The sequence below is a fragment of the Lepus europaeus genome, chromosome 4 (assembly GCF_033115175.1).
Source record: "Lepus europaeus isolate LE1 chromosome 4, mLepTim1.pri, whole genome shotgun sequence".
Taxonomy (NCBI): Eukaryota; Metazoa; Chordata; class Mammalia; order Lagomorpha; family Leporidae; genus Lepus; species Lepus europaeus.
In genome coordinates this window covers 154,823,379-154,890,208 of record NC_084830.1, presented here as the reverse complement: position 1 = coordinate 154,890,208, position 66,830 = coordinate 154,823,379, and the positions used below count along the sequence as shown (strand labels likewise).

The window sequence follows — 66,830 nt, the reverse complement described above, 5'->3', positions numbered from 1 at the left end:
ACAGCCACAGGCTCCGCCTTGAACCCCTGACCTGCCCGTGTCCACCTTGACCTCGTTCCACTCTGTCCCCGAGTGACAGGTCACCTTTTCAGCACACAGTGCATCCCTGCCTCACCTGCTTTGCGTCTTTCCCCGGCTTCTCGTCCCTTTTCAGACAAGGCCAGGACTCTGTCTGCACCTTCCTGGGCCGGGGCAGCGGAGGGGGGAGACCTGGCGCCCCACCCTCTAGCCCCCGTGCCCCCTCCCATTCCTGTGTGGGTTTCTGGCTCCTGCCCTGGCTTGCTCCTGCTGCAGACTTGCTCCCCGGTGCGCTCCCGTCCCTGCTGAGGCTCGGGCCCCTTGTCAGTGCCTCCTCTTAGTCAGTACCCTAGAGAGGCGGTGTTAGTAAGTGCACACTGCTTTTGTTTTGCAATATTGGAATTGTCCTTAAGTAAAGATGACTCTTAAAAGTGCTCACTTGCAGCACACGGCGCAATAGCATTTGGACAGGTGGATGCTGAGAAATTAAACTTCAGAACCATGAGACAGATTAGTTCCCCATCAGGCAACCTGCCTGTATTGTACTGCTCTCTGAGTGCTTTTGGGGTGTGGCCCCCGTGCACCTCTGCTTTGTACCGCACTTCCTGTGGAAATGCAACTGGCTTTTGGTGGCAGAGTGGCCTTGTTCAGAAACGTGCCCCTGGACACGAGGGAGCCCGGCCCCTTCCTGCTGCTCCATGGAGCCTGGCCTAGCAGCCCAGCCTCTTACAGGCGACCGGGCCTGAGTGGCGCGTAAGCCACAGTGGAAAAACTGCAGCCGCGTATTCCCAGTAGAAATCTTGGAATTCCTTCAAGTGTATTGAGATTTTGTTAGAAATTGAATTGCCAGTGTCATCCATCTTCCTTGTGAGAAAACATGCAGATAAAGAGCCAGGGCCGGCCGCGTTCACCGCCAGAACGTCCCTTCGATCAATACGCTACAAATCTGGCTGCCCAGGCCGCCACGCCGGCCAGGGCGCACGAGTGGCTCCAGGCCGAAGCAGCCTGACCAAGGGCACATCCCACGTCACACGAGGCCACCGCGGGGTGTTGCCGCGTCCTAGGTTCTGGGGGTCCTCGCTGGTTGAATTCTGCAGAACGCAGAAAAGTCGTACTTCCTAATGCACCTGGAAAAGCAAGTTTGCTTCTGTGTTTCAGATTTTCCGAACGTGGTCATCGAAGGAGTTCTCCATGGGATATTTTACCCTCACCTGCAGCCCAGGTAGAAGTCCCGCACGGCTGCAAGAAGCTAAAGCCAGTGTCCAGGTCGTAGTCAAGGAAATTGATACCTACCGAATTAACCTACACTCAGTGACATAGCAGCGTGAGCTGGTGGTGACATTCACAGTCTCCATTCAGGGCAGGGATGTTTCCACTAGCATGGTGCTTTCATATGTAGAAGCTGACCCAGGGCAGCGGTCAGGTGAGGGCCAAGTGTTTGAGAAGTGAGTTGGAGCTGCCAGCTTAGATGCCTGTGACAGGAGCCCCAGTGGGCCCCCAGGGGCGGGCGTCTCACAGAACAACGTGGCCCTGTGCTGCAGCCGCACCCAGGAAAATCACAGCCTGATTGTCCGGAGGCGGAGCAGCTCTGGTCCGGTTCTGTCCCAAGCCCCTGACTCCCTCGTCTGCGCCCTGTGACTTTCCTGGTTGGTGAGTTCCGTTCCTGAGCTGGCAGCCCCTGGAGAGTGTCGGAGCAACGCTGAGAAAGGCGAGGAGGAGCCAGGTGGAGACTGACCTCTTCTCGCAGCATCAGGGCAGCCAGATAGATACAGAATAAAGAATCTCGACACTTCAGCCTGCAACACGGTGGACTCGGCACCGGGCCGCCGGGGCCAGAGCCCAGGGAGAAGCAGGGTGTGAGCGTGCCCCCTGGAAAGAAGTGAGTGACCTACGGTTGGAGACCACAGGAAGTTGTCGGTGCGCGCTTAGGAGCCCCGAGTGCTGGAGGCAGAGCCGGCCCCACACGTGAGATGCAGATGGGAAGTGGCAGTGCGGGAGTGGCAGGTGGCCGGACGTCCGTTGAACGGGCAGTGTCACGGTGGGATTTCTGTCTGGGTCCCCTTTCATGGTCCCCATAGCTGAGGCCACCGTGGGCTGATCTTGCGTGTGCCCTGACTCCCCTGTCTCTCGTGCTGACCTGTGTGGTGGGCCCAGTAAAGGCCAGAAGCACGGAGCTGCCAGTCAATGCGTGCTGTGTGTGGGCCTCTCATGGACAGCCAACGCACTTACGCTTACCAGTCTTAACAATAAAATCAGAACTCATAACCACATCACGTGCTTTCACTAGCATCTAACGGCTGCTGCAAACTTTTAAAGATGGTTTGTGGCATAGACGGCGTGATTACATGTTGGGAGCAAGCAAGAACAGAACGGTCAGGTTCATCAACCAAAAACACCTGAGTAGGCAACTACTGGAGAGATTTTTAAATGATTTGATGTTACTAGCTATTTTGAGTTCAATAAAACCGATCAAGAAATACTTGAATGTGTCCTGTGCTCTGAGAATTTGATTGAAAACACTAATTGTCATTGCACACATGTGTGCGCACACAGATCCTCACACATACATTCACATTTCTATTGATAAGGCAGGGAAAGTGTTCAGTCGCCTCATCTGTTGGTGCAGTGCATACTCACTGTGAATGAGAATTTCAGAAATAAATAGCAAGAATCTGTAGTAGTATTCTGCTTCATAAATTTTTGGAGAATCAAATATTTTTCCTTTTGTACTTTATATTTTTATATTTTAATTTCTCATACGTAATCCTGTCTGTCAGGCCATGGTAGGACCTGGAAGCCACTGTAGGTCTTTCAGGCAGAAGGAGCCAAGATACTGGCAGCTGAATGCTGGGAGAATCTCCTGAGAGGTGAGAGGAGAGGCCCCCTGCTGGGTGTCCAGGAATGAATAAAAAGTAGGGCCTGGGTGGGGTGCATCCTGCTCACAGATGATCTCCCTGAAGCCCATAGCATCTCCAGCGAGTCTGGAGGCGTGAGAACAGCAAAGCTCAGAAGCGGAATAGCTTGGTGGAGACAACCACTTGCAAAAAGCCGTTCGCCACAAAAGCTCCGGCTAATCCCCTCCCCGGCCAGTTCACTGCGGCGCTGTCTGCATTTGAAGCAGACCCGAGTGTCTGACCACAGAGGACGGCAGTGCAGAGACTGCTGGCGGGTCTGCACCGTGCACGAGTTCACAGGCGCCTGCCCCGTCTCCCAAGTTCCAAGCTCGCAGCTACATCCGCGTCTCTCTGCTCCCGTTTCCCCTGTGAACCATTCTCTACACGAGAGCCGAGAGCCGGCGTGGTCCTTTATGAGATGTTCAGCACGTGGCTTCCCCCTTGCTCGAAACCCTCCCGTAGCTGCCACTCCCACGTAGACTGAGTTGCACTTTGGCCACCCTCCGCTAGTTTCCTGTGACCTTCCTGTGTAGTTCCCTGGATGTGTGCCAGCCTTGTTCTCTGAAATGCCTGTTCTTTGCACGTGAATGGCTGTGCTGATTCGCTGATCACAAACCCTGGTTTCCTGACACCCTGGGACAGCAGCACCACCACTCAGCTACTTGGTAAAAATGCAAGTTCTTGGGCCCTACCCCAAACGTACAAAATCAGACTAATCGGTAATGGAACCCAGATATCCACCTGCCCCTCCCCCCCAGGTAATCTTACTGCACAATAACATTTGAAAACCACCATCCTGTGGCATTTCTTGTGATTTTCATGGCACACATTATGCTGAGTTTTTAATTCATTTTAATGTAAAACACACACACACACACACACACCTCAATACTTCTAGGAGGCTCCAAATCAAACAGAAGTGAGGCAGGTGTGCACAAAGACCCGAGAGGGCTCTGCGCCAGCAGCAACCTGAAGAAGCATCCGGAGAGCCAGCCAGACCCAGCCAGGTACTCTCAGTGTGTCCCGCGATGCCACGCGTGGGAAGCAGGCCTCTAGCACGTGGGTTTTGATACCTGGTTGTCCTGGTAGTTCTGTCACAGAGGGGAACATCGGTTTTCCAAGCCCCTGCTGTCCTTCCAAATTTGAATTTGAACACATAGCTCATGGAGCTCACAGGATGTGCTCCTACCCTGTCTGTCACTGTCCAGCGTGTCAGGTGTGACGGAGGAAGACACCCAGTTTAGACTTGAGCACTTCCAGAAGCTTCTCTAAGGTAAGTGACATTGGATGCTAAAGGAATTAGGCAAAGCACAAGGGAAGGGGGCGCCTGGGTCCCAGTGTTGAAGGAGAGGGGTGTGTTTGGAGGCGGAGGGGCTTGCCTGTCCCCACAGGGCCATGTGTGCCCAACTTTGCCTCATAGCCGCGTGTGGAGAGAAGCCATTTTTTTTGTCTGCATGTTTTTCTCTATCAGGCATGAATGTTGTTAAAACATGAATTGAAAAAAATAACCGCTCTAGACAGCTAGGAGACAGCAGCAGAAGTGTGCAGATCAGGCCGCTGTGCGCACTACGGCGCGGTTGATCTGACTGCTCCCTAGAAGACCACTCTGGCCGCTTGGGGCGGAGGCCCTGAAGCAGAGGCTGGCTGGAGACCTCTGGATTGGTCCAGGTGAGTGACGTCCTGGCGTGGGTGGCAGCGGTGGAGAGGGGGAGCCATGGGCGGCCAGTGAACCTGCTGGTGGATTTAGATGTGGAAGATGTAGGGGAGGCAGGCAGAAGTCAAGGATGGGCTATGGCTTGGAAAGTTGGCTGGATGGAGGTGCTGTTGTTGATGAGGCTGGGAAGGTGGAGAGCCGGTGTTCAGGAACTCCAGGTGGCTGGAGAAAGCCCTCCCTGCACCTGATCTTTCCTGTAGCTCAGACACACAGCTCGCCACTTGCTAGTGTGTCTGCAGCTGTTGGCATACCAAGCTAGACGCCACACCGAGCCTCCAGCAGAAGTGAGCTGAGGTTTTTCCCACTGTGGTGACAGATGGGTGCTGAGCCATCTCCAAAGTGCTGCCCAGCTCACTAGGGTGCGCAGCGAGCTCTGAAGCCATGACCTCCATGCTCATCCTACGAGAGTGGTTTAAAAGTGCATGGAAAACGGAATTGAAAGAGAGTGCCCTTTCCCGTGAACTGATCAAAGAGCCTTCGTTTTGCCGCCTGAGTTGCCCAGTGGTTGGTCATCTGCGTGGTGCTACACCATGTCCTCAGGGAGGCCACACAAACCGCCCCGCCAACGAAGACTTGTCTGAAGAGTTCCTGAGAGGATGTCATACTTCCAGGCCACCTGGGCCTCTAGGGAGGTGCTTCCTCACTTGCCTACAGGTCAGATCTAAACTCTCTACATGGGACCTCCACCAAGTGCCAGCAGCTGCCGTGTGCGTGGCAAGGGCCCAGCCCCTGACACACACACACTGTCTCTCTAGCTCACCTTGCTAGGTTCTGTGCTGTCTTGTTCATGTCGCACCTCACTTTGACCCATCTTCTCCATCGTGCCCTTCAAACCTCAACCCAAGGCAGTGAAGAGGAAACGTGTATTTTTTAAAAGGCTAACTAACAGGCTGGTGCTGTGGCATAGTGGGCTAAGCCTCCACCTGCAATGCTAGCATCCCATATAGGCACCAATTCGTGTCCCAGTTCCTCTTCTGATCCAGCTCTCCACCATGGCTTGGGAAAGCAGTAGAGGGTGACCCAAGTGCTTGGGCTCCTGCACTTGAGTGGGAGACCTGGAAGAAACTCCTGGTTCTTGGCTTTGGATCAGCTCAGCTCTGGCCATCGTGGCCATTTGGGGAGTGAATCAGCGGATGGAAAACCTTTCTCTCCTCTCTGTCTTTCCCTTTCCCTCTCTCTGACTCTACCTCTCAAATAAAATTTTTAAAAAGGCTAACAGTCTTTGAAAAACAGATCTGGAAGATGAATGCCAATGTTCGACCGTCCTTATGGTCTGGAGAGATTCTAGGTTATTCGTAATGTAAGTGCCCATGTGTTCTTTTTGATCATCGATTCTGAGAATGCTCGCAGTGCATCAAGTGGGAATGAGCCAGGCTGTCAGAGGAGGTTAGGAGAGGAGCTTCCAGCCCAGGGAGGAGGCAGGGTTTAACCCAGGCAGTCAGGTACAGCTGGAGTGGGAAGTTACCCAGGGAGCCATGCCCGAGTCCCACAGAGAGCAGCACCTTGCAGCCAATTTGGGAGCTCTGAAGTCTTCAGAGAGGCTTCCCTTCAAGACTGGCAGGGTTGACCCAAGTCTTGAGCTTCCCTGTTCTGGGGTGACAAGGTCTTAGTAGTCTCCTCAAGGCTCTTGGTCACCGTGCAGCTCCTGCAATCCAGAAGAAACCCTAGAAGTGGACCCAACCGAGTACCAGGTGGAAGAAGAGAAAAAAGTTCAGGTTTTCAGAGAGAGAGAGCCATGCAAACAACAGGATGCAACAGACAGCGACCGTGCACTCCGGGGAGAAAGCCACCACACTAAAAAATGCTCCCGTGACTCCTAAGAAAACTTCCCAAGTCAGCAGCAGGAGGGTTCCTCCCAGTCCTCCAAATTAGACTGCCGAGCATTCTGATCTAGCCAGAGGTGGGACGGAAATTTTGCTGTTGGGTTTGGAAACGTATTTTGTTTTAACTCTAAGAACCTGTCAGGCCTTTTTCATTGTCATGCAACTCCATGACCAGTGACTTTTATTTGTTTACACTTGATCTTAGCCAAAAGGCCAAGAAGTGGTACTCTTTTATGTTTTAAGGTTATTTATTTGAGAGGAAAAGTTAAAGACAGAGAGAGGGAGAGACAGAGGGGAGAAGACTATCCACCGGTTCACTTCCCAAATGGCCGCAACAACCTGAGCTGGGCTGATCTGAAGTCAGGAGCCAGGAACTGCTTGAGTCTCCCAAGTGGGTGCAGGTGCCCAAGGACTTGGACCATCTTCAGCTGCACGCCCAGGCCATCAGCGGGGATGCTGGATTTGAAGTGGAGCAGCCAGGACTAGAGCTGGCGTGCATACAGGATGCTGGTGCCACAGGTGGAGGCTTAACCTGCTATGCCGTAGCACTGGCCCCAACCGGTGATTGTTCATTTTGCTTTAACATCAGTTGTTTTTGTACCATTCTAGTGTATCAGTAACACTAGCAAGTCTTGGAGTACATTATGCTATATCACACCTCATGCTTATTCTTGGCCAAAATCTTCAATCCACAAGATGAATTATACACTTACGTAAAAACTGTTATGTATTTAATGGCACCACAATTTTCCATTACAAATATTGTTTGTCTTCTTCCTCAATTTAAAAAAAAAAAGTGCCTTGAGGGGTCTTAGAATTTCCAAGCTTTCTGGATCAAAGAGTTCTTCTGCTATCTACATTATAAGAATGTTGAAAAACAAAAACAAATCCTTTTCCTGCTCTAAAGTCCTTGCCATGTTTTTGTCTTTCTGAAACTCAAAACGGCTGAATTGAGAAATGAGGTTGGTGAGCTCTGTTCAACATCTAAAAATTCATCAGGAATGAAGTCACTGATAATCTCAAAAGTGTCATTCTCACTAGGCTGACCCAAGAATAAATTTTACTGGGTTCTTATTTGGTGATCCAGAAAGCTGCTATATAGCATTCATCAGGGAACAAAATACTTGATGACTAAGTGTGCCACAGTGTTTAAAATGGTTTGGTTTTGGTGGATGTGTGGAGCACACAAGATTAAGCCGCTTCTTGGGATGTTTGTATTCCATATCAGAGGGCTGGTTCAAGTCCCAGCTCCTCTGCTTCTGATCCAACTTCCTGCTGATGCATCCTGGGAAGGCAGCAGATCATGGCTCAAGCGCCTGGGACCCTGCCACCCAGGTGGAATGCCCGGATGGAATTCCGGACTCCAGGCTTCACCCTGACCCAGCTCATCGGTTATCTGGTGTGAAGTGGCTCAGCTGATGCGCACACGGAGCCTCAGAATTTTAGCACTTCCAAATGACCCGCTTTTTGTGGTCCCTGGAGAGATGTCACTTAACATATCCACGAATAAATATCCAGATAGCAGATACGGTGCAGGGCACATGTCCTTCTGTCGGGGGGAGGTCGGGTCGCAATACTCAGCTGCTCGCTGGTGTTGAAGACTAAAGGAGTATTGCATGTGTAATGCTGCCTTTATGTTAAAATTCTAAAAAATTGTTCTAGTTATTAAAATGAAAATGTGTTTCCGTGACTGCGATCACACTGCCCACTCGGGTTCTCGTCTCTTTAAAACATCATTTTCTCATGTTCCCCTGAGTTGTGTAACAGCAGTCTTAGTGAACGCATACGATCCTAGAGTGAAACATAGGCTCTGAACTGTTTCCAGTAGTTTGCTCACGTAAATCTGCAGTTCACATCTTTGTACATAAAACTTATTCGTGATTGCTCTATTCGTATATGTGCTGCCAAAGTGATTGCTGTATTTGACAAGGACTTTAGCTTGTACGTCGAAGGATGTCCAGGTGCCCTGGCTTAAGCAAGAAGGAACAGTATTGGCTTGCGTCGTGAAAAGCTAGCATTGATTGGCTGTCACGTGGCTGGACACCTGGGCTAACAGTTGTCCCCAGGAGTCTAGCTTCTGGCTTCATTCTTGGGCCTGTTCCTTGTCATGTTTTTGTTGTTGTTGTTGTTGTTATTTTTAACTTTTTGGAAAGAGATTTACTTATTTATTTGACAGAGTTACATAGAGAGGAGAGAGAACTTTCATCTGCTGGTTCACTCCCCAAATGTCTGCAATGACCAAGGGCTTGGCCAGGCTAAAGCAAGGAGCCAGGAGCTTCTAGGTCTCCCATGTGGGTACAGGGGACCAAGCACTTGGGCCATCTTCCACTGCCTTCCCAGGTGCATTAGCAGGGAGCTGGATCAGAAGTGGAGCAGCTGGGACATGAACAGGCCTGCACATGGGTTACCAGCCTTGCAGGCGGTGGCCTTACCCGCTGCGCCACAATGCCAGGCCCCCCCTTGCCATGCTGTTGCAGGAAGACAGCAGAAGTCCCATGACCAAGGCTCATTAACACCACTGAAGCCCCACACACAGGCCTGAGCCAGCCACTGGCGCCATGGCCAGGGAATGTTCTGTGGGGTCCACAGCTGCCCCAGGCTCTGCACACCTGGCCCCTTTGCTGCTGTCTTGAGCTCAGCCAGCCCTCGGGGGCCTGCCTTGAGCCCCTCTTTTCCTGTCTCTTAGCAGCTCGGTGGTGTGCTCAGGTGGCCGATGGTGGAAAGGTTCGTCTCCCTCACCAGGACCCGGAGGCCCGCCCCATCTCCTGCCCTGTCCTGTACCCACCAGGTATTTGCCCGGTGAGTTTGCCAAGCTGCCGTGTAACCATCCCCAGGGTAAAGAAGTGTTTGAGGGAACACTGTGACTCCCCGGAGAGGAGACAGGGAACTAACTGGTGGCCCTCAGCAGAACGGCTACATCCACAGTGCAGGTCTGTGTCCACAGCTGGCCACGGAGTGGGAGCGGAAGCCAAGGAGTGGGGTTCTTGTCGGTGCTGCGTCTGCCGGGGCCTCTCTGTGAGGCTTCTCCTTGTGGCAGACAAAGTCATCTTTCTTAGGTGAGGTCACACATCCTGCATCTCCCCACCTCGCCTCGGCCCTGCCCCCCTGACCCAATCCCTGCCCTGCCACCACCCATGCCTGGAGCCCTCTGCTACCCCAAGACCTTTGCATTGTTCTTGCTTCTGCTCTGAAGGCCCTCATGCAGGCCTCATGTGAATGGCAGCCCCTCCCCACCCCGAGTAGGAAGAGCAGCCCAGGGTCACCTCTCAGGGGCAGTTTTCTTAGCATGGGTTGGGACATCCCAACACGGCCCTGGGCTGATTTCCTTTCTCAGCTGATTTAATTACAGCCTAATCTGCCCCTTCACGCTCTGGCTTTCCACAGCTTTTTGCTGCATCTGGACTCCAGGGTTGTTGGAAATGTGACCTGGAGCAAGAAAACCAGTGGCCATTCAAGTACTGGGGATGTGGGTGACCCTGATTTTTCTGCATTCCCATCCCATGACCAGTGTGTGCATGTATTTTCTAAAGATTCAGTCATTTATTTTTTAATTTATTTGAGAAGTAGAGTTGGAGGGAGAACAGAGAACAAGAGAGAGGTCTTCCATCCACTGGTTCACTCCTCAAATGGCCACAATGGTTGGAGCTGCGCCGATCCGAAGCCAGGAGCCAAGAGCTTCTTCTGGGTCTCCCATGTGGGTGCAGGGGCCCAAGGACTTGGGCCATCTTGTACTGCCTTCCCAGGCCATAGCAGGGAGCGGGATCAGAGTAGCGCAGCTGGGACGGAACCAGCACCCATATGAGGTACTGGCTCCACAGGCAGAGGCTTAACCCACTGCACCACAGCACTGCCTCCCAGTCTGTATTTTGACTTTCTGTTCACTGTCACCATTTTTGTATATACATATTTTTTAAAATTTTGAATTTAAAAAATGTCTTGCCAACAGTTGCTTCGCAGGAGAAGTATTTATTATAGAGAATACAAAAGCACCGTTTATCACATAAAAATCCCTGTAGTATACATCAGGTCATACTATCAGTTTCCCTTCACATGAAAAATAATTTGTTTGAATATAAACTATTAAACTTTAGAGCCTCTTTTTCGGACAGAACTTTAGTATTGCCCAACATGGAGATAATGATGCACTGGGGGTGGGGTAGAGGATGATTAAGTTCTTAAAAAGAAATAGCCAACAACATATTCTAATGAGTTTAAAAATAGCACCACTGGAAGAAGAGTGTATGTCTTTTAAGTTCAAAGTGCCTTAGTAAGTGACTGACCAAACTCATGCAAACTAAATTCTGAGTGCTTGATTTTTCAAATCTTTGCTGTGATCTGGGGTGGGAAATTAGGTTTAAAAAAAAAAAAAAAAAAACAGTAACTGAAGACTCCACAGACAAATGTGTGCACGCACACACAGACACCCACAACTGCACCAGGCTGTGTTCCCTGTCCCCTCTCGGCTGTCACCAGTCAGCAACCTCCACCACGAAGGGCGTTTTCACGTCGATCTTGCCACTGTTGACGATGGAGCAGTTGGTGAGCGGGCGGTCGTGGCTGTCGGTGGCTTGCAGCTCTATGGAGTGCACCACGGTCTGGGGAGAGAAAGGCAGACTCAGGCTCATTTCTGACCAGCAGCCGCGGGGACCCAGAGGCGCAGGGTGCCGACGCCGATAGCTCCCGTGAACTCCTGACAAAACCACGCGAGCTAAATGTCGGAAATGCGAGTATTCAGAAAACACGAACCCGGGCCTGCAAAAAGTTCACGGGAGGTGTGTATTTTTGCACCAAAAATAAGCTTAGTGGAATCTCATTTTTCCATGAACGATTTAAAGCCCCCTTATATATATATGACAGAATAGACTTCACCCACCACCAGAAACCATGTCAGTGTATTTCCTTTTTTTTTTTTTTTGGTAAGAATTCTGCATTCTGAAAAACAGACATTGTTGTGAACCCCTAGCTCTAGTAAGAGGTGTTTCTAGGCACCTGCTACACCCAGTGTAAGCTTCTACATGGACTGGGAGTCCATTCCAGCTCCACTCTCTAAGACATGGATGGGGAATGGCCGAGGAAGGCCCAAAAACCATTTGGTCTGGTCCTGGCACAGCAACCACAGGTGTGGCTTGAACTGCAGTAACTCTATATCAGACTCATTTTTAAGTTGATAATTTTGTATGGCCCACACATGATATAAATACCCAACCTGCCCTGGGTACAAAAATGGTTCCCCACCCCTGCATGATAAAATGGCAGAGAGAAGATTCAGACACGGAGGTAATTCTGGGCCCACCCATGGTGACGGTGCTCCAGGCCATCACTCTCAGTGGAGTCCGGCAGTAGCGGCACTTGGGCCGTCTTCCAGGGCTATCCCAGGCTGGATCATCAGTGGGGTGGCCAGGACTCCAGCCGGTGCTCACATGGGATGCTGGTGTGGCACATAGCAGCTCACCCTGCTGCACCACAGTGACGGCCCCTGAAATGCTCTGTAACCATTTTTTGGTTGCTGTATGGTGTGACTGTGACATGGTGTCTCGACTGATCCCCAAGGGGCTCTTTTCTTAGATTTGAGGATGGTTAAGACACGTGAGCTTGCCCCAGTTTCCGTCTGCATGCGCGGTCCAGGGGTGGGAAGCATATTCAGTCTCCACCTCGTATAGCTGATGCCCTTCCCACTAACACAACTTCCTGTTCCCCTCTCCCCTGGCCCTAGCAGCCGCCTTAATATTTTCTGTTCCTGTGGAGTGGAACATTTGAGATGCCTCACATAAGTAGAGCCGCACAGTCGTCGTCCTTTTGTGCCTGGCCTATTTCAGTTAGCATAATGTCCCCAAGGCTCCTCCGGACTGTGGAGCATGGCAGGATGTCCTCCCTTCTACAGCAAGTAATACTCCACTGAGTGCAAACAGCCCTGCTTTTGTTTACTGTGGCTGAAAGAGCTTGTCATTAAAATCCAGTAGTACAATAAATCAGTACTTCTCCACGGCCAGGCCCTAGCTTCTGCTCTTACCACCCCTAACAGTCAGGATGTCTCGCCTTGTAATTTATTGCTTTTGAAGAAGCTAGGGAGTATAAATTCATGGATCGCTAACAAAATGAAAATTTGAAAGTGAAAGTCACTAGAGACACTGCCCTGAGAAGCATCAAGCTTTGAGAGAGAAGAGAAAAAACAATGTATCAAGTTACCATCCCATCAATGACTTTCCCGAAGACCACGTGCTTGCCGTCCAACCACGTGGGCTTGGTCAGCGTGATGAAGAACTGGGAGCCATTGGTGTCGGGCCCGGCATTGGCCATGCTCACCCAGCCGATGCCGTAGTGCTTCAGCTTGAAGTTCTCATCCGGGAACGTCTCGCCGTAGATGCTCACTCCTGGGGGAGACAAACCAAGGACGAGGAGTCAGCAGGTGTCACGCCTCGGTGAACTCTCCAAAGCAAAGCCCAGGAATTGTGCACAGTTACTGGAAGGCCATAAGAGGTAGGGATGGGGAAACGATAGTCCAACACGAGGAGAAGCAAAGGAGAGGGAGGAGATGAACTTCTCACACAAGGGAGGCAAAGCTGTAAGTACTGGCCTCATCCCCAGAGCCACGCCTCGATCAAACAGGCCAGCGATTGCAACCCTGAACTGAGAAGGAGCCAGCTGAAGGCAGGGTGATGTCCTGGAGCTAGAGGGAAGGTGGCTGAGCCACTTCAGTGGCTGTGTTCAGGCTGCCTGTCCTGGGTCCCTCACGCCTACCTCAGCATCCAAGCAAGTGCACCAAGCACACGGCCAAGTCCCTGACAACCCTACAGCAGAGGTGTCCTTTCACAGCGGGAATCCGAGCTGACAGAACCTGATCGCAGCGGAGCCGGACTGGAATCTGACTTTCTGATGGAAAGATGGTGCCAAGAGCAGCAGCAGCCGCCGTGGCGGTCACTGGACCTGGACTTCAGGGCTCTCAGCAGGACACAGAGCGATGGCAGCTGTGAGCACCGGGGGTCAGTCCCCAGCAGAACCAGAGGGAGCGTGGCCGGGGTTCCAGCACAGCAGCAGGTATGCAAGAATCCCTTTCTCCATAAATCAGCGGGTAGACCCTGAGCAGCATCTGCCCGTGGTGTAGACCCTCAGCAGCACCTGCCCCGTGGTGTAGACCCTGAGCAGCATCTGCCCATGGTGTAGACCCTGAGCAGCGCCTGCCCGTGGTGTAGACCCTGAGCAGCGTCTTCCCGTGGTGTAGACCCTGAGCAGCGCCTGCCCGTGGTGTAGACCCTGAGCAGCACCTGCCCTGTGGTGTAGACCATGAGCAGCATCTGCCCCGTGGTGTAGACCCTGAGCAGCGCCTGCCCCGTGGTGTAGACCATGAGCAGCACCTGCCCCGTGGTGTAGACCCTGAGCAGCACCTGCCCCGTGGTGTAGACCCTGAGCAGCATCTGCCCATGGTGTAGACCCTGAGCAGCGCCTGCCCGTGGTGTAGACCCTGAGCAGCGCCTGCCCGTGGTGTAGACCCTGAGCAGTGTCTTCCCGTGGTGTAGACCCTGAGCAGTGACTGCCCCGTGGTGTAGACCGTGAGCAGCGTCTACCCGTGGTGTAGAGCCTGAGCAGCGCCTGCCCCGTGGTGAAGACCCTGAGCAGCATCTGCCCGTGGTGTAGACCCTCAGCAGCACCTGCCCCATGGTGTAGACCCTGAGCAGCGTCTTCCCGTGGTGTAGACCCTGAGTAGTGACTGCCCCGTGGTGTAGACCGTGAGCAGCGTCTGCCCATGGTGTAGACCGTGAGCAGCATCTGCCCGTGGTGTAGACCGAGCAGTGTCTGCCCGTGGTGTAGACCCTGATCAGCACCTGCCCCGTGGTGTAGACCCTGAGCAGCATCTGCCCATGGTGTAGACCCTGAGCAGCGCCTGCCCTGTGGTGTAGACCCTGAGCAGCGTCTGCCCCATTCGCCAGCCCCAGGAAGGCCTGTCAGACCCACCTCCCCTTCTGCAGGCCCTGGACCCCGCAGTGGCCAACCTCACAATCCTGGCTCAGAGGACCAGCAGGACAGCTCTGGCCACAGAGGGTTCTAGGCTAAACCCCAGTGGCCCCAAAGGTCACCTCTGCAAGCTTCAGAGAACTTTCAACTCATGACTCACAGGTGCACTGGGAAGGGAGGGTGGAGTTTCTGCTCCTGCCCTGTAGGGGAAGAGGGTGCCACAACCAGGGACAGGAACCAGAATTGCAGAGTTTCCAGAGCACTGGCTCTGTGGCAGCTGGGTGACTCTCCACTATCTGGAGTAACATGAACCCCTTTCTCTGTTCCATCCCATGTCCCTGTAGCCTGCAGCATTTTTGCAAAAGTTGTGATACAGTGAGTTAGGCTGTTTCCTGTGATGCCAGCATCCCATATAAGCACTGGCTTAAATTCAGGCTGCTCCTCTCCAATCCAACTCCCTGCATAAGTGCCTGGGAAAGCAGTGGATGATAGCTCAAGTGTTTGGGCTCCTGCCACCCAGCTGGGAGACCTGGATGGAATTAATGGCTCTAGCCTGGCCCAGCCCTGGCCATTGCATACATCTGGGGAGTGAGCCAGTGGGTGGAAGATCTCTACCTCTTCTGTCTCTGTAACCCTGCCTTTCAAAATAAGCAAATGTATCTTTAAAAAATAAAAAAGTAAACTTAGAAAACACCTGGCAAATCAGAGCATTTGATGGCAGTTATTTTTGTTATAAATAAACCATCATAATAAACATGCCATTAGAAACACTGCCTGAAAATAGCCTGTTTCTTTAAAAAGGCAGTAACTGATGTCCACCAAACTCAGCACTTGCTGGATTAACCCTCTGAACCCTGAAGTGACTTTCACTAACAAGCCCCATTCCCAGGGACACTGCCCTGGCACGTGGCAGCTGTGCTCCTCAGTGGGACGCTGCAGTAGGTGGCATGGTTATTCATACTTTCTCAAACTCGAGCTTCATTCATAGGAGTTAGTCTGCATTATAATTTTGACACCTTGGTCGTTACTTTCATAAATTAGGGAGCTTGGAACTCCAGCTGGGTCTCCCTCGTGGGCGGCAGCAACCCCAAGTCCTTGCGCCATCTCTGCTGCCTCCCAGGGTGTGCATTCACAGGAAGCCGATTCAGAAGCAGAGCCAGCCTGGAATGCAGGTTCCCTGACAGGGCACGCGGGCGTCCACAGTGGCGTCTCCACCACTGTGCCAAATGCCCCGGTCTGAACGACACCATTCCTTAAATCCGGGATTTCCATCCACTGCGCTGAGCAGAGGTTCCAGTCTGGGAAGTGGAAAGGGAAAAGGCAAAAGGCAGAAGCCAAGGTTACCGCCAGTGCCGTCCCCCGCCGTGAAGTCCCCTCCTTGGATCATGAAGTCCTTGATGACGCGATGAAAGCTGCTTCCCTTGTAGCCATATCCTCTCTAAAGAGATTTTTTTTCAATTGAGTACACAAGGAGGCATGCCCCACACCGAAAGAAAAACCCCAGGGTCTTTCTGCAAATGATAAAAATCAAACAAAATACATGCAGAACTTCCTTAGGTCCCAGCAGTGATCTGCTGACATGTGTCATTGGCTTCCCCCTCGTAAATAAACCAGAGACCTGAGGCTGCACGCGCGTGCATGCGTGCAAAGGCAGCAGTGCACCTGCCCACTTGGTGGTCACCTTCCCTCCCATTGCTAGCAGGGTGAGGGTGCTGGGTGCCTGAATGATACAGGTTTTCTAGGGACATCAAAATTTGAGAAGCCACCACAGGTGCACCTGATAGTCTCATTTAATCCATTCCAGAAGGAGGAGCCAGCTTTGCCCAAAGGAACCCAGAGTGAAACCTGCCTCTCCTGTGGCCAGGGCAATGAAATTCTCCACCGTCTTGGGCACGACTTTTCCAAAAAGACCAATCACAATTCTGCCGACATCTTTGTCTCCAATCCTCACATCAAAGAAGACCTGCGTGTGTCGAAAGGCACGGAGGAAGGTTACAGTGTGGAAACCACAAGAGCAAGGTACGTTGAGGTCACACCTGATGGCCCCAGGTCGCCAGAACTTTACAAGGGAGTCGGGACAGGGTAAGATGTCAGCGAAAAGAGCTCTCAGACCCTTCTGTTACTGTATTTTTTAGTTAATTTATTTGAAAAGCAGAGTTATAGAAGGAGAAAGAGACAGAGACAGATCTTCTATCTGCTGGTTCACTCAGCATTGGCTGAGGCTGGGCCAGTCCAAAGCCAGGAGCCAGGAGCTTCTTCCAGGTCTCCCATGAGGGTGCAGGGGCCCAAGTCCTTGAGCCATCTTCTGCTGCTTTCCCAGGCACATTAGTAGGGAGTTGGATTAGAAGTGGAACAGCCAGGACTCGAACTGACACCCATATGGGATGCCAGCACTGTAGGCGGTGGCTTTACCCACTATGCCATGGCGCTGGCCCCTCTTGAACCTTTCTGCAGATGCAGTTTGCCCACAGATCATCTTTGAGCAAGCATGCACTGCTCAGCGCCCACTGGACCAGGACTGAGCTGAAAATGTGGCTAGTTACTGTCACAGTCACCAACACCCAAACGGTGTGACTCCTTTACATTGCTCAACTTTGTGGATGAAGACTAGAGTGGGAAACAGCGCCCTGTTTTTGCAGACAAACAGAAAACTCCCATCTGTTTGTTTCCCCTTCAGATGCCCACAATGGCTAGGGCTAGCCCATGCTAAAGCTAGAAGCCAGGAACTCAATTTGGGTCTCCCACATGGATGGCAGGGGCCCAAGTTGTCTCCCGGGGTACTTACTCGCAGGAAGCTGGAATTTGAAGTGGAGTCAGGACTTAAGCATAAGCCACTCTGATAAGGGACACAGGCATCTCAGCCAGTGTCTGAACCACTAGGTCATACTTGTGCTTCAGCGTTGCTTGTTTAAAACCAAAGGTGGGGGGAAAAAAAGGAGATAAATTGGCCAAACATCTATATTTATTTCTTTGTAATCTAGACCAGGGCCCAAGTCCCGTACATTCTCAATGTACGTCTGCTGTCAGAGAGGCATGACTCAGAGGCAGGCCTGCCTCCCACGCCCAGGCGGCAGGGGCCCATCAGACCTCCGGTGCTGACCAAACCATTTACCTGTGAAACTCAGACACTGAGTCAGTGTCATGTGGCCCCCGTCGCCCAAGTCCATTCCATCCTTTGTGCTTCATTTTAGAACAGAAAGGGGAAAACTTATCCACAGTGAGAGCTACTTTGTTGCAGATGGAACCTTCACAGTCCCTTGGACTTCTCCCAGCTGTTTGATCTGCAACCAAATTGCACACACCTTGCTTCTCCAACATCCTGAGACAGAGCTTGAAAAGGCCACAGAGCAGAAGGGCGTTCTATTAGCGAGTACAGATTATATGAGCCAATTTACTGTTTGAATGCTTAAAAAAAAAAAAAAAGACATTCAGGAGATGACTTTAAAAAATATAGGAAGGCTTGTCAGAGGAAAAATATGTCTTACAGTTTAGAAAAATCACTAAGTAAAGACTGTCAAGCTTTAGCTCAAGACAAGAGCGTCTGCCAATACATCAGCCCGTCTGTCACAGGGTGATGTGATATTTAGTGTTCCGAGTGGCATTTTACAATTTTTACATGGCCAAAGCAGCAAAACTTTTATTATGATTATCTGTACAGAAGAGCTTTATAGAATGCACAGAAGGCCTTGTCCTCGAGATGGGGCCATGCACAAGACAGCATTCCCCGTGCTGGAGACAGGGCGCTGCCCGAGCCACACCTGTGCCAGGCACTGCACCTGCTGTGGCCAGAGAAGCCAGGGATTCAGAATCAGGCAGCCACAGAGCAGTACCAGGAAGACAGCGGACATAGGATGGTCAGGAAACTTCGGGACAGGCACCAGAAAAACCTCCAGACTTGAAGCCTGCGAGGGTGTAGAAAGCAGAACAGGGCCCGGAACTGCAGTGGTTAAGCCACTGCCTGTGGTGCCGGCATCCCACGTGGGCACTGGTTCAAGTCCCAGCTGCTCCACTTCTGATCCGGCTCACCGCTAATGCACCTGGGAAAGCAGCAGAAGATGGCCCAAATGCTTGGACTCCTGCTACCCATATGGGAGTCCCTGATGGAGTTCCAGGTTCCTGGCCTAGCCCCAGTCATTGAGGTCATTTGGGGTGTGAGCAGCAGATGAAAGATCTCTCTCTCTTTCTCTCTGACTCTCCTACTCTACTTTATGTAACTCGGCCTTTCAAATAAATAAACACATTAAAAAAATCAAAGAGAGCAGCATGAGAAAACAAAGCACAGCTCTTCCTTAAAAATCTTTTCTTCCTAACATACAGCCTAGCACACAAATTAATATGTGTATTAAGTACAGGGTCTTTCAACTTCATGTTTCCCAGCATTCATCATGTCCAATCTCAGACACCAACAATTAACTAAAGGGCAGCTCCCAAGCTCTAAGGTGTCGTGAACAGCAGGGTGAGCAAATGCTGCCTGCAGAGCAGGACAGCACGTGCCCATGCACCAAGAACACTGTCCACCCAGGCCCACAGGAACGTGGAGGGTGAGGCCGGCACCTGGGGATGGCCTGGGCAGGCAGTGGCCTTGCCTAGCAGAGCTCTCTCTGGACACGAGGCACCAAGGCAGGAATGTGGTCTGTGTGCAGACAACCAGAGCAGCCTTTTGGACTGCACCTGGGAGCTGCAGGGTGGGTGTGTGGGAAGGGAGAGATGTGGCATCAGAGAGAAGAGGGCCTGGGTAAGGCTTTGGGAATGTTATTCAGATGGGAGTGGCCGGATATGGAGGCTGGGACGCCAGGGCTGCTGGGCTGGGAGAAGGAATTGCAGGGATGGAGGAGAGAGAAGAGGCATTTAAGTAGCAGGGGAGAAGCGGGTGTACAAGGGTGACTGGTGGGTGCTGGCGTCTCCCTGCTTCACCCACATCACCTTATACAAGAGCCCTGGACATGGCATGGGGAAGGGGCAGGGTCTGTTCCCATTTTATCAAGGAGAAAACGGGCTGAGGTGGTGTCGTGACTTCCCAGGGCTTCCCAGCCATGAGTACGAGGTCTACAACTTCAGCCCCTGGCGGCTGGCTGGTATCAGGAAGAGGTTCTCCTGGTCCAGGCAGGGAATCCCTGGAGGATGCGTGTACTGGTTTGGGTTGCCCCTGTGCCTAGCACAAGACGGCAGTCCAGGAACATTGCCTGGTTCCAGTACCAGGTGACGCTGTGTGTGGAGCAGGGCGTACCCACCCTTCACCAGGCGAGGAAGTGGCTTTGTGCCCTCTCACTCTGTGCCTGGCCTCCCTTCACAGGGCCGGTTCCTGACTCTGCTGAGCACGCTTGGGCACAAGGCCCAGTGCTGGACAGAGCTGGGGTGCAAAGCTCCTACCTCGTGGACATTACGGTACAGTAACACGAAAGCTATAATAGAGTGGGAAATCAGGTTCATAAGTACAGGTAAGATGTCCTGGTAAGGGGTGGTGACTACTTGTGGGGATGAAGGTGGACTTCCTGGAAAAGGTGGCGCTTAGATTCTGTAGTACACTTTGGGGGTACAACATCTATCATGTCTCTTTTCCCTTGAAGGCCAATGAAAATGAGGGAACACCAGAGGCAGGAGGAGTAGGGGAAACAGGAAGAGGCACTCGGAGAGCCTGGCCCAAGCCAATGCAGGCCTAATTCGGCTTTCTTTCACCAAGTAACAAGGAAAGACACCAAGCTGTGATGTCCAGGAAACTGTTCAGTCCAGCTCCACTATCAGTGTCCATGGGGCCTTCTGCAAATAAATTAAACCCCAGGTTCCTGCTCCTCATCCATAAGATAGCTGGTCACTCCCTTCGGGGCTGTCACAAGAGGATTTTAATAAAACAAACAGAACCCTAACAAGTACCATCTTAAATCCAGGACCACGAACCGACCAAGCGAGCTACTTGCCCTATCCAATCTAAGTTGCAAAACCATCCTGGGTGGGTTGTATTTCCATTGTCTTCTTAACACAGGAGGAATGGAGCCCCAGACCTTGGATGACACCCAGAGCCACCCAGCTGTCACCTCGGAGCCTCTCCACACTCACGCGCTTACAAGCTGTGACACGTGTGCAGCAGGCAAGCCAGCAGTACTCTGGGTGCCGGACCCTGTAGGAACTTCTGCTGGGCAACACCAGTCTAACTGCAGTTCAGTGGCTTCTGAGACCCCTGAGCCAGCTCCCATCACCCTCTGTGGCTGCGTGGTAAGCTTGGAGGCTGGAGGCTGGAGGCTGGCTGGGCGGCAGGATCTGCCGGTCTCACACCTCTCATGTCCACATGGCCATTTTTCAGCGAAATCAGAGCTAAAAGACTGCCAGGGAAAACAACATACTAGAGCGCTGGCCGATTAACCCACGAATCTGCATTCAGAGAAATTATTTCTGTTTTCATCTTCCAAAAGATTTCGTTGTTTAAAAAAAAAAAAAAACAGCTAAAATAGGTATTCGGCAGAGTTGGATCTGTGGGAGAGTCACTGAACTACAATCAGCTTTTCGAACTTAATTCTAAATCTGCTGGGGAAAAAAGAAGACCCGTTGAGTGATAATGAAGACTGTTCCCGGGTCCAGACGTCCCAGCCCTGCGGCCCCCAGCGTCTCCCTCTCTGGGCTCTGTTTCAGAGGCCCCCAGCCCGGGCTGAAAGCTTTTAACAGCGACAGGGCCAGAGCCGCAGCCACTAAGTGTGGTTGATAGCCTGGGGGTAGTCTGTGCATCAGCTGAAAAGTTTCCCACGTAAAACCTGTTGCAAAATATCACAGCGGACATCCACCGAAAAAAGTTACTTAGGGCTCATCTGAAATCCTCAGGTTACAGAGCGTCCTGTGTTCTGGCTAGGGTCCTGTTCCTTCTCCCTCACGGCCAGTCCAAGCTGCCAGCTCCCGTGAGCTGTGGCTCCAAAATCCATTTCAAGAACCCGCCTCTCTCCCTGTTTCCACTATGACCAGCATCTGGACTCGTGGGGAGCCCTGGTGACCCCAGCCATCTCTTAAACGCACGTCCGCCGTGAGGTTGGTTCCACACTTTGTAAAAGCAAGCGTGTGTGGCTGTGACAGACCCCGCACGGCCCCGCGCACCTGACCGGGGTTCCCACCGCCGCGCCCTCGCCCGCAGGCCACCCAACCACGTGGCCTGTCCTAAACGGGGGGCCTTTGCCAGCCTGGCTTCGGTCACCCTGATTCAAGAGGTTTGCCCGACGGCCAACGCCTTGGGCTTCCCCACCGCATGCGTTTCAAGCCGCACTTAGGACGGGGTCCTCAAGACCCCGTCCCCAAAGCTCCACCTGCCACTGGATGCGGGGCCTGCCGCTCTTCCGCACCTCGGGGCGGGGTGGGGGGTGGCTTCTGCAGAGCCGGGCCGGGGCTCTGCTTACCAACAGCTAAGCCGGGCCATGGCCGAGCGCACGTCCAGCCGCTTCCCCACCCCTTGCCATGTTCCAGACACGTCCCCAGCTCCACACCCGCCCCCAGTGTCTTCCGACAACGGAGCTGACGCGGTCAGACGGCGGAAACGAAAGGGCCGGCCTTGGGGAGCCCGTCCCCTCCTCGCTCCGTTCCCAAGTCCAGGCCCGCGGGTTCCCGAGGCCTCTCCAAGTCCCCGGGCTGACCACGGACACCCCCCACCTCGCCCCGGGACACCGAGTCCGGACCGCCAGCGGCGAGGGCGGGCAGGACTCAGCCCTGCACCCCGGACCCAGCCCACCAGGCGCCAGCCCCGGGGCCGCCTCCTCCCCTGCTCGCAGGCCAGGACATGCACACGCGCGCACACAAACACGACCCCCGCGCCCCAAGCACCCGGCCCGCTGCGCTCCACGCGGTCACCTTGGCCGTCACCGAGGGCCCTCGCCGGCGTACGCCCGAGGCCCCCGCGGGAAGCACCAGCTCGCCGAGCCCCACGCACAGCGCGAGCGGCAGCAGCAGCCGGGCGCCCGGGCCCATGGTGAGCGGTGCAGCAGCGGCTGGCGGGCCTCCCGGGCGGCTGCGCCTGCGCACTCGCCGCCAGGCAGGGCGGGGGCCTGCTGGCGCTCCTCCCCAGGCTGGTGGCGCGGGACAGCGGACTGGCGCCGGGGCGGGGCGGGGCGCCCGAGCAGGGGGCGAGCTGGGGGCCGCCTCCGGGGGGGCGCGTACCCAGAATCCCGGACGGAAGGTCCAGGGCGCTAGGGGCTGGGGTCCTCCCGGGGGACACGCACCCAGGGTCCGGTTCCCTGTGTCCGAGGGAATTTGTGGACCCTGGGTGGGCAGAGCGGGTTGCTCACGTTTGGAGAAAATGTTCTGGAAGCGCTACACCTTGGGATTTTTTGTCTTTCAGATTTTATTTATTTGAAAGGCAGAGTTGAGGGAGCTTCCATCCGTTGGTTCACTCCTCAAGTGGCTGCAACAGCTAGGGCTGGGCTAGGCTGGAAGTCAGGAGCCAGGAGCTTCAACCAGGTCGCCACATGGCTGCAGGGGCCCATCCTCCGCTGCTTTACCAGGAACGTTAGCAGGGAGCTAGATTGGAAGTGGAGCAGCCGGGACTCGAACCTGCGCTGCAGGCAGGGGCTAACCCTCTCAGCCACACACAGGCCCCTTGACCTTGGGGACTGGGCTGTGATGTGCTCTGCCGGGTTTACAAGTCCCAACAGAATTCCTTCCTGTGGTTGCAAAATTTTCCAGTCCATCTGTAGCATGGAGTTTCTACAGACTTAAGAATTATGTCTAGAGAGATGATTTAATCGCATTATGTTTTTAAGTGGAAAACTCCAGTTGTAGAACTGATAGACGGTCTGCCCTCAGCTGTGAAAATGAGTGGGTAGAAGGAAAAGTGTCTGAAGAACTGTCGGAGGCTCCAGCCCAGGTGCAGGAGCTATGGTGATAGAGTTGTGGGTTTTTGTTTTCTGTGTGATTTTCAGATTGCCAGATGGGATACAGTGAGCACAGAAGTAGTTAATAACCTGGCAAAGTTATTTGGAAACTCCGTGTGTGCCCTAGACGGTAAAGCTGCCACCTGCGACACCGGCGTCTCTGATGGTTGCTGCTTCCCATCCAGTTCCTGCTAATGCCAAGCAGGATGGCCCAAGTGCTTGGGCCCCTGCACCCACGTGGGAGACCCGGGAGAAGCTCCTGGCCCAGCCTAGCCATTGCAGCCATCTTGGGGAGTGAACCAGCAGACAGAAGATCTATCCCTATAACTCTGCCCTCCAAATAAATAAACCTTAAAAACACACATACACACACAAGAAGAAACAAACTCAGTTGCTTTTTGAATTGAGACATGAAAAGAATTGTTGTTCATTTTTAGAGTAGCTCTAAAATTGCGTAGAAACAGTCATATTCTGGTGGTTTTTAGGGAGCCGTCGCCGTGCCTTTCAAGCCGAGCTGCCCCAGAATAAGCAGAAGGAAATCCTGAGCATAGCTAAGTGTGCCTCAGAAATGACTTTGGAGAGTGTTACAAGTGAAGGGAGTCACTGCTGAACTGTGTTGTTTTTTTTCTTTTTAAAGATTTTTTTATTTGAAAGAGTTACAGAGAGGCAGAGAGAGAAATCTTCCATCCACTGGTTCACTCCCCAAATGGCCGCAACAGCTGGAGCTGCACCAATCCAAAGTCAGGAGCCAGGAACCTCTTCTGGGTCTCCCATGCAGGTGCAGGGGCCGAAGAACTTGAGCCATCCTCCACTGCTTTCCCAGGCCAGAGCAGCGAGCTGGATTGGAAGTGGAGCAGCCGGGACTCAAACCAGCTCCCATATGAGGTGCTAGCATTGCAGATGACGGCTTTACCTACTATGCCACAACACCAGCCCCCGGAATGGGATTTCAAATGGGATTTCAAATGGGATTTCGAATGGAATTGTACCACAGCTATAGTTCACTTTGGAAAGACTCAACAAATTGACTGTTGAGTCTTCAATTCATGGCATAGCATATTTGGGTCTTCTTTAATTTCTGGTGATAAGATTTTTCAGGTTTTCTGTCCAGAGGTGTTACTTGTATTTTACAAGTTTAATTTCCAACTTTTTTTTTTTAAACGCCATTGTCAATTGTCCCCTTTTAAATAATTTTTCCTGTTGTTATTACAGTCAAATTAGTTTTGTACATTAACTTTGTATATACCAACCTTTTTCAACCTATTTAGTAATTTACCATGGGGCCAGAGCTGTGGCACAGTAGGTTAATCCTCCACCTGTGGCACCGGCATCCCTTATGGGCACTGGTTCTGATCTCAGCTATTCCTCTTCCTATCTAGCTCACTGCTTTTGCCTGGGAAAGCAGTGGAAGATGGCCTGAGTGCTTGGGCCTCTGCACTCACATGGGAGACCTGGAATAAGCTTCTAGCACCTGGCTTTGGGTCAGCTCAGCTCTGGCTGTTGCAGCCATTTGGGGAGTGAACCACTGGATGGAAGACCTTTCTCTCTATCTCCCCTTCTCACAGTCTGTAAACCTACCTCTCAAATAAATAAAAAATAAAATCTTTTTTTTTTTTTTTGACAGGCAGAGTGGATAGTGAGAGAGAGAGACAGAGAGAAAGGTCTTCCTTTTGCTGTTGGTTCACCCTCCAATGGCCACTGGGGCCGGCTCATCGCGCTGATCCAAAGCCAGGAGCCAGGTGCTTCTCCTGGTCTCCCATGCGGGTGCAGGGCCCAAGGACTTGGGCCATCCTCCACTGCCTTCCCGGGCCATAGCAGAGAGCTGGCCTGGAAGAGGGGCAACCAGGATAGAATCCGGCGCCCCAACCGGGACTAGAACCCGGTGTGCCGGCGCCGCAAGGTGGAGGATTAGCCTGTTAAGTCACGGCGCCGGCCAAAAAATAAAATCTTAAAAAAATAATTTACACGTGAATTATTTAGGATTTTTCCATAGATTATTTTATCATCCATGAATAACAACAGTTTAATTTCTTGTTTTGTTATTTCTGTATTTTTTATTTCTTTTTCTTGCTCTATAGCATTGGCTAGGACCTGCAGCACCAAAACAAGTAGTAACAATGGGAGTTTTGTGTTGTGGGTTCATTGTCCTCTCAAAAGATACATTGAAGTCTTAAACCGCAGTGTGTATGACCATGACCTTATTTGAAATAGTCATAGCAGATATGGTAGAGTTAAAGTGAGGCCGTATGGATGTGACCCGTGTCCTCATGAGAAGAGAAGAAACACAGACACAGGTGGAGGAGAGCCCTGTGTGGGTGGGGACAGGGACTGGAGGGATGGGTGTACAAGCCGGGGAGCAGTGGAGTGGCCCCTAGGAGCTGGAAGAGGAAAGGAAGGATCCTCCCCACAAGCCTCACCAAGAGCAGCAGCCCTGCCTTCCTCTGTGGACGCCCAGTCTCCATACCGTGTGACAGTAATGCTCTGTTTGTGGGGTTTTGTTCTGGCAGCCCTTGGAAACTCATCCACTGGGTCAGCTCCTAATCCTGGAAGGAGGCATTCAGAGTTTCACCCAATAAGTGTATTTTCTGAAGGTTTTTTTCATGATTAAGAAAATTTCTTGGGGCCGACGCTGTGGCATAGCAGGTAAAGCCGCCACCTGCAGTGCCAGCATCCCATATGGCTGCGGGTTCAAGTTCCAGCTGCTCCACTTCTGATCCAGTGCTCCGCTACAGCCTGGGAAAGCAGGAGAGGATGGCCCAAGTCCTTGCACCCCTGCACCTGCATGGGAGACCTGGAGGAAGCTCCTAGCTCTTGGCTCCTGGCTTCGGATCAGCACAGCTCCGGCCATTGCAGCCATCTGGAGAGTGAACCAGTGGATGGAAGACCTCTCTTTCTTCCTGTCTCTCCTTCTCTCTCTGTTTAACTCTGACTTTCAAATAAATAAATCTTAAAAACAAAAACAAAAACTGAAATCCCTTGGGGCCGGCGCCGTGGCGCAGTAGGTTAATCCTACGCCTGTGGCGCCGGCATCCCATATGGGCACCATTTCTAGTCCCAGCTGCTCCTCTTCCAATCCAGCTCTCTGCTGTGGCCCAGGAAAGCAGTGGAAGATGGCCCGAGTGCTTGGGCCCTGCACCCACGTGGGAGACCAGGAAGAAGCACCTGGCTCCTGGCTTCAGATCGGCCCAGCTCCAGCCATTGCTGTCATTTGGGGAGTGAACCAGTGGATGGGAGACCTTCTCTCTGTCTCTCCCTCTCACTGTATATAACTCTAACTCTCAAATAAATAAAATGAAATAAATTCTTTTTAGTCTTAATTTGCTAAGAATTTTTATCATACATTTTTCTTTGATTTTTATCACCATCACTTATTGAGGTCAACACATACCATATGATTTTCCCATATCTGTTAATATGATGGGTTGTATTAATTTTCAAATCTTAATTTAATTTTTGCATTCTAGAAATTGTCTTAACCTTTTTTTTAAAAAAAAACAACTTTATTTATTTGAGAGGCAGAGTCACAGACAGTGAGGGGAGAGACAGAAAGGTCCCCCATCTGCTGGTTCACTCCCCAAATGGCTGCTACCTTTCTATGTATTACTAAATGTGGTTTGCTAGTAAGTTTTTGCGAACAAACTTACCAACAACTTTTTTTTTAAATAAAACATTTTACCAGGAGCTTCAGAAAAAAAAAATAGGTAAGGTATCATTTTAGCTTTCTAGTTTAGACCAAATTGATAACCTTGTGCCATTTCGCTGTTCGTGAGTAAAGGTGCTAATTTCATTTTCAGGATATTCAAATCTAAATTCATGAAGGAGACTAGGAACATACCTCAGCTGCAGCTTCTTGTCTGCCTGCTGTCAGGGTTAAGGTGAGTTGGCCAGTGATGGCTTTTTTTCTTGTTTCCTTAAGGGTTTATGTGGGATTGCCATTTCTTTTTTTTTTTTTTCTTTTTTTAAAGATTTATGTATCTATTTGAAAGGCGTAGTTACAGAGAGGCAGAGGCAGAGAGAGGTCTTCCACCCACTGGTTTACTCCCCAGATGGCCACATCAGCCGGAGCTGCACCTATCCACAGCCAGGATCCAGGAGCTTCTTCCGAGTCTCCCACGTGGGTGCAGGGGACCAAGTGCAGGGGCCATCACTGTTGCCTCCCAGGGTGCACATTGGCTGGAGCCAGACCTCACCCCCAGCCATCCAGATACAGACACCTCTGTGCCAAATGCCTGCCTGAGATGAATTCCTAATTCATCCGTCTTTAATCTTCCCTTTTTATAATAGTCTCTGTGCAGATAAACCAAGAAAGGCTTTAGCTGCTTCCTGAAGGTTTTGCTGTGGAGTGTTCTCCTTATCCTTATTAACATGTTTCCTGATTAACTTTTTTATTTCTGTCTTTATCCATGTGTTGTACAGAAGTATAGCATCTTATTTCCGGAACATGACCTTAACAGAATCGCTCTGTTGGTGATTTTGAGCATAGTTGCATGGTGGCCAGGGAGCATACTCCATATGCTTTAATTCTTTTGAAATCTGTAAGAATTGAGCTGCTAGGATTTGAACAGTTTTCTTGTTTCTGCCCCTTTTCGGTTCAGTATTCGCCATCTATCCATAGTTCAGGTTTGCTGGTCCTTACGGGCCTTTTCATCAGCTTGCCACAGAGCTACTGTGGGAAGTATATTAAAATCATCATTATGACTGTGGATCGCCCGTTTCTCCACATAGGTCTGTAATTTTTGTCTTTATACATTTTTCATTGTATTTTTCTAGGATAATCTATTGATGAATTAAAATTGTCGTCATTGTTGTCCTTGGGTCATTTTTTATGTCTAGCAATGCTTTTAGCTTTAAAGTCTGATGAAGATGTGTTACTGAATGCATGGTTTATCCTTATCTATGTTTCGACTTTTACTCTTTCAATCCTTGTGTTGCAATATCTCTTGAAAATAGTGTAAGTTAGTTTTTTTTAAATGAAGTTGGATAATATTTAAATAGAACATGTAGCCTATCTTTCCTTAAACTTAATATTTGGTTGTAAATCTAACATCTTAGTATTTTCTTTCTATCGGAATCTGTTTCGTGTTCCATTTGTCCCCTTTCTCGCTTTATTTCTACTTCATAGAACAGATCTTAATTTTGTTGGACTGATAGTTAACACGTTCTCTTTCATTGTGAATTCTTTAAGATGCAGTGTTAGCTGTTACTTTTATTCTCTTTCTGACCACCATAAGGGGTCAGAAAGACCCATTTTCCGTTTGTCCTCTGTGGAATGTGTGCAGGTATGGTCTTGTGTTTTATTTTACCCCACAGCACGTAATCACTGTTGTTTAATAAAGTCACGCACACGTAGCATTATCCACACATTGGCCTCATCCTTGGTCTTCCGCACTTGCTGCCTTTCTGGCTTTAGCCGGGTGAGCCTGTTTCTTCTGCCTGGGGAGTAATTCCATTTGGTGTTTCCTGAAGTGCCGTCTGCTGGTGACACTTGTTCTGTTTCTTTGTCTGAAGATGGTGTTTGACCTTCGTGCCTGAATGGTAGTTTTGCCCGGCATGAAGCCATTTTCTTTTGGCAGTGTGAATGTGTCATTTCTTTTTGGCCTGGAGCTTCCATTCTTTCTCTTGAGAAGTCTGCAGTTCATCTCCTAGCTGCTCCGTGAAAGGACTCTATCTTTCTTCGTGAGAACGACTTTACGTTTTTGTCTCTGTCTTTGGCTTTCTATGCAGTTTTACTAGCTTGTACTTCCACTTACATTTCTTCTCATTTGCCCCCTCTCCGGAAGCCTCAGGATTCCTTCCCTCTGTGACTTGAGGTCTTGCCGACTTTGGCAAATGCTCAGTCGTTAATTCTTCAAAAGCCCTTATGATCAATCTCACTCTGCTGAGGCAGTTACTGTCAGTTGTGTACATTAGTCTCTTTCAGATACTAAGAAACAGTTGAAGTGATGTCACCATCATGTGAAACTGAACAATTAAAAATCCACAGGACCAGCACCGTGGCAGTAGTGGGCTACTCCAGTGCCAGCATCCGATATGGGCACTGGTTCAAGACTCAGCTGCTCCATTTCTGATCCAGTTCCCTGCTAATGTGCCTGGGAAAGCAGCAGAAGATGGCCCAAATGCTTGGGCCCCTGCACCCACATGGGAGACCCCAAAGAAGCTCCTGACTCCTGTCTTTGGCCTGGCCCAGCTCCAGCCATTGCAGCCATTTGGGGAGTGAACCAGCAGATGGAAGCGTGCTCTCTCTCACTCGCTCGCTCCCTCTCTCTTTCTTCCTCTCTCTAATTCTGATTTTCAAATAAATTAATCTTTATTTGAAAAAAAAAAAGAAAGACCTTGGTTTAATTTAAAAAATCTATGTAAGAGGCTGTTTTTTTTTTAAATTCTTGAGGTTGTATATGATCAGACCCCTCAATGACCTCTTTGACTTCATCTCTCTCTCTCTCTCTCTCTTTTTTTTTTTTTTTTTTTTGACAGGCAGAGTTAGACAGTGAGAGAGACAGAGAGAAAGGTCTTCCTTCCATTGGTTCACCCCCCAAATGGCCACTACGGCCGGTGCTGTGCCAATCCGAAGCCAGGAGCCAGGTGCTTCTTCCTGGTCTCCCATGCGGGTATAGGGTCCAAGCACTTGGGCCACAGCAGAGAGCTGGACTGGAAGAGGAGCAACCAGGACAGAATCCGGCGCCCCAAGAGGCTGGTTTTGTAGCACAGTGAATTAAGCCTCTATGTAGGACAGTCACATCCCGTATGGAAATGCTAGTTTGAGTCCCTGCTGCTCTGCTTCCAGTCCAGCTTCCTGCTAGTGGGAGTGATCGATGATGGCCCAGGCACTTGGGTCCCTGCCACCCAGGTGAGAGACCTGTTTTGAGTTCCTGGCTCCTAGATTGGACCTGACTGTTGTGGCAATTTGGGGTATGAACAAGTAGATGGAAGATTCTTCTCTGTTTCTCCTTCTCTCTCTCTGCCTTTCAACTAAATAAATCTTTAGCTAGATAGTTAGGTAGATAGACAGAAAAAATGTAGGACTGACTATGAAATGAAACCCAAGCATGGCAAATATGAATTATAAAACGATTAGCTGGTCTGTTGGCTGTCGTTAGTGAAATCAAAATAAACAACAGTTGTGTAATATTTCCATAGCTTGTCTCTTTGTTCCCGTAGTTTCGATTCATCACAAAGAAGACTGCTTGTATTTTGTTTATTAATTTTTTGTGAGTGTCAAAGAGTATAGTTTTGCCATATTTAGTTTTTTTCTTTCTGCTACTTGTAAAATAAATGTCACTCTCAAAACTACATTGCAATGTCTTTCAAAGCTCATTCTGTTTTGTCCATGGTATTAACTTTTCCCCTCACTTACATAAATAGCATCTTAGTTAAATCAAATATTACTTTCCCCTCAAAGTATCACAGAACTGGCACCAGTGCCTGTGTTAGCATCACTTTTAGCGAGCGAATGTCTCAGGCTTTTGTTCGTCACTGGCTGTATCAGTGGGAGGTTTTGCCTGATAAATTTCTTTCAAGTGTTGGGATGAGGGAAGAGCGCATCAGGTGGTGGTAGAGAATCCAGGATAGGGCCTTGGATTTGGAGTGAAATTATGGGACCCTCACATTGTACTTGTCTTCAGCATGCCCAGCACGGTTTCAGGAGTGATTCCTTTACCTGAAACGTCCTCCCTTTTGAGCTACCCCTGCCAAACTTCCAGAGGTAGAATCTCCATGGGATTAAAAGCTACTTTTATTTGCCATCCTGGACAGAACTGACTGCCCTGGCGCTCACCTTCCTGGTCTTCAGCATCCAGCCCCATGAACGCTGAACATGAAGACACCTCAAGGAGTGTCAGAGGTAGGACGTGGGCCTGAGCAGGATCTGAGATGGTGCAGAGGAGCTAGCTACAAGCCTAGCGGAGACTGAGCCCTTAGGGGACGACTGCAGAGGGGTAGCCCAACCTGCCGGGGCGCCTGCTGTGTACACGCACACATACAGCACCCTTGAACCCCGGGAGGAGGTGCTGTTAGAAACTTGCAGAGCCGAAGCCCTGAAGTTCAGCTGACACTGTCAGGTGCCTGTTTCCAGGAAGCCCACCCGTGATGGTGACTGCGCCAGTGGCTAAGCTGTCACAGTAAGTGCTCGGGGCGGCTGGATTTGCGCATGGCTGTTGGGAACCAACAGCCTGCGAGGAGGAAGTCAATACGGTTCTTGCGACTTCAAGTGAAGCAGGAGATTAACTGACTATTGATTTAATCCCACCAACTAAGGAGCATGCGTTGATGTGAGAGCACCAACCTCTCGTTCTGTGAACCCCCGCTGCGCCCGTGTGCGCGCACGCGGCAGCCTTGCGTCTTCCCCGAGTCTTCCTGCGCCCCTGGTTCCCGATCCTTCCTTGCAGCCCATCTGCTACTGAATTGATCGGCGTGTTTCTGCTCTGTCCTCTTCGCCGTTATTTAGTGCCCACCGCGGCTGCCAACTTTAAACAGTCTTCGTGTAAATGTTTGTTCCTACACCTTTGCTGATACACGTGTTTTATGTAACAGTTATGGAGCCCATTAACATGATGCCCTAAAACACAAAAAAGAGACCAAAGAGATTTATAAGCATATGAAATGCCCTCACCAGAGACAGTTGGAATAATAAATCCAAAGTCAAAGGAACATTTGTAGCGTTCCTGCAAGTGGATTTATCCACTTCAAAACACGTTTTGTGGGCCTGAATCGTGCCATATATTTTTCCACTGCAAGTACAAACTGCCTCTCATTGATTGATAATGACTTTTCATTGTGTCTGAAAAAACTCACTGATGGAGAAGAGAGAAATTCCACCATCAGCACTTTTGTGTCCTTTGCATTCCAGTTAAGAAACATTGCCTACATGAGTTTTCTCAAAACATTCGAAATTTAGGAACATTCCAGTTACTCGCATTTTAAATGATGTTAAATCAGAGCATTATTATTATTAAAAAAGAAATTAAGCCCAATTCCAAGGCCAACACGAGGTAACCACAGGATTGTAGAAGGCAACATTTTCCAGAAACAGACACCCCCACACCCCCCAAAAAACGTGGGCAAAGCCAACCGGTGGCATCTGTCTCCTCGTTAAAACATCAGATTGACAAAGTGCATGTCCTCCTCTGGTTCAGAAAGTTCCCGCTCTGTTAAACATTGACATTCTTACCCCTCTGTGTGTTCCGCACTGGCCACTGGCTCGCCGGCTCTGTGGGTTTCTGCCGTATCTTCCGCCATCAGCTGATAAGCCAGGCTCTCCCAGGACTTGTGGCTGGGAGGCTGCTGGGGAGGAGAGCTCCTGGTGCATAGTTGAAATTGTTAACAGCCAACCTGCCTCCCCTTCTCCTGTTTCCTGGCTGGCTTCTTACTGCTCCCTATACTGAAAGTAGATCAATTAGGACTGAGTGTTCAGGGTGAGAGAGCTTGAGCCTCTGCCCGGTGGTTTCCTAGCTTCCTTGGGGCGAAAAGACCCCAGTCTCATAAATGGAGCCTGTATGCACTATCACAGCATTAACCCAGGGCCATCAAATTGGATTCAAGTAGAAGATAACCTGTAAGCCACTGCCTCCACATCGGTCTGGACAAACGAGCTAATACAGTCTTCTAGGGGTGGAAACAGAGCTCTTGATGGCCCCTCAGATGTGTAGCTGTAGGTCTGGGGCTATTGCACATCTTTGAAGCAGATTTATGCATCCATGAGTACGAGGGATCGTCAGCAAGTGCATGGAAAAATGAGGAAAATAGTGTCCAAAGTCCCCAAGTAAATACAGTGCTACCTTGGATGTTTTTCCTTCCAGCCCTGCACTTGTTTGGTTCCTGCAGTGTTACACTTTATGTTTTCATTGACTTCAATTAATGTCCTGCCCTGGGATGGTTTGTGTAATGTTGATGAGTTAGAACTTGTTTTGGGAAGATGGAGAATAATTTGCAGAAACGAGCAACATTTTTTTAGAATCCATTTCTCCAATGACAACAGCAAACAAGAATGTTCAAAAGAAAAGGTGTTTGGGGCCGGCGCCATGGCTCACTTGGTTAATCTTCCGCCTGCAGCGCTGGCCCCCAATATGGGCGCCGGGTTCTAGTCCTGGTTGCCCCTCTTCCAGGCCAGCTCTCTGCTGTGGCCCGGGAGGGCAGTGGAGGATGGCCCAAGTGCTTGGGCCCTGCACCTGCATGGGAGACCAGGAGGAAGCACCTGGCTCCTGGCTTCGGATCGGCGCAGTGCCGGCTGTGGTGGCCATTAGGGCAGTGAACCAACGGAAGGAAGACCTTTCTCTCTGTCTCTTTCTCTCTCACTGTCTAATTCTATCTGTCAAAAAAAAAAAAAAAAGGTGTTTGCCTCTGGTGAACACCACACAGCAGTGTTGCAGTGTAGGAGCTCAGAATGGAACTTGAAAGGGGACAGGGAGCCATGGGGAGTGGTGTGCACACTTACTCCCTTCTCCCACTTCTCCCATCAACACCCGCAGTTCCCACTGACTCTCAGGGCCCCAGGAGCTCCTTGTCCACCTCAGGGTGATGGCTGCAGCCAGCCAGGCCCAGAGAGGAATGTGACAGGGATGCCCTTCCCTGTCCACCCTGCTCCTAGAATCTTACCAAATCAGAGCTGAAAGGGCTCAGTCCCCGCCTCTCACTGAACAGATAAGAGTGCTGAGGTCCGGGAAAGTGAACTAACTCGGAGCTGGACCAGCTGTGTCCCAGGCAGCAGCCCGCTGCCCTGGGAGCCTTCAGTGTCCCTGAGCACAGCTGGGCAGGGGTGACAAGTGTGGCCCTGTGAAAACTTGAAATGGAAGGAGGAACTCTTCTGTCTGCTCTTGTACCAAGGTTAGCTGGGCTTGAAAGAGTCCCCATTTTCCATTTAGTGAGCAACATGCCAGAAAAACTGGAACATTCTCACATATTCAATAACAGAAACCAATAACCTCTTGGTGCCCTTCAAGGCTTGACATCAATGCTGGAATTCTCCATCCTTGGATCTGGGAGGAGCTTATAAAGTTGGTATCTCGGTATGACTTACAAGCCACAGTTGCAAAAATTAAGGAGGGGGGGGTTATTTATTAATTCCATCACCCAGTGCTTACTAGAAATTGTTGCCTTCAGCTGGGTGTTGTGGCAATCATGGTGTTTCTTGGCTGAAGTACAAAGCAGCAGTTAGAAACTATCCGTCACAAGGATGGTTGTGATGGCTTGCTGAGAAGACGGACTCCCTCCTGCAGGCGTTGCAGGCCAGGGCATGCTGGGTTACCGAGGGAGGAGACACTGACAGGTCTACACATGTGTCCCCCATGCTGTCCCACTGGCCACTCACGTGGGAAGGCTGCACAGGCTCTCAGGACATGCACAGTCCTGGCCAAGAGCATCCCCAGCTTCTCCAGTTCTGTAGGGATGGACCCTAAAAACCTTTCCAAGAAATCCCAAGTGTTGTCATCCAGTCTTAGACAAGAGCCCAGACTAACACAAAGCAACAAGTTTTGCTGTTGGAATTGTTAAAACCAGGTGGAGGATGTGTTCAGCGAAAGCGTGTGTGACTGCAATGATGTAACATGTGTTCTGCTTCCTTATTTGGCAAGAAACAAAGGGAGGTAAAAGCAGGGAAGGGTTGAGATGCCACCTACTCAGGAGCAGTGACGTTTCCTGGACGTCAGACCGTTCCCTGGTTCAGCCAGGCAGCCATCAAACTGTCTCTCCTGCCGTCTGTCCGTTGGCACAGGCCCGTCTGATTCCGCTCTGTACCTTTGGCCCCTAGTTTACATGCCACAAAGTCGGCATCCATAAATGTTTGTACAATAAGTAAATGAAAGGCAATCGCAGGAGAGGTTGGAGCAGTCACACTCCCAAAGCAGCTTTAACTGCAAGGCCTGGCAACGTGTACTTAACTCTGCCGGCTGCGTGGACCAAGGCCTTTCAAGAGGAGGGCTCCTCACAACACCAGTGACAACAGGATGATCTGCTCCGAAACTCTGCGCCGAGGACCGGGCCCCTTGCCATTGAGTTCTCCCTCCTATCTCCCACCCCACCCACCCGGATGGAAGCAGAGAGACAGGGAAAGAGATGGAGAGAGCCCTCACCAACTGGCTCACTCCCCAAATGTCCATACAGGCCAGGGCTGGATGGGGCTGAAACCAGGAGGCAGGTACTCAGTCCAGGTCTCCTGTGTGGGTGACAGGACCCCAACTAGCTGAGGCATCACCACTGCCCCCCAGGGAGTGCATTAACAGGAAGCTGGAGTCAGGAGCCAGAGCTGGGAATCAAACCCAGTGCTCCCACATGGGACATGGGCATCTTAACCACTAGGCTAAACCCTTGCTTCCATTTTCTTCTACTTCTTAAAAAATTGGGTTTTGTTTGTCATTTTGTTCAGCTTCATAGGCAAGAAAAAAAGAAAAGAAAAGGAAAACTATAAACTCGCTAGGGATCAAACCCAGGCACTCTCATCAGGGATGTAGGTGTCTATACTGGCATCCCTAGCATACACACCTGCCCTGACCTTGAACCCTGACCCTCCATTGTGCTGCACAGTCATGAGTGCTTGTGTAGGACTGAAGAATATTTTAAGGGGCTGCTGTTGTGGCCTAGTAGGTTAAGCCATTGCCTGCAGGGCCGGTGTCCCATATGGGCCATGGTTCCAATCCTGGCTGCTCCACTTCTGATCCAGCTCCCTGCTAATGTGCCTAAGAAAGCAGTGGAGGATAACCCAAGTAATTTTTCCTGCACCCACATAGGAGGCCCAGAAGAAGCTCCTGGTTTCTGCCCAGCCCAGCCCCGACTATTGTGGCCATTTGGGGAGTGAACCAGCAGATGGAAGACCTCTCTCTCTGCATCTCTGTAACTCTGCCTTTTAAATAAGTAAAATAAATCTTTTAAAAAAAGAGAATGTTTTAAGAGAATAGGAAGAGACTCAGGATGGTGATTTATGTGCGAAGTGTTAATTATGTTCAGCTTGAACCGATTTGTTGATCAAACTCGTAGAGATGTTTGTATGTAGTCTGTTTTGCTCTCCAGGCTACTCTGTTAATTCTTTTGCTAGTCCAAGGTGAAATCCTCTGTGTTTCCTCTCTCCCTTGTCACTTTCTTGTTTCATCCTGCTTTGAGTGCTGGGTCTCCCGATTGCGTCTTTGAGTGCAGAACCTCTGTGGCTTTGTGAGCGCTGGGTCTCCTGGTTGCGTCTTTGAGTGCAGAACCTCTGTGACTTTGTGAGTGCTGGGTCTCCTGGTTGCGTCTTTGAGTGCAGAATCTCTGTGGCTTTGTGAGCACTGGGGATCCCTTAGCTTGCTACCCACAGGGATCATCCTACCTGATTTCCTCTTTCACTGATACCTCAGCTGCTGGGCCCCAAGCCACTCCTTCCTTCCAGTTCTCGGTCTTGCTCAGAGCATCCCAGCTCCTGCGCCCAAGTCCTCCCTTGGGCTTCTTTGTATCTCAGCCCAGTGGCCTGCATGGATAGAAAGTATCAAATATGAAGAAACTTCAAAAAAGGTAATAGAAAATGGAATTAGAAGATTTTTATTTTGGTGCCAAAAAAAAAAACTATTGAAACCCATGCATAAGAGGGTCTTCAAAAAACTCATAGAAAATGGGTTTTATAAGAATGCATTCCTGTAGTTAAATTTTTTTTTAAAATTGTTTTTTAAAAATGTGTTTGATCTTTGCTTAGTATATACTAAGTTGACCTTCTATATATAAAGATAATTGAAAATGAAACTTAATGAAGAGTGGGATGGGAGAGGAAGATGGTTGCAGGTGGGAGGGAGGCTATGGGGGAAAAAGCCACAACAATGCAAAAGTTGCACTTTGTAAATTTACATTTATTAAATTAAAAAAACACAAAAATAAATTTTAAAAAATGTATTTGAAAGAATGACAGGGAGAGAGAGGTCTTCAACTGCTGATTCACTCCCCAAATGGCCACCTTGGCCGGGGCTGAGCAAGGCCAAAGGCAGGGGCCAGGAACTCCATCCTAGTCTCTCATATGGGTGGCAGGAGCCCAAGCACTTGGGCCATCCTCTGTGCTTTCCCAGGCACATGAGCGGGGAGCGGATCAGAAGTGGAGCAGCCAGGACTCAGTGTGGCACTCTGGTAGGGAATGCCAACGTCACAAGAGGCAGCTGATTGCATCGTTTTTTGCACTAAAATGAATTTACGTTTTAATTCTGATTTCTGTGACTATTTTGAAACACCCTCAAAAGTGCTCATCTGTGAATCAGTAATGAGTACCTGAAGCCTGCCCTTAACATTAATCATTTTTATTCCTTAAGGGAATTGGAACTTAAAATATCATGTACAAAAAATATATTTTTCTCCCCTTCTCCTTTTTTTAAACCTCATTTTTATTTAGAATTGAGAACCTCTGCTCATCACTTCATGGTTTAATGATGCACTTAGTGCAGTGATTTAAGCGTTTGTCTCCCTGAATGCATGCAGGAGTTCAGTTCCCAGAAGCTTAGGTCAGTGGCACTGAGACAGTGGAAGGCTCAGCCGGTTCTGTTCAGAGGCAAGACCTTTCGGGAGTGGCTGTGTTGGAGTGGGCCATCACCCACAGTCAGGAGAGGGAGCAACCACACAAGCATAGGCAGGCAGGCATGGCACCTGTCTCTTGCCACGTGCCATGACGGGACTCTGCCAGCAAGAAGACACTACAAAGGCTGGGCCAGCGGGATCTACCTAGTGTTGGACCATGAACCTCCATGGCTGTGAGCCAACATAGCCTCTTTTCTTTATAAAATAGCCTGCCTCAGATATTTCTGTCTTTTTTTTTTTTTTTTTTGACAGGCAGAGTTAGACAGTGAGAGAGACACAGACAGAAAGAAAGGTCTTCCTTCTGATGGTTCACTGCCCTAATGGCTACCACAGCCGGCACTGTGCCAATCCGAAGCCAGGAGCCAGATGCTTCTCCTGGTTTCCCATGCAGGTGCAGGGCCCAAGGACCTGGACCATCCTCCACTGTACTCCTGGGCCATAGCAGAGAGCTGGACTGGAAGAGGAGCAACCAGGACAGAATCTTGCGCCACAACCGAGACTAGAACCTGGGGTGCCGGCGCCGCAGGTGGAGGATTAGCCTAGTGAGCTGCGGCGCCGGCCCAGATATTTCATTATAGTAATGAAAAGCTAACTAAGCAGTTACCTCGGCTGATTTAGGTGGCTATTTACACAAGTATCCTAATACATACTTCATACTATTAGACAAATGTTGATAATGAAGCAGGAAAAAACACAATAGAGGTTCCTGGCAAATGGCCGTTGAGCGAGTTTTGCTCATTGTCTAATTTTGCCTCCTCCTGAAACTATGAAAACCGTAGTAAAGAGGTTTCCTGGGAAAGGTGACCTCACCAAGGCAGAGTGGACACAACAGATGGACAGGAGGGGTCTCAGCAGACACAAGAAGTCACATTCTCAACCTGCAGTGGGAGAAACTGGAACTCACCTGACCGAAGGGCACGGCCCTCAGGATGCGTGGGAACTGTGAGCACCAGGGACATAGGGAACAAGAGGAGCAGGATGGGACTGGAACGGCCAAGTGTGGAGGCGGAGCCTGCTGCCCCTCCATGCTGTGCAGGGGGTTATTCCCTGAGGGCAGATCCATGACATCCGGGCAAGGATGCCAGACAGGGCTTCTGGTAGGGCAGTCACGTTAAAGCAGGGGAATTAAGTGACTGCTCATACAGTGACTGCTCAGGCCTCCCACCTTTTCTTCCCCACTGATGCTCAAAATGTAAGAAACCAGCTTTTTTCTTCTTAGACTGAAGACAGAAATTCTGGAAACTACCTGCTCTAGAGGGAACACCTAGAGATGCCTATGCCCAACAAATAACCCAGCCGGATCCTTTTACAATGAAGCTCAATGTGGGTAAACCCAAACCAAACATCTCAAAACTCCCGGTCAGCTTTCTGGTCCTCCCTTCAACCCAAGCAGGCACCAGGATTGCCGGATAGGTGGGGGATGCCACTCACCGGAGACCAGAGGCTATAGTCGACCAAGAGGGAGCAAAGCAACCTGGAGTGATCAGAGCAAGGCAGAGAGAAGAAAGCAAAGCATAACAAACATCTAAAAAGATCAGTAATGTCCAAGGGTTAGGTAACAACTGTTACAAACCAGCACCATCATTGTCACAGCAAAAACTTAAGAACTTTCTAAGAATAAAACCTAGTTTTTAGAGTTTGAGTGTAAGAGCAGCAATGTTACTAGTGCTGGCATTAGAAAGCTGAAAAAGAAAGCTGAATAAATCTTTAAGAAAACAGAGGAAAGGGGCCAGTACTGTGGCAGAGTGGATAAAGCTGCATCCTGTGGTGCTGGCATCCAATATGGGTGTCGGTTCGAGTCCTGGCTCCTCCACTTCTGATCCATCTCTCTACTATGGCCTGGGAAAGCAGTAGAAGATGGCCCAAGTGCTTGGGCCCCTGCAGCCATGTGGGAGACCCCGAAGAAGCTCCTGGCTTTGGATCAGCACAGCTCCTGTCAGTTGGGGAGTGAACCAGCAGATGGAAGACCCCCCCCCCCTCCCCGTCTCTCTTCTTCTCTCTGAGTAACTCTGACTTTCAAATAAATAAATAAATATTTTTAAAAAGATTAAAACTTAGTTTTTAGAGATTAAGAGCATAATAGCAAAAACGTTATTAGTACTGATATTAGAGATGCTGAGGAAGAAAGCTGAATAAATATTTAAGAAATAAAGGAAAAAGACACCCTCCCAAGAAAGGGAAACTACAGAGATGAAAGATAATAAAATTATAAAACTCTTACAGAAGTTCCAACGCTAAGAATTAAAATAAAATAGAGAACAAAAAAAAAAAAAAAAAGGAAGGGAGAAAAGCATGGAATAAAGTATCAGCAAGAAAAATCTGCACAGCTGAGGAAATGGATGGGCGTACTGCCTGTCCAGCATCCTGAATCAAAACTGACCCACAGCAGAGCACCTCAGGAACCCTCAAAGTTCTGTAAGTGAAATGCGTTTGCAACTTAGGGATTTAGTAGGACATACTCACATCATAGATCAAGGAGCATCTATATGTCCTTATATATTAAAAGTTTTTTCACAATAAAAAGTTGTGGGTAGAGACATGCCTGTGAAAAATTAAGATGTGAAAATGCTGGAAACAGCTCCGAAGTGGTGCTCTCTGAAGACGGAGACTAAGGGTGAGTCAGAGACTGGTGGTTTTTTGGGAGAAGTCTTTTGGTTGTTACTTGTTGACTATCTAAACTATGCGCATGCCTCATTTAGGTAAAAATAAAATTTTATGGGCCGGCATGGGGGTGCAGTCAGTTAAGCTGCTGCCTGCAATGCCAGCATCCCAAATAAACACTGATTTGAGTCCTGCTGATTCAACTCTGTGTTAATGGCCTGGGAAAGCAGTGGAAGATGGCCCAGGTACTTGTGCCCCTGCCACCCACGTGGGAAACTCAGATGCTCCTGGCTTCAGCCCAGCCCAGCTCTGGCCACTGTGGCCATCTGGGGAGTCAACTAGCAGATGGAAGTACTCTAACATGATCCCTCTCCCTTCTCTCTCTCTGTCTCTGTCTCCCTCTTTCTCTCTGTAAATCTGCATTTAAATAAATAACCTTTAAAAATTAAAGCATTAAAATTTTATTTAAAAATGTAAATACAGGGAGAAAAGACTGTCAGTGCAGTTACATTCTGTCGCTGTCCCTGGGCAAGTCCTTGACTGCGAGGACAACACCATTCTGGACTATTGTATGCATCAAATGCCACTAGACCCCAAGCCAGGACAAAGTTGCCAATTTTGTGATGAGACATGGGCTTATTTATTTATTGAGACTTTGTCTTTACTCCTTTAAAGTGTTCTCTCGCTAAAAGTTCAGAATTATGAGTATTTCGCTGATTGTCAAACTGCAGTATCTAGAACAGTACTTCATGAGGATGACTTTATCTGCTTTGTCAGCAAAATCTGCGCTTGTCCTCAGACTTACCCTTCTCTCCCCTCAACAAGAAAACTTGGTCTTCCAGGTCCCTAGTCTCTAACATGGAAAAAAATATGGAGCATGTGGAACAAAAATAGCTCAAATGTAGAATTACTTGGGGAATAATTTGGACTTACATAGTTAAACAAAAAATCTCCGAAGTCATATTCACCAGAATTATATCCAAGAACAACGTTTTATTTAGCGACTAACCGAGATGAATAGCAGCTTCAGTAGCTCCAAGCAAAGGCTCTATTCATCAAATTTAAGGACACAAGCAAAGGAAATGGATTCGTTTCTGGGCCTGATTGAGTTTCCACAGTCAGATGCATTGGAGGGAGACACAAACTGAATGCTCCAATTCTGTGATGGTTGCTTGCGTGTAACCTGGCCTGGAACACCCACCCACGTGTCCTCAGGTCCAGCCAGGCTCCCCACGTGGAAGAGACTCTTATCTCTAGACTACCGTTAGGAGAGTCAATGACATCTTTGACAAATGCCCGTGAGCCTTCAGCAGAAATACAGCTTTCTCTTAGAATGTGTGAAACAGGAGATGCGTGAACACTGGAATGTCTATGAATGTCTTGGGAATGGGAGGCTCCGCTGAGTGCCTTGCACGTAGTTGCTGCCCTCCCAATGTTTGTTGAATCAATCAAAGGCCTCTTGTTCAACTGATCCTGTTTGCCTCTGTTGTAAGATTTATTTTCGCCTTCCTCTCCATCGTCTTGAGAGCCTGCTTGGGAGCCACAGGCTGTTCTCCTGTGATGTCTCACTGCCACTTCCAGCTCTTTAAAGCCACTCTGTCTCTGGCTTGATGTCTTAACCAGCCCCAGAGAGTAGGATCCAGGAAGGTAGGGACCAGTCTGTCTCCTTCACAAGGCACACAGCAGATGCTTGGAAGATCCCAGCTCCAAAACCCAGGCGTGCGTCTGACTTTCTGTTCTCACATCTGGGAGGCTTGCTTCAGGTTAGGATGCTAAGACCCTCAGTGAATTCATCAACTTGGAGTTTTAGGCCTTTCCCTGCAAGTTGGAAGGTCCTACCTGTGGGATCCAAGTTAGCCTGTTAGCTATGGGACATCAGACAATTTGCTTAATATCCCTGAACTTCGTTATTTTCATCTCAAAAAGGAAATGATGGAATCATCTTCCCCCAAGAGTCCGATGATACTTGAATGAGATTTTGAATATATGAACCAAGATCGTCTTGGTATATCCATGAATATGTACACATAGATGAAATAGTCAACAATGCGAGATCAGTACTGTCTACAGCCCAAGCTGCAGAGGCATAGAATTCCTTGGACGTGGTGATAAGAAGCTGCAAACTGTAATCACTTGCAGCCTTTGTTTGGTCCAAAAAGACTAGTAGATTTATTATATTCACTTAGGATGGGATTCACTAAAATGCTCACTTCGGTCAGAAGTATGTCTACTCATCTTTCTTGGTATATTCATGTCTTAGATGAATTAAAAGTGGGGGAATGAACTTCATACCCATATATAACTTGGTACATAAAAACTCCAAATATGGAGCCTAGGAAGCATCTTTGTTTGGAATTTTTAGGGGTCCTTATTTATTCTGAATTTCCCATTTGGGGCCTGACTCCCAAATGCAGATTTGTGAGAGCTTTACAGAATTTGGGAACTGAAGTGTTTGAGGCTGGACACCTGGCGTCATAAAACTGAGTCAGTATCACAGAGCAGCGTACATTCTGGCTAGACAGAACTGTCACCATTGTAACTGAAACACCTATGTCTAGTTGGTGTGAAAGGATTTTATTGCTAATTGATAAATAGTGCTAAGTGAATAATTGACTGCAGGATTTTATTAGGTGGTCAGAATCTCACAGTGACATGAAATGACTATGGTATTATAAAGAAAAGTAAAGTTAAATGTCTAGATTATTTGTGAGATCCTGTAAAACATCAGCTCTTCAATTTGTCTCTTAAAATATTTCAAAAGTTATCAGCTAGCATATTTTGGGGACATAGTATAGGGATATAAAGTCAGAGCAGAGTAACTTACCCCTGGTTATGCTATAAATATGCAACATAAATATATAAAAATAAATGTAAAATGTAAAAAAAAATATAAATGAGGACTTCCTTGCTTATTAGCAAATTCCTGTGGGGCTGAATGAGAGAGAGACAGATAGAGAGGGAAAGGAACTCAGTCTTTGAGAAGTACTTTCAAACTGCTTTGATTTGTGGATAATACTTACGTTGTTTTGTGTTTTCAGTTTTTATTTTATTATTAGAGGGAAACAGAGAAAGCTCCCACTCACTTGTTCACTTCCCAGCTGGAGCTGAGAGCCAGGACCTCAATCCAGGTGGGGAGCCATCACCACTACTTCCCAGAGCCTGCGTTAGCAGGAAGCAGGAGTCGGGGGCCAGAGACAGGCACTGAACTCAGGCTCCCCAGTGTGGGGTGCAGGCCCCCCAGCCGGTGTGTTAACCACTAGGCTAAGTGCCCACCACGTATCTTTTATTTTTAAGTCAAATTTCCCTTACCTTGATTGAACTAAACAGAGACTTGACTGGAATGTGGGAGCCTTTTTTGTTTGTTTTATAAATGGCAACTACATAGTAAGCCAATGCAACCACAAAGAAAGTCCTGTTTGTTTTCCTAAACTTACGATGCTTTTGCATCTCCTTTCCATATTCCTGTCATTGCCTCATAGAAAATCTGTGAGAACCAGCTACAGGGTAGCATGATTATACCACAAATACCCAAGAATCACTGTGCCCCTTGGGCACCTGATTTCATCATGGTTCCGCCACCTGTCCATGGCGTTTGTGATGTGTTCGAAAATGCCGTCTACCTATTTGAATAAAAATGATCTGTTGTAATCCATTGCTTACAATGTTTAAATTAAAAATAGAAAATTGTGAGGTCTTCTGTCACAACTCCGATCTTGTAAAAACTAGCTCTCCAGTTTGAGTGTACGTGTTAAAGACTGTGTCTTCAGTAACAGCATCGAGCTTTTTATATCAGTTTCAGATGAGTTTAAAATGCCCGGCAATCTCGTTTTGCTCATGGAATAATCCTGTGGCATAGGCGATGTCTGTCCTCTGAGTCTTGCTTCACTCAGTGAGGAAGCTGGGACCCAGCTGGCTTCAGTTTGCCGCGCAGAGTGAGACAGCTGAGCGCTGTGGCGGTCAGGATTCAGTCTCTGGTCCTCTTGCTCCTACTTCTGGACCCTTGCAACACTGTGCAGCGCCCCAAAAGAAAAGTATACCCCGTGAAGCTGTCACTCTGTGTCCCCTGCCCCCAGCCCTTGCTCCCTACTTCTCTAGGTGTCCCTAGTCTGTTTCGTATACTTGTAATCGGATGGAAAGAGAAAGGAGAGGTGGGGGTGGATGGCAGCCGCCCTCCCGGCTGGGGCTGTGTGCACCTGCATGAGGCGCTGGGAGTTAATTTGCATGTGCACCTCTCCCCACACTTCCCCTTTGCCCTCTCCTTTGCATCCATGGCCCCAGTCCATCATCTGGGGAAAGATGAATGGGCCAACACCCGGTCACTGGTGGTAGGAGTGGTGTTCATCCCCTCTTAGGCTCGCACCTAGGGTGACGTCAGTGGAGTCTGGGAGATGGAGGAGCTTTGCTTTCACCTCCAGACTGGCAAAAAGGTTCTCCTGGGCCAGGGTGAGGGAGAGGAGACCAAGAGGAGTTGGGGTCCCAGCACAAGTCATCTGTGCTGTACTTCCCAGTATAGCCTGGGGGCAGTGAGGCCCCAGGGAGGGAACGGGCGATGTGGCCTGCCCAGCGTGCACTGACAGTGTCCCCCACGTGTCCAGGTCCTGCATATGGGGAGCTGTGACTGTGCTACCTTCTGTCGTCAAAGAGACTGTTCTTGTGCTTAGAGCCAGGGTGTGGAGATGGAGAACGTTTCCTGGAGGAACCAGGTGGAGCCAGGGGAATCCCAGGGCTCCTTCTAAGAGGGGGACGGGAGAGCAGGACCAGTGAGGAGGTGATGGTGATGGTGGTGATGGTGGTGATGGTGGTGATGGTGATAGTGACTCACTGCTGCTGGATTTGAAGAGGGAGGAAAGTGCCACAGCCAAGATTTGCAAGAAATCTACAGAAGGCAGCAACAACCAGGACCCAGTTCTTCTCTGGACCTTCCAGAAGGAATAAGCCCTGCTGACGTCTTGATTTTAGCCTCTAAGAAATGTGTCTGGAGTTCCAGCTTCCTCAACGGTAAGATGATATTTGTGTAGCTTAAGCCACTGAGTTGTGGTGGTTTGTGATAACCCAGAGGGACAAGGGATGCTTCGGCAGTGACCAGTGTGCACTGCTGACCAAAGACACAATGGGCTGCCACACCCAGTGCCTTGCAATCAGGTGCACTCCAGAATTTCTTATCTCCCTCTTGAGGGAGGTGGAGGACCCTCCACAAACTAAACGTCTGTCACCCAGGATTAGGGAGTACTTGGAATATAAATAAAGGTAGTGACCATCCCTACACCCCGAGCTCCGGCTGACATTCCTGCGGTCTGCATAATGGCAGTGTCCACTGTGTGCTGTATGCTTGATGCATGCTTGTTCTGGTTCATCTTCACATCCAGCAAGGTCAGCACCCTCATTGTAGCCTTGATTTCTCCACGAAGCTGTGCCACACAGAGAGCTTTGGGAATGGGAAAGACTATACTTAATTATTTTAAATATAAACGGTTGTAATGAGTTACAGGTTCATTCAAAATTTGCAATCAATTTGCCCCAAATGCCACCAAACAGCTCCGACATCCATGTAACAATCTTCCGGGGATTTGTGCAGCATCAAAAGCGTTTACAACACCAATCACCTAATTCTCAACCTCAGCAGTGGGGATTTTGTGTTTGAAACACAATACTACACAGTCATGCCAAGCAAGCACATCTTCCTTCTGCACTGTAACCAACGATCATGAAAACGAGCAACATGCATGCCTGGTAAAGATGCACGAGAAATGCAAGCAACACAAACGAAACACAGCTGCCAGGGAGAAGGGCTGAGCTCCTGCTGTGTCGCCCTTTGCCTTCTCCAGCCTTGGCTGCAAATCTGTTTTCCTGTGCCCCTGAGAATTTCTCAGCGTGTGGGGGATCGTGTCATTTATGGTCAAGTTGGGACCATCTTTGTTATAGAAAAAGGATCTATTAACACTCGCCCTGGGGGAGGGGTTTGTTGTAGAAGTTCACGGTGCTGCTCGGTCCCCTCACATCAGAGTGCCCAGTCTGAGTCCCAGCACTGGAGCCTGATTCCAGTTTTCTGCTAATGTGTGCCCTGGGAGGCTGCTGGGGTTGGCTCAACTGGCTGGGCACCTGCCAGCCACGTGGGAGACCCACGCTGAGCTTTCAGCCCTAGCTGTTGCCAACATTTGGAGGGTGAGCCAGAGGGTGGGAAATCTCCTTGTCTTTCATATACAATAAATACTTTCGAGCTAATTACATTGGGATAACTGTTGTAACTCCAACCACTGGAGCCAGACGGGCCATATGGGCATTTTACTTAAAGCAGTTCTGCAACTTGGAGAATCACTTGTTCGTTCTTGGCACATTTTATCTCAAGTGTCTGGATAGTGAGTCTTTGGTATTTTCTTTTTTCCTGTCTTCCAGACAATAGAAAGCAAGACTTGAAGAGGATGAGCACCTGTCCTGGGTCACACAGAGATGTCCACAGCAGAGCGCGAATTCAAACCCAGGCCCGCGAGCTTCGTGTTATGATTTTTTGTGAGTCGTTTCAAAGACCCTGAACTTGCACCCCTGTTAGGAGATGCCAGAGAAGTTGTTGCAGACCCTCTCCAGGCCTGAACTCAATCACCAGTGCTGATGTGAGGGTCTGGGTCTGCCCTGGGGGCTGCAGGACAGCAGGGCAGGTGGGAAACCCCAGGGCCCGTTCCTGAAGCAGAAACAGGAAGCTACAAAGAGGAGACTGACTGCAGCCTCCTGGGCCTGCCGGGCATCACAGCCATGGCCTCCTTCTAGAAAATTCTGCCCCGGAGAACCTCACTCAATGTAGTCGGCCAGGCAAGGCCTAGCACGGTCCATTCATTCACAAAGAGTCCTCCGTCTGTCTGTCCGTCCGTCCATCCATCCATCCATCCTCTCCGCTGGTATTTATGGTTTTTTGTTCACAACCGAGGTTCTGTTCATGATCCCCCTCATAGTTCCTCAGGCTACGATGACAGAGTACCAGAGACCAGAGCTTAAAACCCCGGAGGTTGATTCTCTCACAGTTCAAGGGACGGAAGTGTGAAGTCAGGGTATGGGAGGACCGTGGTCCCCTTGGAGGCTCCAGGGGACAATGCTTCCTTGTCTCTAACAGCCTCTGGTGGCATCACTCCAGTCTCTGCCTCCATCTCCATGTGGCTTTGAACCTCATGTGTGAATCTCCACGGAGCCTTCCTGGAAGGACTTCCAGTCTTGCTGCTAAGGTCTCCCCTCATCCAATATGTCCTTTGCCAAAAATCCTTGCATCTGCAAACACGGATTCCCAACTCCGACCGTGCTCCGCCATACTCGGTGGCTGTGAGTTTGAACCCCATGCAACCCACGCTCGCTTCTCACAACAGCACTGCTCTGTGCCTTTGTCACTGTGCAGTCCTGATGCTGACCTCAGCAGCATCGCCATGTGGGACAGACACAGTGCTCCTTTGGCGGTGAGAGGTGAGACGGGGCAGCCTTGGGGGACTGGGCTCTGCACTGTTTCCACAGCTCTTTTTCTGAAATTGGAACAAAGTCCCATTCCCTGGATGCAAAGTTTGGGTTAAGGGGTGGGTGGAAGGTGCTGAGGGAGATTTGGGAGCATGAAATCTGTTCTGTCCCCACTCCCAGGAGGTATATTTAGAAGGAACAAGAAATTATTCTCCAATCCACCTTATTTTGAGCAAACTGGTGTTTAAAGAAGTGGGCAAAATTGAATAGGTACAATCTGAGCCATTTGATTTCTCAGGGAAGGCTTGTCTTTATCTTTTGCTCTGTGGTTTTGTCAGATTCTGAACTGTGAAATCTTGTCTCCTTTTCCTTCTCTTTTTATTTTACTTTTTTTCTAAAATATGGCATTTTCTAGTCCTTTCAAGAAGCCACATCTCGGTTTTCACTGCCCCCAATACAGAAATGAACTATGTGAGATGATGAAGGTATTACTTGGCTTGACTGAAGTGATCACTTTGCCATGTGTGATGGGGTCATCACACTGTACATGTGGAATATTGGACATAAATACTTCACTGTCAGTTGCACCAAGCTCAGGCCAAATACCTGTGCCTCGCTTGGTTTTCCTGTCTCGCTGAAGAACTCCAGATGCCTTCTGCAGTGGGTTCTTGAGAGCCACCAGGTTCTGAGCACCTTGTGTGCAAGCACTGTCCTAGGTGCCACGCAGAGAACCTGGCCCGGAGGGGATGGCCCACCCTGTGTTGGCTGACTGAGGGAAGACTTCATGTGAGAGAGAGACAGGTGCCACCTCCTGTGCTGACTTTGGGTGTGCTGCTCTATTTGAGAACATCCCCTGTTCCCGCTGGGCTGCCACGTGGAGTTACACATGTGTTCCTGTTCCTGCACTCACAGTCACTGCTGGTCCTTCTGCTGCTAATATGTTAGCACGTGGGGCATGCCTCCCTCTGTGGCCACACTGGGAACCACATAACAAGGAGTGGGAGCTTCGAGTCCAACGTGATTAGAAACTTCTGGATCCCAGGCACCTCATAAACACCGACAGGAGAGGCCTTGACACGCGCCAGATGAAACGAGCACTCGCATTCCACACGGGATCGGCACACTGCCCTGTGGGCTTGTCAGACTGCCCCGGCTTTTATAGTAAGAAAACAGTCGAATGCAACTCATGCTCCACGAAGAGGAATTATGGGTGATTCCAGACCCATGTCTGGGACCAAAGCATGCCTCAACACAGCGTGGGAATCAGAGACAGGATTGCCTTACAATTTGAGCAGACACCCTTGGAGGATTTCAAATTCTGATTCCCTGGGGGAATTGCTCCTAGAAAACTCGTCCTACCTTTGCCACGTGGTTCGTCTAGAGCAATGCAAACATTCCCTTCTTAGATCTCTCTCATTTGCCCACCACTAATTTAGTGTGGAGGATAGACCATTCTAGAACCATTGCATTTTGATTCAGACCAAGAGGTGAGGATGAAGTTTTGTTGCTGGTGTTTTAATCTGAACTTGAAAGAAGCACAAGAAAATGCTGGGCGAACCATGCCAGACTCTGCTGTCAAGTTCATAGATGCCTCAGTGCCCTCTGCACCCCCAGACGCTACCTGGTGTGCCTACTGGGGGAGTGAAAGAAGGACCTCATTCAGGATGCTTTCAAGATCCCCGCCCCATGCGCTGGAGATGTCCGTTAACAAACAGCACAGTCCCAGAGGGTGGCCGCCTTACTGTTTGCGCCCCAGCGTGTGTCTGCTCCTTGCTTGTCCGGTGTGTTTCTGCAGGGTAACTCTGCTCTCCCTCTTCTTCAGAGGAACCTACTTGGCTAGACCCAAAGTCCCCTTGCCCAGAGTGTACCACCCTAGAGAAGAGACCTGGCAGGGCCCCACCCAGTCCCAGAGTTTGCCTCTGGGCAGAGCTCTGGGATGAGGCCTCGTGGTCAAGTGTAGATGGCTGTGTTGTCAGACCTGCCGTGGTCTGGGCACTGGCTTTACCTGATAGGTCTGTGTGAGGAGACTTCACAGAAGTTCATGGACAGGGAATTTCAAAGCAGGTTTATTTGGGGGCAAACAGTTTTGGAACTCATGCACTGTTGTCTCATCATGCACATTTCTTTTCTCCTTCCTTTTTTTTTTTTTTTTTTTTTTGACAGGCAGAGTGGATAGTGAGAGAGAGAGACAAAAAGAAAGGTCTTTCTTTGCCGTTGGTTCACCCTCTAATGGCCGCTGCGGCCGGCGCATCTCGCTGATCCGAAGCCAGGAGCCAGGTGCTTATCCTGGTCTCCCATGGGGTGCAGGGCCCAAGGACTTGGGCCATCCTCCACTGCCTTCCCGGGCCACAGCAGAGAGCTGGCCTGGAAGAGGGGCAACCGGGATAGAATCTGGCGCCCCAACCAGGACTAGAACCCGGTGTGCTGGCGCCGCAAGGCGGAGGATTAGCCTGTTAAGCCACGGTGCCGGCCTATGCACATTTCTGTGAGCTTTTTGAAGACCCCTCTTCCTACGTTACATAAGGTAACAAACCCCTCACGGGGAAGCCAGTGGAAGTGACAGATGCCGTGTTCCTCAGCCCCTGGCATCTTGCGCCTTCCCAGAAGTGAGAGGAATTCTCTGTTCTTTGCCACCACCCTTTCTGTTCCTCATCAGACCTCCAGCTGCCCTGGCCTGCCGCATCTGCTGCTCTACAGCCGTGTACAACAGGTGTGGAGTGTGGGTATTGCACAATACTCAGCTGTGAACACACCCTTCTGAGTGTGAACACATGTTCACTTGTGACTCAGCAATTGGGAAACTGATGTTTATTTGTTTATTTTTTAAAGATTCATTTGTTTATTTGAAAGAGTTACACAGAAAGAGAAGAGGCAGAGACAGAGAGAGAGGTCTTCCATCTGATGGTTCACTCCCCAATTGGCTGCAATGGCCGGAGCTGCGCCAATCCGAAGCCAGGAGCCAGGAGCTTCTTTCAGGTCTCCCACATGGTTCAGGGGCCCAAGGGCTTGGGCCATCTTCTACTGCTTCCCCAGGCCGTAGCAGAGAGCTGGATCGGAAGTGGAGCAGCTGGGACTAGAACCGGTGCCCATATGGGATGCCGGCACTGCAGGCGGAGGATTAACCTACTGTGCCACAGCGCCAGCCCCCTGATGTTTACATGAAAAGTTTCTGTATTTTTCCAGGAGCTGACATAGCTTCTGTTCCTTCCCAACCCTGTGTTCCTATAGAATTTGTGAAAGCTATGTCGTTCAGGATTAATGTGATTGCTGTGTCAGATTGTGTCGGGGCTTTGCTGGCACTGGCCACGTTCCTGGTTCTCTGCTGTGGCTCGATCAGGTCGCATAATGTTTTAGGTTCAGATTTCTCGGCCCCCTGATTACACTCCGTGGAGCTCATTTAGAGGGTCTCGGTGACGCTCTGGGGTGAGATATGAGTGCAGCCTGCCAGGCCACAGACGTGTGCCGGCATTTCCTATTAAAGAGAAAATGGACCACTCACTTCTGTCTCGTGCTCACAGGTCGTAATGGGAATTATTAGACCACAGGGAAGACTTGTAAGAGATAATGGTAATGTGGTCATTTTATCAGGCCATTCCATTTGAGAGGAGGAATCTCAGGTTTCCTTCTTTCATTGGAAGAACTGTTTATGAAGGTGCAATTCAACAAGTCCAGGGGACTGTGCAAGGGTTAGGTGGGGGCCTCAGGGGCACGGGCCCTCTGCTTCAGGATGGATTTAGGAGGATAAACAGAGGCTAATAGGGAAATAATTCAGCCTGTGGCTATTTATGACCGGTGTCGTGAAGGGGAGCAGGGTCCAAGAGGGCAGTGTCCTGGAGCAGAGAGGAGGCGTGCCCAGACGGCCTCGCTGGCCTGGCCCCAGCGGTAGCCTCGCCATGGTTGCTGAGCAAAATAAATCTTCGCAACCTTGGTCACCACGTGACACCAAAAGCCTAGTGGATAAAGAAAAGCCCCCAGATTGGACTTCTTGCACATTTTACATGTGTGCGCTTCAAAGGCCACGGTCAGGAAAATGAAGCACAAACCACAGACAGTGTATGTCCGACCAGGGAGCTGCCTCCAGAACACACAGATGGAGAACTCCCAACAGAAGCACAAATAAGCTCACTTAAAAACAGACAAGGGCTTTAAGTAGATGTTTCTCCGAGGAAGATAAGAGACACACACACATATCCAGATACTTGACATTGGTAGCTATCAGGAAAATGCAAGGCAAATCCACAGTGATGGGACTGACATTTGGCCTCATGAATAAGTCGCCCGTGTCCCACACTGAAGCTCCTGGGTTCCATACCCAACTGGCTCCTGACTCCAGAGCCCTCCTACAAACCCTGAGAGGCAGCGGTGACGAGTAAAGTAGTCGGGTTCCCACCACCCGTGAGGGAGACCTGGGTTGGGTTCCTGGCTCCCAGGGGCTGCCCCAGGCAGATCCTGGCTATTGGAGTCATTTAGAGAATAAACCAGCAGGTGGGAGGACTTTCTGTCTCTGTCTTTTTGTGTATGTGTCTGCCTTGCAAACAAAAGTAGACAACCCAAGACAAAGTTGCATGAATGTCATTAATAGGCACTGCACAAAAACAGAAAGCAGCCAATGACCATGTGAACTAACTCATTAGTAAGCAGAGAAGTGCAAAATAGAATTTTCCATCAGGCAGTTAGAACATTTTAAAAACCAGCAATTCCAGGGGTTAACACAGGAACCTTGATTCATTGCCTGTGGAATGGAACTTTAAGCACTTAAGATGTACAAACCTTGTGGTCCAGCAATCTGCTCGTGAGTCAGCATGATATAGAACATAATACATCTATGGGACAGGATACAGGTCCAGGAATGTTCAAGAGTGAAGTAAAAAAAAAAAGTCAAAGTGTATTATGTAGAAATGCACACTTAGATAATAAAATTATGAGAAATACCTGTTTACCTTAAGCATTAGTATCAAGTGAATATTAGGTAAATTAGTATATGAAAAGCACTAAACATGTGTCTTGGAACACAATCTGTGCTCAAAAAGTCTTAGCCAAAAGTGTTTATCCTGAAATCTAGTCCTTTTTCTCACTAACAATGCCTGGGCATTTCAAAAAGTTTGGGGAGGATGGAATTAAAAGATAAGTTTATTTTGATGCATACATATTTAAATCTATGCATTGTTTTGGTATGAATTTCCATGAACTTTTCAAAGACTCCTTGTATGCATGGATTACAAAAACTTCCGCATCAAAATTATCTTTCTTTACTTCCACTTTCCATGGACTTTGTGAAGGACCCTTGTGTGTGCCTGGGTTGGCGTGAGGGCATAAGCTAACCAGGTAAGTCCTATGTGAGTGTACTGATGGTCTCGACAGTGACCTGCTACTTACCCGAGTCTCTCTGAATGGCACATGTTTCTCCTGGGTTATTTCTTTCTGTGTGACATATATATGTTCTCAATTTCAATGGTTGATTTCATATCTAGCTTCATCTTAGAAAAAGTAAATATATTCAGCCAAAGCAAATAAGAGTGCCTTTAAGAGATCAGCTCAGATTGCAGAATAAAGATCTTAAAAATGACTGAAATCGGCTGGCGCAGCGGCTCACTTGGCTAATCCTCCACCTTGCGGCGCCGGCACACCGGGTTCTAGTCCCGGTCGGGGCACCAATCCTGTCCCGGTTGCCCCTCTTCCAGGCCAGCTCTCTGCTGTGGCCAGGGAGTGCAGTGGAGGATGGCCCAAGTCCTTGGGCCCTGCACCCCATGGGAGACCAGGATAAGTACCTGGCTCCTGCCATTGCCGGCCGCAGCGCGCCTACCGCGGCGGCCATTGGAGGGTGAACCAGCGGCAAAAGGAAGACCTTTCTCTCTGTCTCTCTCTCTCTCACTGTCCACTCTGCCTGTCAAAAAAAAAAAAAAATGACTGAAATCAACTTGTGAGGCAAAGCATGCAGGTACATGGCCAAGGGGAACTTGGGTATGGTACAGTAATTGTCCTGACAACACAGACTACTCCTAGATAAGCCATGATGTATGAGCAGTAGAGGTAAAAATGTTATCAACTTGGTTTCCAGCTGGAGTTGAGTAAGGAAATGATTAGCGTAATTTTGGAGATACCAGCTACCCTTGGAGCTGCTTGCTCCCACCCTATAAAGGAGAAAGAGGAAAACAAGATGACAAGATTGGAACAGTTAGCTGTCTGATCCGTCTTGCCACGTGTGCTGACTGTACCATGTATGTTAAGTGGGGTTACCTCCAGGATACCAAAATATAGAGGACATAAAACCTTAAACAGTTATTAAGAGGTGGAGTACATAATCTGATATATATGGAGTATGTTCTGTGTTCTGAATATTTCTCCACAACTAACACTGAGTTCTCCTAACACTCTAGAGATCTATAAATTAGATCCTTGGAGTACAGAATTGCCAAGTTACTTAGCTGAAGTCACACAGCCACTGGATTGGAGCCAGGTTTGAATCCACATGCTCTACACTAGATTAGTACACACTAACTGTATTATGTGTCTAACTGTATGGCCTGTTGACAGTGTATGCTTCCCTAAAGAATAGAAACCATGAGTTTAGTGCCTGTAAGCAAGAATAATGAATAAAATACAGAGCCACCATATGGTGTGCCTAATTAATAAACCCTTCTGCAAACCATGTCACAGATTACATGGATGATTTGGAGGTTTGTGTATTGAATGAAATCACTTATGGCTGCAAGAAAAGCATTTGTCTTGCAACTAGGAGTCTCAGGATAGGCCATCCAAGGCTGGGACTGTAGCTCAGCCTTTCCACGGAGGTCCTGGGTGGTTCCTTTGTCCTGGTTCTTCCACTTATAGGTTGTACCTTTATTTCCCAGCCTTGCATGACTTCTGCAACTCTAATCATCTTGTCTGTGTCCCAGGATAGAACAGGTGGGGATGGCAAAGGACAGAGGACAAAGGTCTAGACAGCCTAAGTGCTCCCGTCTTGAAATAAGAAGTCCCCCACCTTGAACTTCTGCTAGCTCAGAGGCTTCTTCAGATTCAGCCCTAGAAGGTGAATAGAGAAGAGGATTGCAGGCAGGAGCTAGACCCGCCGACCTTTATCGTGTGCCACAGGAGCTCAAATTATTAGTTGAGGCTCTGCTCCCAGGAGACAATTATGGTGACTTCAGGAGGGAAGGTGAAGATGCTGCCCATTGGTCAAGAAAACAATGAAGATTCTCTCTGACCAGCCTGGGGCTTGCCCATGGCAATACTCCTGTTAGCATATAAAACATTTACAAAGACAGAAACATCTACTCATCTACATATTTAGCATTTGTTTCCACTCTTCTAATAACTTCACCCTGGTTTTCCTTTGGGAAACCATTCCTGTCCCAATCTTGGTCTGTGTGGCTTGGTTATGGCTTAGCTTGAGGCCGTGCCAGTCAATGTAATCCATTTCCTTAATCATAGTGATTAGTTCAGGGGTAGCTGGGTAACCTTATTGGGCTGTTAAGATTCCATTCCAAAACTTTGTTGGAACAGTTGGACAACAAGTGATATTTTCCCTGGGATTGCTATGTAGAAGAAGAAGGTGGAGCAGTCACATGGAAGATTCTGTTGAAGATTAAATTAAGGCAGAAGAAGAACCAAGAAATGAAGAGAAAGATGTAACTTCATGAATCCATCAATATCTGAACCCGTTACCTGTTTTTTTGATATGTGAGCTATCAAATCCTTTTTTTAAAAATACCACTTTAATTTCTGTCACAGGCAGTTGAAAGAGTTCTCAGTGATCTTCCTGGGCTACATTAACAATCAGCTGCCATTCTTCTTAATACAGTGCTCATACTTTGGGGACAAATCACAGTGATCCTCCCCAACACACCCACACACACCCCCAACACACACATACATACAGTGAGAGTCAAACTCACACCATCTTAACCCTATTTCATTTTGTCTGGAGTGAAAGGTTCTCTACACACACTTTTACAGCTCTGGAAATTAGAAGACCAATAATGACAAGAAGCATATCGCAAATAACATGGCACCCACACAGATGAAATGCAACATTGCTAGATGTACACATATTTCCAATTCATTTTTACAAAGACAAAAATGTGAAAATGCTTGCACTCTTCTTACAAAAACATTTTTTGGCCTAGCCCTGTAAAATGACCTATGAAAATATCTGCCCAAGAACCTGACCTGCAGGGTGACAGCACCAGTGAGGATCCCCTGGAAGAAGTTGGCTGGAATGCTCAGCCTTGCCTGCTGGCTCCAAGACAGGTATTTGTTTTGAGGAAATGAGTGTGAGCACTGCTTCTGTTTGAAAACTTTTGTTTATGGAGCAAACCTTTGATTTTGAAATCTATACTCATGCTCTTAGGTTGCTGCCAAATAAAAGACTTGTCCATGCAAACAGATGCCTCCATCAAAAATGCTTGCCTGTGTGGACAGATGAGAAGGAAATGCCATGAATATGGTCAGACTTGTAAAAGTCAAATTGTTAATCACTGAATCTTCAAAATGTTAAATTTCCATTCAGTATTCCAGTGTCACTTGTCAATTGCATTGTAAAAAGACAGTAAGCATGTATCCTATGTCTAGTGCCATTTTTTAAAAATTTTATTTAAGAATCTGGCAGTTTTGACAATGCAAAATAATTTATTTCCTTGAATCTCAAGACTCTGAGGTTGTCCTTTTTGTAGTTTCCTGTTTTTCTTTTTAGGGAGATCAGCTGGAGTTGGCTAGCAAGGTTTATTCAGGAAATCATACTCTACAATTTTTCCTCTATGACCTTTACTTCTGAAAGATACGATCCTTCAGTTATAAGTTTTTCAGTGTTCTTGTTTCTTCTTGCATAGTTCTTTACAGTTTAAGACGAGCAGGCAGAGAATCATGACTGTATCACCCAAAGCCAGGAAGCACCATTGCCAAGCGTTGTCAAGCTTTGCCACGTTGACCAAACCACGTTCCAGGGGATTTCTGCAGTGCCGATGCTGCCTCCTGGAGCCCTCAGCTGGTTTTCAGCTGTATTCATTATGGGCTGATTCTCAGCCTTGAACGTGACCGTCTTCTAGGCAAGACCTCCTCAAAGAGCCTTTCTGTATCTGTGGACTAGAACTCAGGGCTGCCCACAGTCTTCCTTAGGGATGAAGAGAAGTCACCCGGGCCTCCCAGACTGTTTCTAGGGACCCCCGTCCTAGGACGCCTTCCCTTGTTCAGGTCTTCTCCACTCACCCGGACATAGAGCCCTCGGGGTCCAGCTCATTGGTGGAGCACTGCTTGACCATCTCCTGCACTCAAGTGACAGGTCCCTTCGCTGGACTCTCAAGCCAGTCCCTGGCTGCAGAGCCCGGGGTAGTGGAGAACAAGACCGGATCTCGGGGCAACTTCCATACTGTGAACTCATGGAGGTGAGGTCAGGCACCACAATGCACACCTCTTGGGTTTCCCACAGCACCCAGCCCAGGGACTTGATTTTTGGTTTAAAGACCAATTTTCCAGTTCCAAAAAGGAAACTGATACCAGGTGGTTTTGTTTTGTTTTTCTTTAACTGAAAGTCTCATACCCGAAGAACATAGAGGTGCCACAAATCATCCAATGAAAACAAGCCTGAGTGTCACCCTGGCTCCCTAGCTCAGAAGAGGGGGCAGGGCATCGCTGCAGCTGGAAGAAGGGGTGAGAAGGGGGCAAGGGCTTCCCAGTCTTCCTGCAGAGCTCCTCTGAGATCCTGGTGCCTGCTTTCTCAGGTGGCCCTGAAAGGGAGGCTCCAGGCCCCCCTTGTTTAAGGGGATATGGAAAGCCCTCCTGGCCCCACTGTGGGGAGGCCACCATGCACTGGGAGCCATCAACCTCGGAAGGTGAATCAGCTGTAACACAGATGCAGCCAAAGGCACGCTGTGGCAGAGCCGGGTAGCGCTTGCTAGAGGAGCTTCCCGCATCCCTCCTGGTAGTCTCTGGAACCCACAAGGGATGCCAAGCTCACTGGATGCCGTATAGAGCTATTCCATTGTAGGTAGCTTTGGTTGGGCTTGCTTGTTTTTGCAGACTCTTGGGAGGATAGAAGGCCAAATTCCCAGGGGAAGGGACGGTGAGGCACTAGTGAGGGGAACCCACGACTTTCTGAAGGGATGGTTCTTGTCCAGTTGTTTTCTCTTTTTCCCTTGGCTAACCAAGACTTCGAAAAACAAAGAGCAGCTGCCTTCCACACAGTAGCGACCCAGTGAATGATGGGACTGCCGTGTGCTCAACACAGGAGACCTTGCACATCGCAATGGCTGACGTCCCTGCAAGCAGAAGCGATGTGATTAGACGCTTTCCTGGGAGAAGGAGCGGCTCCAGCTGGTAATGGACCGTGGGCGGAGCCTTTCACCCTGAGGTCAGTAGGTCAAATCCAGATCAGACTTGGGGTGGCTGAGAGGCATTGTTTGAGTGACAGCTGTTGGGTGACCGTGGTGGAAGGAGCCAGAGGGTTCCAGCCCATTTCAAGTGGACAGGTGCTGTCTGCAGTGGTCTTGGCGGAGGGCGACAGCACCCAGAAATCAGCCGGGCGTGGTCTCTCAGCCTGAGGCCCTCTTGGACCTGGCAGGACAGAAGAAGGGGATGGTGCAGCCCAGGCCTGGGCCCAGGAAGGTATCTGGGAGGAAAGAGCTGCCTGCCTCTCACCGCTGCAGCCCTGCTGCAGGGTTGAGGTCCCTTAAAAGGGCAAACAAACAAAGATGCAAAGAGGGTGATGGCAAACAGCAGGGATTAAAATAAATGGTGTGTTGGGCCGGCGCCGTGGCTTACTTGGTTAATCCTCCACCTGCAGCGCCGGCATCCCATATGGGTGCTGGGTTCTAGTCCCGGTTGCTCCTCTTCCAGTCCAGCTCTCTGCTGTGGCCCAGCAAGGCAGTGGAGGATGGCCCAAGTTCTTGGGTCCTGCACCCTCATGGGAGACCAGGAGGAAGCACCTGGCTCCTGGCTTCGGATCGGCACAGCGCCAGCCATGCAGCCATTTGGGGAGTGAACCAACGGAAGGAAGACCTTTCTCTCTCTCTCTCTCTCTCTCTCTCTCTCTCGCTCTGTCATAAATAAACAAACAGATAAATGGTGTGGGTGTTCAGGTTTTTAAAACACTGTTTGCAAGGTAGAAAGAGATGGGAAGAGAGATAAGAAGAGAGACCTTCCACTCACTGGTTCACTCCCCAAATGCCCACAACAGTGGGTGCTGCACCACACAGAAGCCAGGAGGTCTCAGCATCTCGGAACTCAGTCCTGGTCTCCTACGTGAGTGGCAGGGCCCCCAGTACTTGCGACTGGCTGCCTGCCGGTGTGCGTGTTAGCAGACAGCTGGAAGCGAGAGCAGAGTTGGGATTCTGATAGGGGATGCAGGTGCCCAAGTGGCATCTTAACCTCCAGGCTATATTCCTTTCCCATTGTTACACGCATGTCTGGCCCACATGACTTGGCCTCATAGCACGCAGGAGGTGGGAAAAATGCTTGTGGGTGAGGAAGTAACCATTTGATGGCAGCTTCATCAAAAGCCTACGAGAAAAAGCCACGTGAGCCCCACTGATGGATTCCAGAGAAACTGAGGCCCAGTGTTTATAAGGTTTATTTATTTGAAAGGCAGAGTAACAGAGGAAGAGAGAGAGAGATCTTGCATCCGCTGGGTCACTCCCCAGATGGCCACAATGACGGAGAAGCCAGGAGGCTGGAACTCCATCTGGGTCTCCAGTGTGGATGGCAAGGACCCAAGGACTTAGGCCACCTGCTGCTGCTTTTCTAGGCTCATTAGCAGGGAGCTGGATCGGAGGTGGAGCAGCCCAACGAGGATGTTGGCATCCAAGGCAGAGGCTTAACCCCCTGCAGGACAGTGCCACCCCAAGGCCCAGACAGTTTGAGGGAGACTGTGTCCGTGTCCAAGTTGCTGACAACAGAAGTGACTCCACCGATGTGAGTTGTGAAGTGTAGACAGCAGCTGAGAGGTAGGATCCTTACCCAGGCCCTTCCTCCTGGGTTAGCCCTTAGCCACAGGTTAGGGAAGAGAATGCTCCACCCTGGGCACAGGACTGGTGTCTCCTCTGTTTAAAGTCTCTATCCAAATTCCACCTCCCAAGGGGCTGGTGCTGTGGCACAGTGGGTTAAAGCCCTGGCCTGAAGCGCCAGCATCCCATATGGGCGCCAGTTCTAGACCAGGCTGCTCTCTGCCAGGGCCTGGGAAAGCAGTAGAAGATGGCCAAAGCCCTTGAGCCCCTGCACCCAAGTGGGAGACCCGGAAGAAGCTCCTGGCTCCTGGCTTCGGATTGGCACAGCTCTGGCAGTTGCAGCCATCTGGGGAGTGAACCAACGAATGGAAGACCTCTCTCTCTCTGCCTCTCCTCTCTCTGTGTAACTCTTTCAAATAAATAAATCTTAAAAAAAAAATTTCCACCTCCTATGAGAAGCCCTCCATGACCACACTATGTGAAACCTGGACACCTCCCACTGCTCTGTCCACAGTTACTTTCCATAACAGCTTACAGTCATCTTGACATTACCCATTTCCTGTTTACTTCTGGTACCCTCCTAGAATGTCAACTTGAGGATCGGGCTTCAGGTCTGTAGCTGCCACAGACCCCTTTCCGGGTCTGCAGTGTCCCCCCATTGGGTTCCTGAGCCCGCCCTTAGGAGAGGCAGGACCTGCAGAGTCCTGGTCTGGGCCTGTTTCCCCTCCTCCCCCCCTCAGACCCGCTTCCCCCAGCGATTGGGGGCATTGTGGGGTACCCTTTCCAGAGCCTTCCCCCTTGGCCTGCCTTCCAGGGGCTCAGGTAGATCCTAAATCACAGAGGAGAGGAGCTTTCTGAGTAACCGGGTGAACAGGAGCCCGGGAAGCAGAAAGCCCACCTGAGGCACGGTCCCTGGGCTGTTGGATGCATCTCTCCCAACTTTCCATGGCAGGTGCAAGGCACCGGCTCTGCTGAGGCCGAACACAGATTCCTCCCAGCAGTTTCAGCCTCCCCCCCCCATCTCTGCTTCCCCCCACCCTAGGCCACCCCCCCCCTTCACCTGCAGCGCGACCCCCTCCCCATCCATTTCCCAGAAAATAAATCTCCCAGAGGAGGCAGGCAGAGTGGATCTCAGAGAACCCTTCTGAATAAATGTCTATATTAATGAATTATTAACTCAGCCACCCGTGACCTTAAGCCTAGAAGCAGGAGCACCCAGGGCACACAGGAGAGAGGCTGCATCCTTTATTGCGGTCCTGTCAAAGGACCCCTCCCCCCACAGGAAGAAATAATTAACGGGACACGCAAACTTCTAAACTGCACGCGTGCCCCCCCACCCCGCAGAATCGCACCTCGTTTGCTGTCCCTCCCTGCCTTCTGGGGCCTCCCAGCTAAGAACTCCACGTGCTCCCTAAGGGTAATTTTCGGGGGTGAAATGCTGCAGAAAATGATGAATTTGGGTAGCTAATTTATCGATCCCGACTCCTCTTCCCACTTGCTTTATTTTAGAGGTCATTAATCAGTGAAGAAAAACACCACCATGTCCCCCCGTTTGCATCTAAGGCACCCGCGCGCCTCATTTATTCCTCTGGAACAAATTCCCAGCAAATATTCACCCATCGATTTGGGAGCCATGGATTTTTTATAAAGGTTTGACTGCGTCCTAAGTGGTCCGAGTGATTTGCTCACGCGGTCTTCCAAGCCAGAAGAGGAGCGGAGCGCGGTGGAGGGGGGCAGCCGGTGCGCGCAGTGGGCTCGCCTTTTCCATGGGCATGGGGGCCGTGGCCAAGGTCGGCCGGGCGAGGGCACAGGGCCTCGGCAGCCGGCCTGCCGCGGTGTGTCCGGGTCCCGGCACAGCGCGACTTCCGCGCCCGCTTTCTCCGGGGGCTTCCTGGAAGTCTAGGTCCGAGCAGGGGTCGCGCCCAGACGCCGGAGGAGCTTCCCACGAGGGCACTCCGCTCGGAGCGCGCCCTCTGCGCCGTCACCTTGAGGCCCGCGGCGGTGCCGCGGCTGCTGGAGCGGCGGCCGGGGTCTGGAACTGCCCCAGCAGCCCATGAATTTCAGGGACCTTAGGCAACCTGCCCAGCCTTTTGGGGCCTCGGTGGTCCCCATCCGCGATCCGGGGGTTCGTGGCAGTGCCGTCGCTGCACGGATGCTAGGCGGGCCAAGCGCACCTGAATTGCCTGCCTGTGCTTGGCGCGCCCCGAGCGCTCATTAGTGGCCCAGCTGATCCTAAGAGGACCAGAATTCACTCACGCACCCCTTCCCACACCGTGGGCCGCAACAGGCCTCGGGAGAAGGTGCAAAAGCCCGCGTGGTAGTGCGGGAAGCGGGGGCGGGGATCCCCGGTTTGGACCCAACCAAGAGGCGAGCGGTGGGGCCGGGGATCCGGCCACTGCGCTGGGGCTTCCATCCCCGGGGCTCGGTCCCTCGCAGCCTGCCGAGAAGCGACCTGGCGTGGTTGCTCTTGCGGCCCATTGAGTTCCCTTTGCGGCGGCGGGCCTGGAGCTGCGTCCCCGGCTGCCGACCGGGCTGCTCCAAGTGCCCGGAGACCTCGTGCTTGGCCTCGGGGTTCCCAGCGCCCTGGGTTTTCCCTCCCTTTACCCTAGACTTGGGTGCGATCAATCTGTCCTGGCATGACGGATGACCTTGTCATAAGGACGCCAGTCAAAACATTTTCGGTCCATCTGTTCCATCCAGCATCGAGGCATCCTGCGTGAGACCGGACAAAGTCTACCAACAGCGCGTTTCCGAAGCTGGGAGCGAGCGGTGGGAAGAAAAAAACGAGCAGAAACCAAGAAGAAATGGCTATTAGCTGTTCAGCGTGGCGAGTGTTGAACAACCGGGGCGGTCTGGGGGGAGAAATGAATGCCAGTTCTTCTCCCTGAGGTGGGGACAGAACTCGGGCCACCGAAGGCACCCAAGGCGCTCAGGTCTGCGCCCTCTGTCCGCGGCCGCAGCCACCGAGGGCAGCAGGAGCTGGGGGCCCGTGTCCAATTCCTAGGGGCAAGACCCCGCAGCCGAGGTCCGCTGCAGCCCAGAGCCCCGGGAGAAGCCAGGATGCAGGCGGGGGCTGCGAGCCTGCCTCCGCGCCTCCAACCACAGCTTTGCGGGAGACAAACCTTACGTGACCTCTCGGGCAGCCCTGGGCACTCCAGGGCAAACAGCCTCGCCCCGTGACAGGGAACAGTTGGTGCCCCCCAGATGAGGCTGGGCAGGCTCCGGAGCAGCCGCCTTCCAGTCCCGCGGCCCGGCTTGGGTCCGGCTGGGAGCAGCCCCTTCGGGGACAACGCCTCCGCGCTCCGCCAAGCCTGCCTCCCCGGCGGGAGACCCGGGGCTCCACTCCAGTGCGCCACCGCTCGCCGCGCCCCGACTTTTCTCCCCCGAGGATTCTGTGCGAGGTGCCGTGGCGGACGAGGCGCTCCAGGAAACGCAGCCCCGGGCAGCGGCGCACAGCGGGTCCCGGGACCTGGCAGGACTGGGCCCGCGGCGGGCGCCTGCCCCTGCGCGTGTGCGGAGAGGCGTCCGGGTTTCCGCGAGTCCACCGCTTGCAGGACCGGGGCGCGCAGCCGGCACCTAGGAGAGACCCATCATGGACAGAAAGAGACCGCGGGCGAGCGGGGGCCGTCAGCCCCGAGCGGAGGATGGGAGGGCGGAGGAGGTGTTTGTGCGGGAGAGGCGCGCGGGCGGCGTGTGGGTCCAGCCGAGTTAGAACTTCCTCTTCCCTCTCCCCTCCCCTTGGTTCTTCGGGGCTGGCCCCTGGCGCCCCCGCCCCCGCCCCCGTCTCTCTCTCTCTCTCTCTCTCTCTCTTTCACACACACACACACACACACACACACACACACTTGTATTTTGTGCTGTCGTAAAACCCACGTGTCCAGCCAGGAGGCTGCCAGAGAGTGCAGCCGAGGCGCGGGGACGCGGCGGCGGCCGAGCTTAGCTGCCCACCGCGGTTCCGTCCCGCGCCGGGGTCTGCCCGCGCTCCCGCGCCCTCCGTGGGCCTCCGCGTCCCTCGCTCGCAGCCGGGAAGGGCTCGGGGCGGCCGGATCTCCGAGGCTTTCCACGCGCAGGACCCGGGGGGCATGTAGCGCACCGGGGCGCGCACCCTCCCGCCGGCTCCGCGAGGCACCCGCGCGCACGGAAGCACCCGCCTGCCGCCGCGCGTTTTCGGGTAAGGTGAGGCGCATCTGGGCTGAGGGTCTTAGGGCTCGGAGCGTGGAGAGGTCGGAGGTCCCAGGTTGGGGGCGGGGGGCTAGACGGTCCCGCCTCCTGGCGCCTGAGGCCAGCGCAGCCGGAGTGGCGCTGCGCCACTCCTGCTCGGGTCGACTCCGGGCGCCGGCTGAGGGCGGGGGCTGCGTCCTGCAGCCGAGCTCTGCCGGCCGGCAAGCGCCCTCTCGCCGGTCCCGGCCCCGCGGACTGGGAGGCCGAGGCGGGCGCACGCAGCTCCCCCTGCGCGGCGCCGAGTAAACTTTGCGCCCCAGCGCAGTCGCGAAGGGGGAGCCGCCGAACCGGGGCCGCAGCCGGCGGAGCCCAGGGTCCCGGGTCTGGCTCACGCGCGCCCTCCGTGCTCTCTGCCCCCAGCTCGCGGCGTCGGATATGCTGAAGCCCGGAGACCCCGGTGGCTCGGCCTTCCTCAAAGTGGACCCAGCCTACCTGCAGCACTGGCAGCAACTCTTCCCCCACGGCGCCGGCGGCCCGTTCAAGGGCGGCGGCCCCGCGGGCCCCCTGGGCGCGCCGCAGCCGCTGCAGCCGCCGCCGCCCCCGGAGCGCGCCGAGCCCCCGCCGGACAGCCTGCGCCCGCGGCCCGCCTCGCTCTCCTCCGCCTCGTCCACCCCGGCCTCCTCCTCCACCTCGGCCTCCTCGGCTTCCTCCTGCGCCGCGGCCGCCGCCGCTGCCGCCGCCGCCGCGGCGCTGGCGGGTCTCTCCGCCCTGCCGGTGGCGCAGCTGCCGGTGTTCGCGCCCCTGGCCGCCGCGGCCGTCGCCGCCGAGCCGCTGCCCCCCAAGGACCTGTGCCTCGGCGCGGCCTCGGGCCCGGGGCCCGCCAAGTGCGGCGGCGGCGGCGACGGCCGGGGCGCGCCGCGCTTCCGCTGCAGCGCGGAGGAGCTGGACTACTACCTGTACGGGCAGCAGCGCATGGAGATCATCCCGCTTAACCAGCACGCCAGCGACCCCAACAACCGTACGTAGCCGCAGCCCGCGCGCTCTCCCGGGGCGCTGGCGCCGGCGAGCGCGGGCGCCTGTCGGGGAGGCGGGTCGGGGCGCGGGAGAGCGGCAGGGGCGTGGAGTGGGGCTGGCCCCGCGCCGTGGCCCGCGCCTGCCGGACAGGTCGCTGTGGCCAAAGTTGTCTGGCGTTTGGAGGAGGAGGACGGTGGCTGTAATGGCCCGGGGGACGCTTGGGACTGCATCGCTGGCCATCCCCACACCCTTGGCCTCACAGCTCCAAGTGTTGGAGATCGGAGTTGCCCGTGGGCCGTGCCACGCAGACCACCGCCCTCCCGCCGAACTGTGGTGCCCCGGGCCCTGCGGATCCGAGCCTCGAGCGACCCGGAGACCCTGGGCCTGGCCGGGCCTGGCCGGGCCTGGCCTCTCTGGGCCGAGGGCGCGAAGCTGCGTTCCCGGGGAGTGTGGAGACCCGGGTGTGCGTCCCCTTTTCTCTCGGGGTCTTCGGGGGTGGCCAGGAGTGGCCGGCTGGCCGGGCTTCGCAGGACCCCAAGTTCTGGGTGACCCGGGCTCTGGCTGTGCCTGCGGGCAGGCGTTATTCGTAGGTTCCCCGTTGCTTTTTCAATGGAGGAAGACGCTCTTTAGCGGGAAGACGCGTTCCGACTTCGGGACCGGGTCGTCGCCTGGGGACCCCGCGGTCTCCCCGCAGCCTTGAGCCCGCACACGTTTGCAGTCCGTGTTGGTTCCTGTATGGACTTTGTTTTCAACCTGAGTGACAGTAATTTAGTGAAAGAATCTTACTCTCTTCTTCCCCCAAGTAAATGGCAAACGCCGGGCTGTGGGCTGTAGTAACTTCGGCTGTTGCGTTCACATTTTCAAAGGCTTCGCACAAATCCAGTTGCGCTTGGAAGTTTTGAAGCAGTTCTGAAAACGAGGATCACGAACGTGTATTGCTCTGTACGCTTTTTTTTTTTTTCCTGGCCCCTTCAGAAGTGAGACTGGGGTCGCTCTTTACGTTTTGGGGTCAGCGTGAAATACCCTCCCAGCAGCGGGAACTGCATGTTCAGAGGGGGAGTGGGGTGGAAGGCAGTGCAGAGTATGCAAGATGAGCATTCGTGTAGCCGTTTCCTCCAATTCCTTCCTCTGGCTTCTGTACGGGAGAGGTGATCGCACATATTTATTTTTTATTCTATTTTGAATAGGTCGAATTCTCGAGAATGTCTGCCACTCCGTGAACTTCCTAATTTGTTGTAGTAACTGCAGTGGCCGCTGTTGAAAGGGTCCCCAGCGTTAAATCCTAGATGAGGCTAGTGATTGACGGGGATCAGTGATCATTGCGATGGACATAACTCCCAACAAAAAGAGCAGCTGCAGTCACCTTTTCCCTCGCTGGAGTCCAGGAGTAAAGTGTGGGTTTAAGAGGGGACTTTCGACTCCGGGTCCCTGTGCAATGAAGACAACTCTTGTATCTCCATGTTCTAGACAATGTTTAATGTCTGTGTTGCCTTCACGGATTTCAGAACATTGTTTCTGCCGCTGCTTTTCTTGAACGTTTTCAAAGCAGTTCTTTTAAATAGGGGACATAAAAAGGGAGAGATGTGCCTGGGAAAAGGCATTCCTTGCTGTTGGGTGAAATTTTGTCATTTCGTGTGCAAAGTGGTTCATTGAGCTTACGGTTTCTCTTCTGAATTAAATCTGTGCTGCGCTGGAGAAGATGCCGGCAGCCCGCACCACCGCCCCGCCATGGCCATGGGCGCTGCCCCTACACTGTTTATAGTGCAGCCTGGAATTTTCATCAAAGGAGGCTTAGACTAATCAGAGACAGAACTAGGATAGATTCCTCATTAATATATAGCTTGAACCAGCTTGTTGCCTCGGCAACTTTTTCCTCCGGTTGGGGGGGAAATAAATTATGATTTTATTTAAATGATTCCTGCTGTGTTAATCTTCTG

At 50.9% G+C, this 66,830-nt stretch overlaps 3 protein-coding genes across 4 annotated transcripts in view; 2 read left to right on the top strand and 1 right to left on the bottom strand.

Moving 5' to 3' along the window:
- The window catches only part of SNX24 (sorting nexin 24), a 143,773-nt gene extending 141,276 nt beyond the window's left edge, over positions 1-2,497 (top strand). For both annotated transcript variants that reach the window (XM_062189261.1, XM_062189262.1), the window contains exon 7: positions 1,177-2,497. In XM_062189261.1, the coding sequence (XP_062045245.1) occupies positions 1,177-1,244 (68 nt within the window). In that variant the 3' untranslated portion in view covers positions 1,245-2,497. The remainder of the gene's footprint in view (positions 1-1,176) is intronic.
- A 7,902-nt stretch (positions 2,498-10,399) lies between these two features.
- Positions 10,400-22,366, bottom strand: PPIC (peptidylprolyl isomerase C). Its single transcript, XM_062189259.1, has 5 exons — positions 22,221-22,366; positions 16,245-16,362; positions 15,744-15,833; positions 12,636-12,820; positions 10,400-11,044 (listed from the first exon to the last, which is right to left on the bottom strand). The coding sequence occupies exons 1-5, from the start codon at positions 22,335-22,337 to the stop codon at positions 10,916-10,918; spliced, it is 639 nt and encodes a 212-aa protein (XP_062045243.1). The 5' UTR covers positions 22,338-22,366; the 3' UTR covers positions 10,400-10,915.
- A 41,948-nt stretch (positions 22,367-64,314) lies between these two features.
- The window catches only part of PRDM6 (PR/SET domain 6), a 97,390-nt gene continuing 94,874 nt past the window's right edge, over positions 64,315-66,830 (top strand). The window contains exon 1 of the mRNA XM_062189805.1: positions 64,315-64,897. Coding sequence (XP_062045789.1) covers positions 64,315-64,897 — 583 coding nt within the window. The remainder of the gene's footprint in view (positions 64,898-66,830) is intronic.

Coding starts and splice junctions, on each gene's coding strand:
- PPIC (XM_062189259.1), bottom strand. CDS start 22,337: ATGGGCCCGGGCGCCCGGCTGCTGCTGCCGCTCGCGCTGTGCGTGGGG. Junction 12,821..15,743: donor GGCGGGGGACGGCACTGGCG/GTAACCTTGGCT, acceptor TGTCTCCCCCAG/GAGTGAGCATCTACGGCGAG. Junction 11,045..12,635: donor GGAAAGTCATTGATGGGATG/GTAACTTGATAC, acceptor TTCTCTCCCCAG/ACCGTGGTGCACTCCATAGA.